Source organism: Oncorhynchus tshawytscha, unplaced genomic scaffold, assembly GCF_018296145.1.
Source record: "Oncorhynchus tshawytscha isolate Ot180627B unplaced genomic scaffold, Otsh_v2.0 Un_contig_12788_pilon_pilon, whole genome shotgun sequence".
Classification (NCBI taxonomy): domain Eukaryota; kingdom Metazoa; phylum Chordata; class Actinopteri; order Salmoniformes; family Salmonidae; genus Oncorhynchus; species Oncorhynchus tshawytscha.
This window is the reverse complement of record NW_024608663.1, coordinates 105-72193: the sequence shown is the minus strand read 5'-3', so window position 1 is coordinate 72193 and position 72089 is coordinate 105. Positions and strand designations below refer to the sequence as shown.

Genomic DNA, 72089 nt, shown 5'->3' with positions numbered 1-72089 from the left:
AACCATTGATTCAGAATATAAGTTTACTGTGACCTGTAATGAGAACATCACCATGCATAACATAATGCTATATTTTACTGTGACCTTTAATGAGAACATCACCATAAATAACATAATGCTATATTTTATGTTGTAATGAGAACATTGCCATACATAACATAATGCTAATTTTACTATGCCAGTTGCGATCACATTCATAACATAATGTTTAGGTTACTGTGACCTGTACAGTACATCCCATAAATAACATTGTAATAATGTGACCTGGGAGAACATCACCTGTTACTGCTATGTTTTACAACCTGTAATACAGAACTCACAAACTGGTCACAACATAATGCATATTTTCATTCAGAACCTGTCATTCTCCATTCATTTGGATTGTAAACATCTCACACCACACAACCATTGATTCAGAATATAAGTTTACTGTGACCTGTAATGAGAACATCACCATACATAACATAATGCTATATTTTACTGTGACCTGTAATGAGAACATCACCATACATAACATAATGCTATATTTTACTGTGACCTGTAATGAGAACATCACCATACATAACATAATGCTATATTTTAAATTTAGTCATTTTTAACAACCAGTTAATCCAATAGCAAACAATGCAACATTTCAAATCGCCCTTAGAAGTGCTGAATGTAACATGCTACAGTACTGTAGATTACAGTACATTATACAGTTTTTCACATTAGGCAATACACTTATATTACCTTATATAACCCAACACAAATGAAAGAAAGTCTCCAACTTCCATAATATATATCTGATGTGTAATTAAAGATGTGATCATGGAAGACATCCTCTACAATCATTCACGCCCCCCAAAAAACTCAACTAAATGTATTTTTCAGTTATAATTGCAACATGGGTGTTACGGTCTGTAATCAAATTAAATGAATTAAATGAATGAAAATAAAACATAACGTTTAGCACCCAGTAATTTGCGTCAAGCCTCTCTTGAACATTTGGCCATAAATTCTCATCCACATCACAGTAAATGTCCTCATTGTTCATGCACCATAGGAACAAGGTTTTGGCATGGCGAATCCAAGCTTTACATTGGTCTGCATTGACGTCGTCGCATGCCTCAGGAGGGGGATGACGATTGTACACCTTCCAGCTCCAAGCAGAAAACAATTCCTCAATAGGGTTGAGGAAAGGAGAGTATAGGGCTTTCTCCAAACAATTTGCGGGATTGCGCACACGTGGCTATTCTGTGTTGAGTGGTTAACAAAGAAATGCTTAATGTAGAGTTATTAACTTTAGTTGTTCTACAAACGTTCTATATGTTTAGATTTTTAATACATAATACAAGGCTGCTGATGATTTGAAAAAGGTTCCATGAGTTCTGCTTAGTTGTTTGTTTTGCTCAGGCTGTACACACTTCATCAGTCTCTCATTCACAATTTGACAAGCACTTGATAATGCCTCGATTTCCCCGCGGCTTCCCCTTTGTGTGGCCGTAATTCCGCCTACAAAAAAATCCAGGCCTTTTGCGGCCAGTGGCCGTTGTGCCCCTGGACTGAATATAATAATTATAATTCCTCGAATCACATCTCACTCACACTCTCCATCGGCTCTTTCTCACAGGCTACAAGTGAAGAGAGACACATCGGAGACGCAATTGCGCACGTCCTTATCCAATTCCGAGGTGCATATTGAAAATATTAGAAATGTCCAGATTTACTTTGTTAGCCAACAAAATGAGTAGGCCTAACAAACAGCAAAAGCACTAGTCAATGTCGATCTACTATCCCTCATAGTACAAAAGTCGACCTATTCTGTGAAAGAAAGAAAGAAATATTCCCAACAAAGTCTAGGACAGTTGTGGGATGCGATAGTTGTGAAAATTAAATTAATTAATACAATCAATAGCATCAAAACATTTTGATGCAACGAGGCTGACACAACAGATCAGAACATTTAGCTTAAAATGTTGATTAGGCCATTTCTTCACATTATAAGCGCAGCAATGTGCAGTAACTGCAGTAAGCATGTTCCATTAGAAAAAAATACAGGTTATTAAAAGTGAGATTATGCATGTAATGCTTTATTATAAAGGTGCATTTTTAAGGTGAAAAATATCTTCCCCCAAAACATGAAACTCACTCGCTGCTTAGGTATGCCAGTTAGACTCTACACCCATTATAAAGCTTAGGTATGCCAGTTAGACTCTACACCCATTATAAAGTTTAGGTATGCCAGTTAGACTTAGCTTAGGTATGCCAGTTAGACTACACCCATTATAAAGTTTAGGTATGCCAGTTAGACTCTACACCCATTATAAAGTTTAGGTATGCCAGTTAGACTCTACACCCATTATAAAGCAGATTAATGTGCTTAATTTTAAGAAGTTATTTGGCCACTTTACAAACATTATCAAAACATATAGGCCCATGGACTAGCCTACATGAGGTGTGCGATTTGAAACAGTCACAAAAAAAAGGCATTGTTTCTTGCCTTACACTGGGCATCATTCACAAGTGATAATATATCAAATCAAATGTTACTGGTCACATACACATACCTATTCAGGAAACTATGCGTATGTCGCAAGTCACGACTTCCCAGGAGAGATGTTTGAGTAAAATTACTTTTTTTTTTAATTGTTTTTTGGGATATCTGTACTTTATTTGACTATTTATATTTTTGACAACTTTTACATCACTACATTCCCAAAGAAAATAATGTACTTTATACGACATACATTTTCCCTGACACTCAAAAGTAGTCTTTACATTTTGAATGCTTAGCAGGACAGAACATGGTCCAAATCAAACACTTATCAAGAGAACATCCCTGGTCATCCCTACTGACTCTGATCTGGAGGGCTCACTAAACAGAGAACATCCCTGGTCATCCCTACTGCCTCTGATCTGGAGGACTCAATAAACAGAGAACATCCCTGGTCATCCCTACTGCCTCTGATCTGGAGGACTCACTAAACAGAAACATCCCTGGTCATCCCTACTGCCTCTGATCTGGAGGACTCACTAAACAGAGAACATCCCTGGTCATCCCTACTGCCTCTGATCTGCTCAATAAACAGAGAACATCCTGGTCATCCCTACTGCTGATCTGGAGGACTCACTAAACAGAGAACATCCCTGGTCATCCCTACTGCCTCTGATCTGGAGGACTCAATAAACAGAGAACATCCCTGGTCATCCCTACTGCCTCTGATCTGGAGGACTCACTAAACAGAGAACATCCTGGTCATCCCTACTGCCTCTGACTCTGGAACATCCCTGGTCATCCTACTGCTCATCTGGAGGACTCACTAAACAGAGAACATCCCTGGTCATCCCTACTGCCTCTGATCTGGAGGACTCACTAAACAGAGAACATCCCTGGTCATCCCTACTGCCTCTGATCTGGAGGACTCACTAAACAGAGAACATCCCTGGTCATCCCTACTGCCTCTGATCTGGAGGACTCACTAAACAGAGAACATCCCTGGTCATCACTACTGCCTCTGATCTGGAGGACTCACAAAACAGAGAACATCCCTGGTCATCCCTACTGCCTCTGATCTGGAGGGCTCACTAAACACACATGCTTCATTTGTGTGCCGCAGGGCTATCCGTACATTAAAATAACAAGAAAACGGTGCAGTCTGATTTGCTTAATAAGGAATTTTAAAATGATTTATAGTTTTACTTTGATACTTAACCTCTCTTGGGTAAGGGGTAGTATTTTCACCTCCAGATGAAAAGCGTGCCCAAAGTAAACTGCCTGTTACTCAGGCCTAGAAGCCAGGATATGCATATCATTCATAGATTTGGATAGAAAACACTCTAAAGTTTCCAAAACTGTTAAAATAATGTCTGTGAGTATAACAGAACTGATATGGCAGGTGACAATCTGAGAAAAATCCATCCAGGAAGTTGAATTATTTTCATATGGCTGTTTTTCAACTCCATGCCTATAGAGAATCCAATGGGTTAAGAATCATATTGCAGTTCCTGTGGCTTCCACTAGATGTCAACAGTCTTTAGACATGGTTTCAGGCTTTTATTTTGAAAACCGATGAGTTAAAAGCCATTTTTGTCAGAGGACGTATGCAGACCTGATTTGCGAGCGGTTTGTTATTTTTCCTTTCTATTGAAAACGGTATTATCCGGTTGAAATATTATTGATTATAAAGACAATAAACAACCTGAGGATTAATTATAAACATCGCTGGTACTTTTAGTATGTATTCGTCTGCATGTTGTGACCGCCTTAGCCATTGGAACAAAAAACGTGCAAAAAAAAATGGCGTTTTTAGGACATAAAGAGGGACTTTATCGAACAAAACAAACATTTACTGAGTTATGTGAGTTCAACCATATGAAGATCATCAAAGGTAAGTGATTAATTTTGTCCCTATTTCTGACTTTATTGACTCTTCCACTTTTTTACATGGGGCGCTGTCCACAGATAATCGCATGGTATGTTTTCGCCGTAAAGCCTTTTTGAAATCTGAAACAGCGGCTGGATTAACAAGAAGTTCATCTTTAAACCAAAGTATGACACTTGTATTTTTTATGAATTTTATTATGACTATTTCTGTATTTTGAATTTGGCGCTCTGCAATTTCACGCTAGCGTACCACATACCCTAGAGATGTTTTAAGCATATTTTAGCAATTCGATTTACTTTTGATACTTAACTATCTTTAAAACTAAATACTTTTAGACTTTTACTCAAGTAGTATTTTACTGGGTCACTTTCACTTTTACTATTAAGGTATCTTTACTTTTACAGAAGTATGACAACTGGTTACTTTTTCCACCATAAATAAATAAAATCACTCTGGACTGTCCACATTTAAACTGTGTAACTAAATTCAGTCAAATCGGGGGAAGTTATTTGTGCCAGAAGGGCGTAGGCCTATAGGCCTCGGATGGGGCCACAGTGTCTCCTGACCCCTCCTGTCTCAGCCTCCAGTATTTATGCTGCAGTAGTTTATGTGACGGGGGCTGGGGTCAGTTTGTTATATCTGGAGTACTTCTCCTGTCCTATTCGGTGTCCTGTGTGAATCTAAGTGTGCGTTCTCTAATTCTCTCCTTCTCTCTTTCTTTCTCTCTCTCGGAGGACCTGAGCCCTAGGACCTGAGCTCCAGGACTACCTGACATGATGACTCCTTGCTGTCCCCAGTCCACCTGGCCATGCTGCTGCTCCAGTTTCAACTGACCTGAGCCCTAGGACCATGCCCCAGGACTACCTGACATGATGACTCCTTGCTGTCCCCAGTCCACCTGGCCATGCTGCTGTTCCAGTTTCAACTTCCACCTGACTGTGCTGCTGCTCCAGTTTCAACTGTTCTGCCTTATTATTATTCGACCATGCTGGTCATTTATGAACATTTGAACATCTTGGCCATGTTCTGTTATAATCTCCACTGGCACAGCCAGAAGAGGACTGGCCACCCCACATAGCCTGGTTCCTCTCTAGGTTTCTTCCTAGGTTTTGGCCTTTCTAGGAGTTTTTCCTAGCCACCGTGCTTCGACACCTGCATTGCTTGCTGTTTGGGGTTTTAGGCTGGGTTTCTGTACAGCACTTTGAGATATCAGCTGATGTACGAAGGGCTATATAAATAAATTTGATTTGATTTGATTTGATGGGCACGCTGAAGGCAACGGCCCCAACCACTACACCACCCCAGGCCACGATTGAACTCAAATTTGACCTTAGTATACACTTGACACTAGTATGTTGTAGCCTAGTGGAGACCAATATCTTGTGTTATTAAGCTGTATAAAACTATGGTTGTTGATGTGCTGCATTTCAGATTTCTTTTAAATGACATTTGAATGTTGCAGTAGTAGGACCTAGCGTTTGAGCGAGCGAGAGAAAAATATTATTTTGATAACAGGTCTGATGACTAGACATCCTCCGCATGGAAAGATAACTGCTCATTTTCAAGAATTGACGAGGCTCATTTGAATTTCCTGATGCAACAGGAAAATTCTCTGTGACAAATGAGTGATCACGTTACGATCTAACATCTGTAGAATCATTCGCACAACTGTACAGTTTTTTGTGAACATGTGTTTTTGTCCCAACAATGTTCTCAGCAGACTGTTCCTACAGATGATATTACCAAACAAAGATATGACATAAAACACAATGGAAAAAGACGTTGAGTACCTTAAATTATATAATGTGCAGAAAACTACATTTATGGCCATTGTCCATTGAAGTTGATGGGTCATTTATAACAAAATCTTTAGATATTGACAATAATTTCAATTACTATTTCACTAGGAAAGTGGAAAAAACTCAAAGTAAAAAGACAACAGTAAACCATCATATTTTTGTATAGAAGAAAGAGAAGGATTGCTGAGGTGGCAGGTAGCCTAGTGCTTAGAGCGTTGGGCCAGTAACCGAAAGGTTGCTGGATCGAATCTCTGAGCTGACAAGGTAAAAGATCTGTTGTTCTGCCCCTGAACAAGGCAGTTAATCCACTGTTCCTTAGTAGGCTTTCATTGTAAATAAGAATTTGTTCAACTGACTTGCCTAGTTAAATAAAGGTCAGCATAATTTAATTTGGTCAAGTTAGTGTGGAAAAATGATTGTTTTACAGTGCCAGTCAAAGGTTTGGACACACATTCAATGGTTTTTCTTTATTTTCTAATAGTGAAGACATCAAAACTATGAAGTAACCAAAAAAGTATTAAACAAATCAAAATATATTTTATATTTGAGATTCTTTAAAGTAGCCACCCTTGATGACAGCTGTGCACACTCTTGGCATTCTCTCAACCATCTTCATGAGGAATGCTTTTCCAACTGTCTTGAAGGAGTTCCCACATATGCTGAGCACTTGTTGGCTACTTTTTATTCACTTTATTCAGTCCAACTCATCCCTAACCATCTCAACTGGGTTGAGGTCGGGTGATTGTGGAGGCCAGGTCATCTAATGCAGCACTCCATCACTCTCTTTGGTCAAATAGCCCTTACACAGCCTGGAGGTGTATTTTGGGTCATTGTCCTGTTGAGAAACAAATGATTGTCCCACTAAGCACAAATCAGATGGGATGGCGTATCGCTGCAGAATGCTGTGGTAGCCATGCTGATTCCGTGTCACCAACACACCTCTTCCTCCATGCTTGAGAGCCAGTTTCATCATAGCGCTGGATGGTTTTTGCGACTGCACTTGAAGAAACTTTCAAAGTTCTTGACATTTTCCAGATTGACTGACCTTCATGTCTTAAAGTAATGATGGACTGTCATTTCTCTTTGCTTATCTGAGCACTTCTTACCATAATATGGACCTGGTCTTTTACCAAATAGGGCCATCTTCTGTATACCACCCCTACCTTGTCACAACTCAACTGATTGGCTCACAAATGAACTTTTAACAAGGCAAGTTCCAGGTGACTACCTCATGAAGCTGGTTGAGAGAATGCCAAGAGTGTGCAAAGCTGTCATCAAGGCAAAAGGTGGCTACTTTGAAGAACCTCAAATAAAAATATTTTCTGATTTGTTTCACACTTTTTTTGGTTACTACATGATCCCATATGTGTTATTTCATAGTTTCAATATCTTCACTATTATTCTACAATGTAGAAAATAGTTTTAAAAAATAAAGAAAAACCCTTGAATGAGTAGGTGTTGTAAACCTTTTGACGGAATATATATATATATCAGTAATATATAGACTGTATACCAGCCAGGTACAGACAACCATGAAGGTAAACTATAGAGAATGGTAGCAGACTGTATTACCACCAGGTACAGACAAACTAGATGGTAAACTATTGATAATGGTAGCAGACTGTATTACCACCAGGTATAGACAAACTAGATGGTAAACTATAGAGAATGGTAGCAGACTGTATTACCACCAGGTACAGATAACCATGAAGGTAAACTATAGAGAATGGTAGCAGACTGTATTACCACCAGGTACAGACAACCTAGATGGTAAACTATAGAGAATGGTAGCAGACTGTATTACCACCAGGTACAGATAACCATGAAGGTAAACTATAGAGAATGGTAGCAGACTGTATTACCACCAGGTACAGATAACCATGAAGGTAAACTATAGAGAATGGTAGCAGACTGTATTACCACCAGGTATAGACAAACTAGATGGTAAACTATAGAAAATGGTAGCAGACTGTATTACCACCAGGTATAGACAACCTAGATGGTAAACTATTGATAATGGTAGCAGACTGTATTACCACCAGGTACAGATAACCATGAAGGTAAACTATAGAGAATGGTAGCAGACTGTATTACCACCAGGTACAGATAACCATGAAGGTAAACTATTGATAATGGTAGCAGACTGTATTACCACCAGGTACAGATAACCTAGATGGTAAACTATAGAGAATGGTAGCAGACTGTATTACCACCAGGTATAGACAACCTACTGATAAGGTACCATGATGGTAAACTATAGAGAATGGTAGCAGACTGTATTACCACCAGGTACAGATAACCATGAAGGTAAACTATAGAGAATGGTAGCAGACTGTATTACCACCAGGTACAGATAACCATGAAGGTAAACTATAGAGAATGGTAGCAGACTGTATTACCACCAGGTACAGATAACCATGAAGGTAAACTATAGAGCAGACTGTATTACCACCAGGTACAGATAACCATGAAGGTAAACTATAGAGCAGACTGTATTACCACCAGGTATAGATAACCATGAAGGTAAACTATAGAGCAGACTGTATTACCACCAGGTATAGATAACCATGAAGGTAAACTATAGAGAATGGTAGCAGACTGTATTGCCACCAGGTACAGATAACCATGAAGGTAAACTATAGAGCAGACTGTATTACCACCAGGTACAGATAACCATGAAGGTAAACTATAGAGAATGGTAGCAGACTGTATAGACAATAACCATGAAGGTAAACTATAGAGAATGGTAGCAGACTGTATTACCACCAGGTACAGATAACCATGAAGGTAAACTATAGAGCAGACTGTATTGCCACCCCTAGTTGCTATATCATTAACCATAGCCTAAAAGAGTGTGTGCCCACAGGAAGTTAAAGTAATTACAGTGCCTGAAAATAGTAAAGCACCCTTTGTTGACTAACAGCCGTCCAATCAGATTGCTTCCTGCTCTTAGTAAAATGGAGAGAATTGTCTTTGACCAAAATTCAATGCTATTTTTTTTCAGAGAACAAGTGAATTACTTACTTTCACATAGAGAAGGGCAATCAACGTGTACCGACTCAGATGACTGATGATTGGTTAAAAGAAAGCTTCTTTTTTTTTTTTTTACCAAAACAGAGGCGGGGGGGAGGTCCACTTTGTTATTGTTAGAATTGCAGAGTGGCCCTGTAATCAGAGTATATATTCTTTATCAGCCCACCCACCTTCTGGGTCCTCCACATCACCGGCTTCCTTCTTCCATTTCTTCTTCTTGGTTGATTTGGTGATTGGCATCACGTCTGGATGGATCAATCAAACAATTCAGTTCATTGATCAAACTTTTTAATAGGGTTTAAGTAGCTATCTCTCATTAACATAAGGTTTCTGCAGCGACACAATAGACCTTGCAGACACCTGAACACACTAAACACATGTCTATGCAGTCAATCTACACTGAGTGTACCAAACATTAGGAACATCTTCCTAATATTAAGTTGAACCCCCCTTTTCCCCTCAGAACAGCCTCAATTCGTCGGGGTCATGGACTCTACAAGGTGTCTAAAGTGTTCCACAGGGATGCTGACCCATGTTGACTACAATGCTTCCTACAGTTGTGTCCAGTTGGCTGTATGTCCTTTGGGTGGTGGACCATTGTTGATACACACAGGAAACTGTTGTGTGAAAAACCCCAGAAATGTTGCAGTTCTTGACACAAACCGGTGCGCCTGGCACCTACTACCATACCCCGTTCAAAGGCACTTCAATCTTTAGTCTTGCCCATTCACCCTCTGAATGACACACATACACAATCCATGTCTCAATTGTCTCAAGGCTTGTCAATCCTTCTTTAACCTGTCTCATCCCCTTCATCTACATTGAGTGATGTGGATTTAACAAGTGACATCAATAAGGCAGACAGACAGACAGACAGACAGACAGACAGGCAGACAGACAGGCAGGCAGAACAGACAAACAGGCAGACAGACAGACAGGCAGGCAGAGCAGACAAACAGGCAGAGCAGACAGGCAGACAGACAGACAGGCAGAGCAGACAGACAGGCAGGCAGACAGGCAGAGCAGACAGACAGGCAGAGCAGACAGACAGGCAGAGCAGACAGAGCAGACAGGCAGAGCAGACAGACAGGCAGAGCAGACAGACAGACAGGCAGGCAGAGCAGACAAACAGGCAGAGCAGACAGGAATACAGACAGGCAGGCAGACAGACAGACAGACAGACAGACAGACAGGCAGAGCAGACAGACAGGCAGAGCAGACAGGCAGAGCAGACAGGCAGAGCAGACAGACAGGCAGGCAGGCAGACAGACAGGCAGAGCAGACAGACAGGCAGAACAGACCTACTCACCGGCTCTGTCTTGACTGCGTTCGGCAACAACCATGAAAAGAGTCCAGAGGAGAAAACAACAACAATAATAATATCAGATCCAAATCAACAAAAGTATCTTGGTCCACTTCAATCCTCCAAAAGCTACCACTTCTTTGTCTTCCCTCTCCGACCGCACGTCTCCTATGGTGTCATCCACTGGACTGTCTCCTAGCACTGAGACGAGCTTAGATTGACCCGAGGATAAGCAGGTTGGTTGTGACAGCCTATTGGTTGGCTATAAGCAGGTTGATTAGGTTGTGACAGCCTATTGGTTGGCTATAAGCAGGTTGATTAGGTTGTGACAGCCTATCGGTTGGCTAGCTGTCAAACCTGTACCAGACCCATAGCTGATAGAGAACACAATAAGTGTATTAACTAGGTAACTAGGTAAACTAGGTCTATGATAATTACCTCCTCCCTATTCCACCTACGGAGAGGCCTACTCTACCTGGGCTTCAGAGAGAAACGGTAGGCAGCTAGCGAGAGAGAAGGGAGAGTGAGTGAGTGAGTGAGAGAGTGAGAGAGAGAGGGACCACTAGAGCCATTTAGGTCTATAGGAAGTGATCCTATTATCTCTCCTATAGTCTGCTTTTCAAGTATACAAGGGCTCAATGATGACACTATGGTGACATCAGCTGGCACCACGAGGGTGGACCATATTAGCTGACACTACGAGGGTGGACCATATTAGATGACACTACAAGGGTGGGCCATATTACATGACACTACAAGGGTGGGCCATATTAGATGACACTACAAGGGTTGACCATATTAGATGACACTACGAGGGTGGACCATATTAGATGACACTACGAGGGTGGCACCACATCAGCTGACAGTTTGCTGACAACACCAACACAATTACATATCTAGGGTACTAATTGTCATTTTGGATTGTGCTGGTCAGAGAGAAAATAAAAAACGAGATGTTTTAAGATAGAACCACTAACCTGGACATGGGAATAGAACCACTAACCTGGACATGGGAATAGAACCACTAACCTGGACATGGGAATAGAACCACTAACCTGGACATGGGAATAGAACCACTGACCTGGACATGGGAATAGAACCACTAACCTGGGCATGGGAATAGAACCACTAACCTGGACATGGGAATAGAACCACTAACCTGGACATGGGATTAGAACCACTAACCTGGACATGAGAATATAACCACTAACCTGGACATGGGAATAGAACCACTAACCTGGACATGGGAATAGAACCACTAACCTGGACATGGGAATAGAACCACTAACCTGGACATGGGAATAGAACCACTAACCTGGACATGGGAATAGAACCACTAACCTGGACATGGGAATAGAACCACTAACCTGGACATGGGATTAGAACCACTAACCTGGACATGGGATTAGAACCACTAACCTGGACATGGGAATAGAACCACTAACCTGGACATGGGAATAGAACCACTAACCTGGACATGGGAATAGAACCACTAACCTGGACATGGGATTAGAACCACTAACCTGGACATGGGAATAGAACCACTAACCTGGACATGGGAATAGAACCACTAACCTGGACATGGGAATAGAACCACTAACCTGGACATGGGAATAGAACCACTAACCTGGACATGGGAATAGAACCACTAACCTGGACATGGGAATAGAACCACTAACCTGGACATGGGAATAGAACCACTAACCTGGACATGGGATTAGAACCACTAACCTGGACATGGGATTAGAACCACTAACCTGGACATGGGAATAGAACCACTAACCTGGACATGGGAATAGAACCACTAACCTGGACATGGGAATAGAACCACTAACCTGGACATGGGAATAGAACCACTAAACTGGACATGGGAATAGAACCACTAACCTGGACATGGGAATAGAACCACTAACCTGGACATGGGAATAGAACCACTAACCTGGACATGGGAATAGAACCACTAACCTGGACATGGGAATAGAACCACTAACCTGGACATGGGAATAGAACCACTAACCTGGACATGGGAATAGAACCACTAACCTGGACATGGGAATAGAACCACTAACCTGGACATGGGAATAGAACCACTAACCTGGACATGGGAATAGAACCACTAACCTGGACATGGGAATAGAACCACTAACCTGGACATGGGAATAGAACCACTAACCTGGACATGGGAATAGAACCACTAACCTGGACATGGGAATAGAACCACTAACCTGGACATGGGAATAGAACCACTAACCTGGACATGGGAATAGAACCACTAACCTGGACATGGGAATAGAACCACTAACCTGGACATGGGAATAGAACCACTAACCTGGACATGGGAATAGAACCACTAACCTGGACATGGGAATAGAACCACTAACCTGGACATGGGAATAGAACCACTAACCTGGACATGGGATTAGAACCACTAACCTGGACATGGGAATAGAACCACTAACCTGGACATGGGAATAGAACCACTAACCTGGACATGGGAATAGAACCACTAACCTGGACATGGGAATAGAACCACTAACCTGGACATGGGAATAGAACCACTAACCTGGACATGGGAATAGAACCACTAACCTGGACATGGGAATAGAACCACTAACCTGGACATGGGAATAGAACCACTAACCTGGACATGGGAATAGAACCACTAACCTGGACATGGGAATAGAACCACTAACCTGGACATGGGAATAGAACCACTAACCTGGACATGGGAATAGAACCACTAACCTGGACATGGGAATAGAACCACTAACCTGGACATGGGAATAGAACCACTAACCTGGACATGGGAATAGAACCACTAACCTGGACATGGGAATAGAACCACTAACCTGGACATGGGAATAGAACCACTAACCTGGACATGGGAATAGAACCACTAACCTGGACATGGGAATAGAACCACTAACCTGGACATGGGAATAGAACCACTAACCTGGACATGGGAATAGAACCACTAACCTGGACATGGGAATAGAACCACTAACCTGGACATGGGAATAGAACCACTAACCTGGACATGGGAATATAAACCACTAACCTGGACATGGGAATAGAACCACTAACCTGGACATGGGAATAGAACCACTAACCTGGACATGGGAATAGAACCACTAACCTGGGCATGGGAATAGAACCACTAACCTGGACATGGGAATAGAACCACTAACCTGGACATGGGAATAGAACCACTAACCTGGACATGGGAATAGAACCACTAACCTGGACATGGGATTAGAACCACTAACCTGGACATGGGAATAGAACCACTAACCTGGACATGGGAATAGAACCACTAACCTGGACATGGGAATAGAACCACTAACCTGGACATGGGAATAGAACCACTAACCTGGACATGGGAATAGAACCACTAACCTGGACATGGGAATAGAACCACTAACCTGGACATGGGAATAGAACCACTAACCTGGACATGGGAATAGAACCACTAACCTGGACATGGGAATAGAACCACTAACCTGGACATGGGAATAGAACCACTAACCTGGACATGGGAATAGAACCACTAACCTGGACATGGGAATAGAACCACTAACCTGGACATGGGAATAGAACCACTAACCTGGACATGGGAATAGAACCACTAACCTGGACATGGGAATAGAACCACTAACCTGGACATGGGAATAGAACCACTAACCTGGACATGGGAATAGAACCACTAACCTGGACATGGGAATAGAACCACTAACCTGGACATGGGAATAGAACCACTAACCTGGACATGGGAATAGAACCACTAACCTGGACATGGGAATAGAACCACTAACCTGGACATGGGAATAGAACCACTAACCTGGACATGGGAATAGAACCACTAACCTGGACATGGGAATAGAACCACTAACCTGGACATGGGAATAGAACCACTAACCTGGACATGGGAATAGAACCACTAACCTGGACATGGGAATAGAACCACTAACCTGGACATGGGAATAGAACCACTAACCTGGACATGGGATTAGAACCACTAACCTGGACATGGGATTAGAACCACTAACCTGGACATGGGAATAGAACCACTAACCTGGACATGGGAATAGAACCACTAACCTGGACATGGGAATAGAACCACTAACCTGGACATGGGAATAGAACCACTAACCTGGGCATGGGAATAGAACCACTAACCTGGACATGGGAATAGAACCACTAACCTGGACATGGGATTAGAACCACTAACCTGGACATGGGAATAGAACCACTAACCTGGACATGGGATTAGAACCACTAACCTGGACATGGGAATAGAACCACTAACCTGGACATGGGAATAGAACCACTAACCTGGACATGGGAATAGAACCACTAACCTGGACATGGGAATAGAACCACTAACCTGGACATGGGAATAGAACCACTAACCTGGACATGGAATAGAACCACTAACCTGGACATGGGAATAGAACCACTAACCTGGACATGGGAATAGAACCACTAACCTGGACATGGGAATAGAACCACTAACCTGGACATGGGAATAGAACCACTAACCTGGACATGGGAATAGAACCACTAACCTGGGCATGGGAATAGAACCACTAACCTGGACATGGGAATAGAACCACTAACCTGGACATGGGAATAGAACCACTAACCTGGACATGGGAATAGAACCACTAACCTGGACATGGGAATAGAACCACTAACCTGGACATGGGAATAGAACCACTAACCTGGACATGGGAATAGAACCACTAACCTGGACATGGGAATAGAACCACTAACCTGGACATGGGATTAGAACCACTAACCTGGACATGGGATTAGAACCATTAACCTGGACATGGGATTAGAACCACTAACCTGGACATGGGAATAGAACCACTAACCTGGACATGGGAATAGAACCACTAACCTGGACATGGGAATAGAACCACTAACCTGGACATGGGAATAGAACCACTAACCTGGACATGGGAATAGAACCACTAACCTGGACATGGGAATAGAACCACTAACCTGGGCATGGGAATAGAACCACTAACCTGGGCATGGGAATAGAACCACTAACCTGGACATGGGAATAGAACCACTAACCTGGGAATTTGAACAATCATGGGAATATAACCACTAACCTGACATGTGTATAGAACCACAAACCTGACAAATCAGACTACAATTGTTTTGTTAGAACCACTAACCTGGACATGGGATTAGAACCACTAACCTGGGCATGGGAATAGAACCACTGACCTGCAGATGGGAATAGTCCACTAACACATAAACCACTGCAACATTGGAATTTTGCCATAACCTGGGCAAAATAGAACCACTAACCTGTGGAATAGAACCTTGCAACCTGGGCATGGGAAAAACCACTAACAAAATAGAACCAATAACCTAAAGCATGGGAATAAACCACTAACTCATGGGAATCTACCTGATGGGAATAGAACTCTGTGTTCAACCCAGTTAAATAATTAGCCACAACCTGGACATGGGAATAGAACCCAACCTGGACATGGGAATAGAACCAGGTCTCCAGGGAGAACCAAACCTGGACATGGGAATAGAACCACTAACCTGGACATGGGAATAGAACCACTAACCTGGACATGGGAATAGAACCACTAACCTGGACATGGGAATAGAACCACTAACCTGGACATGGGACTTAGAACCACCTGTGTCTTAACCTGTGACATGGGAATAGAACTGTTCTAACCACCTGGGAATAGAACCACTAACCTGGACATGGGATTAGAACCTGTTACTTACCACTAACCTGGACATGGGAATAGAACCACTAACCTGGGAATACACGTTTTGAACAATCAGCAATATACTTAATATGACAGTGTATCACAAAGACAATCTTAACGTACTTGTTTTGTTGACTAATAACTGTACAACAAAGTCTTACAGGGCTCTTACCACCTGTGACAGCAGATGTTAGTCAAATCACACTAAACATGCAACATTGGATTTTTGCATATACAAAACAACAACTGCCTGGAACCACATAAAAAAACTCTAACAAAACGAACCAATAACTAAAGCCTAATAACTCTGGTCTACCTGATGTCTCTGTGTTCAACCCAGTTAAATGTTACTTAGCCACAAACATGAGACCCACCTCCTACCCAGGTCTCCAGAGGAGGAAAAAGTGTTTGTGACTTACCGCCTGGAACGTCTGTTCTTATCACGTGACTGTGACTTAACGTCTGTTCTTACCACCTGTGACTTAACGTCTGTTCTTATCACCTGTGACTTAACGTCTGTTCTTACTCACCTGTGACTTAACGTCTGTTACTTACCGCCTGTGACTCTGTTCTTACCACCTGTGACTTACCGCCTGTGACTTACCGCCTGTGACTTACCGCCTGTGATTTACTGCCTGTTCTTATCACCTGTGATTTAACGTCTGTTCTTATCACCTGTGACTTAACGTCTGTTCTTATCACCTGTGACTTAACGTCTGTTCTTACCGCCTGGAACGTCTGTTACTTACCGCCTGTGTCTTACCACCTGTGACTTACCGCCTGGAACGTCTGTTCTTACCACCTGTGACTTACCGTCTGTGATTTACTGCCTGTTCTCTCCTCATTCTAGCACGGCTCAGGGCCTGGCTGAGGATATAAAGGTTAAGTCCCAAAAGGCACCTTTTCTTCCTGTACAGTGTACTACAGGGAACATGGTGCCATAGGTCTGCCTACCTCAGTAGTTGGTGGGGGAGGGCAGCTCTGAGCCCCAGCTGAGGATACTGCTGCCTAATCCTGGTTAAATCCTCACAGGAGAGGATTACTGCTGAGGCATCTGAGGCAGAGATCACACTGACTACAGGTCTGGTGATGGAGAAGGGTTAGCCTGGTCCATGGATCTGTTGTTGCTGTGTTGCCAACTCCTGTGGTCATTGTCACGTGTGGGATTGTGAAGAGGAAAAGTAGGATAGGGGGGAATCACAGACTGCCTTGTCTGAGTTGCCTGGTAACAGCAGCCCGACATGGTCATCACCGTCCTCTGGTCTCTTCTTCCCAAGACCGCATTACCTCATTCTGTTTCAACAGAAGACTTTAGTCTTGTGTCACATTCTCATAAAAATAAAAATAACACTGTAACCATAGCAACTGAAAAAGACAAGGTTTCGATGACATTTAATGAATACATTAATACATGTAATATGTCATACGTAATACGTCATATGTCATATGTCATATGTAATATGTCATATGTCATATGTAATATGTAATATGTAATACATAAAAAAAGCCACTCAAACAGAAACGTACATTTTGATAATAAGCTACATGGACAGATATTCTGCACTAGATAGCAGTACATTACCTTCTCATGTCTGAAACTCAGTAGGAGTTTTTCCAGTTTATCAAAATAGTCACTTCAAACAAGTACTATGATAGAAAACACAACATGACCACAGTCTGTGGGCGTGTCCTCAACGCCAACCGGATCAAAGGGTTCTGACCAATAGAATCGCATTATATAAAATGTATTTATTTTATTTATTTAACCTTTTATTTAAACGTTGGATTCATTTTGAGATGAAAAATCTCTTTACAAAACAATAAAACATACACATATATGTGTATATAAAACAATATAATTCAGCACACAATAACTAAATAAACATATTTAATGAAATCAATCCCATTCAACTACATAGAGGTCCTCAATTAATAATGTAACTACAGTGAACAGATTATCCCATAAATTAGGGGCAAAAATATACAAAACAAAGATTTTTCCCAAATCTGTGGAGACTGGAGGGGATCTCTAGTGTTGTCCATTCTTGAGAACGGGTTTGGTAACTTATGATTCTTATCTTAGTTAATGATGTTACATCTATACATTCATGTACATACTACCTCAATTGGGCCGACCAACCAGTGCCCCCGCACAGTGGCTAACCGGGTATCTGCATTGTGTCCCACCACCCACCAACCCCTCTTTACGCTACTGCTACTCTCTGTTCATCATATATGCATAGTCACTTTAACCGTATCTACATGTACATACTACCTCAATCAGCCTGACTAAACGGTGCCTGTATATAGCCTCACTACTGTTATAACCTCACTACTGTATATAGCCCCTCTACTGTATATAGCCTCACTACTGTTATAACCTCACTACTGTATATAGCCCCTCTACTGTATATAGCCTCACTACTGTTATAACCTCACTACTGTATATAGCCCCTCTACTGTATATAGCCTCTCTACTGTATATAGCCTCTCTACTGTATAGAGCCCCTCTACTGTATATAGCCTCTCTACTGTATATAGCCTCTCTATTGTATATAGCCTCTCTACTGTATATAGCCCCTCTACTGTATATAGCCCCTCTACTGTATATAGCCCCTCTACTGTATATAGCCCCTCTACTGTATATAGCCTCTCTACTGTATATAGCCTCTCTACTGTATATAGCCTCTCTGCTGTATATAACCTCGCTACTGTATATAGCCTCTCTACTGTATAGCCTCTACTGTATAGAGCCTCTCTACTGTATATAGCCTCTCTACTGTATATAGCCTCTCTACTGTATATAGCCTCTCTACTGTATATAGCCTCGCTACTGTATATAGCCTCTACTGTATATAGCCTCTCTACTGTATATAGCCTCTCTAATGTATATAACCTCGCTACTGTATATAGCCTCTCTACTGTATATAGCCTCTACTGTATATAGCCTCTCTACTGTATATAGCCTCTCTACTGTATATAACCTCGCTACTGTATATAGCCTCGCTACTGTATATAGCCTCTACTGTATATAGCCTCTCTACTGTATATAGCCTCTCTACTGTATGTAGCCTCTCTACTCTATATAGCCTCTCTACTCTATATAGCCTCTCTACTCTATATAGCCTCTCTACTCTATATAGCCTCTCTACTGTTATACAGCCTCTCTACTGTATATAGCCTCTCTACTGTTATATAGCCTCTCTACTGTATATAGCCTCTCTACTGTATATAGCCTCTACTGTATATAGCCTCTCTACTGTATATAGCCCCTCTACTGTTATATAGCCTCTCTACTGTTATATAGCCTCTCTACTGTATATAGCCCCTCTACTGTATATAGCCCCTCTACTGTATGTAGCCTCTCTACTGTATATAGCCTCTCTACTGTATATAGCCTCTCTACTGTATATAGCCTCTCTACTGTATATAGCCTGTCTACTGTATATAGCCTCTCTACTGTATATAGCCTCTCTACTGTATATAGCCTCTCTACTGTATATAGCCTCTCTACTGTATATAGCCTCTCTACTGTATATAGCCTCTCTACTGTATATAGCCTCTCTACTGTATATAGCCTCTACTGTATATAGCCTCTACTGTATATAGCCTCTACTGTATAAAGCATCTCTACTGTATATAGTCTCTCTACTGTATATAGCCTCTCTACTGTTTATAACCTCTCTACTGTATATAGCCTCTCTACTGTATATAGCCTCTCTACTGTATATAGTCTCACTACTGTATATAGCCTCTCTACTGTATATAGCCTCTCTACTGTATATAGCCTCTACTGTATATAGCCTCTCTACTGTATATAGCCTCTCTACTGTATATAGCCTCTCTACTGTATATAGCCTCTCTACTGTATATAGCCTCTACTGTATATAGCCTCTCTACTGTATATAGCCTCTCTACTGTATATAGCCTCTACTGTATATATATTCTCTCTACTGTATAGAGCCTCTCTACTGTATATAGCCTCTCTACTGTATAGAACCTCTACTGTATATAGCCTCTCTACTGTATATAGCCTCTCTACTGTATAGAGCCTCTCTACTGTATATAGCCCCTCTACTGTATATAGCCTCTCTACTGTATATAGCCCCTCTACTGTATATAGCCTCTCCTGTATATAGCCTCTACTGTATATAGCCCCTACTGTCTACAGCCTCTCTACTGTGTATAGCCCCTCTACTGTATATAGCCTCTCTACTGTATATAGCCTCTCTACTGTATATAGCCTCTACTGTATATAGCCTCTACTGTATATAGCCTCTACTGTATATAGCCTCTACTGTATATAGCCTCTCTACTGTATATAGCCCCTCTACTGTATAAAGCATCTCTACTGTATATAGTCTCTGTACTGTATATAGCCTCTCTACTGTATATAACCTCTACTGTATATAGCCTCTCTACTGTATATAGCCTCTCTACTGTATATAGTCTCACTACTGTATATAGCCTCTCTACTGTATATAGCCTCTCTACTGTATATAGCCTCTACTGTATATAGCCTCTCTACTGTATATAGCCTCTACTGTATATAGCCTCTCTACTGTATATAGCCTCTCTACTGTATATAGCCTCTCTACTGTATATAGCCTCTACTGTATATAGCCTCTACTGTATATAGCCTCTCTACTGTATATAGCCTCAACTGTATATAGCCTCTCTACTGTATATAGCCTCTCTACTGTATATAGCCTCTACTGTATATATATTCTCTCTACTGTATAGAGCCTCTCTACTGTATATAGCCTCTACTGTATATAGCCTCTCTACTGTATATAGCCTCTCTACTGTATATAGCCTCTCTACTGTATATAGCCTCTCTACTGTATATAGCCTCTACTGTATATAGCCTCTCTACTGTATATAGCCTCTACTGTATATAGCCTCTCTACTGTATATAGCCTCTCTACTGTATATAGCCTCTCTACTGTATATAGCCTCTACTGTATATATATTCTCTCTACTGTATAGAGCCTCTACTGTATATAGCCTCTCTACTGTATAGAACTTCTACTGTATATAGCCTCTCTACTGTATATAGCCTCTAATGTATAGAGCCTCTCTACTGTATATAGCCCCTCTACTGTATATAGCCTCTCTACTGTATAGAGCCTCTCTACTGTATATAGCCCCTCTACTGTATATAGCCTCTCTACTGTATATAGCCTCTCTACTGTATATAGCCTCTCTACTGTATATAGCCTCTCTACTGTATATAGCCTCTCTACTGTATATAGCCTCTCTACTGTATATAGCCTCTACTGTATATAGCCTCTATACTGTATAAAGCATCTCTACTGTATATAGTCTCTCTACTGTATATTTCCTCTCTACTGTATATAACCTCTCTACTGTATATAGCCTCTCTACTGTATATAGCCTCTCTACTGTATATAACCTCTCTACTGTATAAAGCCTCTCTACTGTATATAGCCTCTACTGTATATAGCCTCTACTGTATATAGCCTCTCTACTGTATAAAGCATCTCTACTGTATATAGTCTCTACTGTATATAGCCTCTCTACTGTAGATAACCTCTCTACTGTATATAGCCTCTCTACTGTATGTAGCCTCTCTACTGTATGTAGCCTCTCTACTGTATGTAGCCTCTCTACTGTATATAGCCTCTACTGTATATAGCCTCTACTGTATATAGCCTCTACTGTATATAGCCTCTCTACTGTATATAGCCTCTCTACTGTATATAGTCTCTCTACTGTATATAGTCTCTCTACTGTATATAGCCTCTCTACTGTATATAACCTCTCTACTGTATATAGCCTCTCTACTGTATATAACCTCTCTACTGTATATAGCCTCTACTGTATATAGCCTCTACTGTATATAGCCTCTCTACTGTATAAAGCATCTCTACTGTATATAGTCTCTCTACTGTATATAGTCTCTCTACTGTATATAGCCTCTCTACTGTATATAACCTCTCTACTGTATATAGCCTCTCTACTGTATATAGCCTCTCTACTGTATATAGCCTCTCTACTGTATAAAGCATCTCTACTGTATATAGTCTCTCTACTGTATGTAGCCTCTCTACTGTATAAAGCATCTCTACTGTATATAGTCTCTCTACTGTATATAGCCTCTCTACTGTATAAAGCATCTCTACTGTATATAGTCTCTCTACTGTATATAGTCTCTCTACTGTATATAGCCTCTCTACTGTATATAGCCTCTCTACTGTATATAGCCTCTCTACTGTATATAGCCTCTACTGTATATAGCCTCTACTGTATATAGCCTCTCTACTGTATAAAGCATCTCTACTGTATATAGTCTCTGTACTGTATATAGCCTCTCTACTGTATATAACCTCTACTGTATATAGCCTCTCTACTGTATATAGCCTCTCTACTGTATATAGTCTCACTACTGTATATAGCCTCTCTACTGTATATAGCCTCTCTACTGTATATAGCCTCTACTGTATATAGCCTCTCTACTGTATATAGCCTCTTTACTGTATATAGCCTCTCTACTGTATATAGCCTCTCTACTGTATATAGCCTCTACTGTATATAGCCTCTACTGTATATAGCCTCTCTACTGTATATAGCCTCAACTGTATATAGCCTCTCTACTGTATATAGCCTCTCTACTGTATATAGCCTCTACTGTATATATATTCTCTCTACTGTATAGAGCCTCTCTACTGTATATAGCCTCTACTGTATATAGCCTCTACTGTATATAGCCTCTCTACTGTATATAGCCTCTCTACTGTATATAGCCTCTCTACTGTATATAGCCTCTACTGTATATAGCCTCTCTACTGTATATAGCCTCTACTGTATATAGCCTCTCTACTGTATATAGCCTCTCTACTGTATATAGCCTCTCTACTGTATATAGCCTCTACTGTATATATATTCTCTCTACTGTATAGAGCCTCTACTGTATATAGCCTCTCTACTGTATAGAACTTCTACTGTATATAGCCTCTCTACTGTATATAGCCTCTAATGTATAGAGCCTCTCTACTGTATATAGCCCCTCTACTGTATATAGCCTCTCTACTGTATAGAGCCTCTCTACTGTATATAGCCCCTCTACTGTATATAGCCCTCTACTGTATATAGCCTCTCTACTGTATATAGCCTCTCTACTGTATATAGCCTCTCTACTGTATATAGCCTCTCTACTGTATATAGCCTCTCTACTGTATATAGCCTCAACTGTATATAGCCTCTCTACTGTATATAGCCTCTCTACTGTATATAGCCTCTACTGTATATATATTCTCTCTACTGTATAGAGCCTCTCTACTGTATATAGCCTCTACTGTATATAGCCTCTCTACTGTATATAGCCTCTCTACTGTATATAGCCTCTCTACTGTATATAGCCTCTCTACTGTATATAGCCTCTACTGTATATAGCCTCTCTACTGTATATAGCCTCTACTGTATATAGCCTCTCTACTGTATATAGCCTCTCTACTGTATATAGCCTCTCTACTGTATATAGCCTCTACTGTATATATATTCTCTCTACTGTATAGAGCCTCTACTGTATATAGCCTCTCTACTGTATAGAACTTCTACTGTATATAGCCTCTCTACTGTATATAGCCTCTAATGTATAGAGCCTCTCTACTGTATATAGCCCCTCTACTGTATATAGCCTCTCTACTGTATAGAGCCTCTCTACTGTATATAGCCCTCTACTGTATATAGCCTCTCTACTGTATATAGCCTCTCTACTGTATATAGCCTCTCTACTGTATATAGCCTCTCTACTGTATATAGCCTCTCTACTGTATATAGCCTCTCTACTGTATATAGCCTCTCTACTGTATATAGCCTCTACTGTATATAGCCTCTATACTGTATAAAGCATCTCTACTGTATATAGTCTCTCTACTGTATATTTCCTCTCTACTGTATATAACCTCTCTACTGTATATAGCCTCTCTACTGTATATAGCCTCTCTACTGTATATAACCTCTCTACTGTATAAAGCCTCTCTACTGTATATAGCCTCTACTGTATATAGCCTCTACTGTATATAGCCTCTCTACTGTATAAAGCATCTCTACTGTATATAGTCTCTACTGTATATAGCCTCTCTACTGTAGATAACCTCTCTACTGTATATAGCCTCTCTACTGTATGTAGCCTCTCTACTGTATGTAGCCTCTCTACTGTATGTAGCCTCTCTACTGTATATAGCCTCTACTGTATATAGCCTCTACTGTATATAGCCTCTACTGTATATAGCCTCTACTGTATATAGCCTCTACTGTATAAAGCATCTCTACTGTATATAGTCTCTCTACTGTATATAGCCTCTCTACTGTATATAACCTCTCTACTGTATATAGCCTCTCTACTGTATATAACCTCTCTACTGTATATAGCCTCTACTGTATATAGCCTCTACTGTATATAGCCTCTCTACTGTATAAAGCATCTCTACTGTATATAGTCTCTCTACTGTATATAGTCTCTCTACTGTATATAGCCTCTCTACTGTATATAACCTCTCTACTGTATATAGCCTCTCTACTGTATATAGCCTCTCTACTGTATATAGCCTCTACTGTATATAGCCTCTCTACTGTATAAAGCATCTCTACTGTATATAGTCTCTCTACTGTATGTAGCCTCTCTACTGTATAAAGCATCTCTACTGTATATAGTCTCTCTACTGTATATAGCCTCTCTACTGTATAAAGCATCTCTACTGTATATAGTCTCTCTACTGTATATAGTCTCTCTACTGTATATAGCCTCTCTACTGTATATAGCCTCTCTACTGTATATAGCCTCTCTACTGTATATAGCCTCTACTGTATATAGCCTCTACTGTATATAGCCTCTCTACTGTATAAAGCATCTCTACTGTATATAGCCTCTCTACTGTATAAAGCATCTCTACTGTATATAGTCTCTCTACTGTATATAGCCTCCCTACTGTATATAACCTCTACTGTATATAGCCTCTCTACTGTATATAACCTCTCTACTGTATAAAGCCTCTCTACTGTATATAGCCTCTACTGTATATAGCCTCTACTGTATATAGCTTCTCTACTGTATATAGTCTCTCTACTGTATATAACCTCTCTACTATATATAGCCTCTCTACTGTATATAGCCTCTCTAATGTATGTAGCCTCTACTGTATATAGCCCCTCTACTGTATATAGCCTCTCTACTGTATATAGCCTCTCTACTGTATATAGCCTCTACTGTATATAGCCTCTACTGTATATAGCCTCTCTACTGTATATAGCCTCTCTACTGTATGTAGCCTCTCTACTGTATATAGCCTCTCTACTGTATGTAGCCTCTCTACTGTATGTAGCCTCTCTACTGTATATAGCCTCTCTACTGTATATAGCCTCTACTGTATATAACCTCTCTACTGTATATAGCCTCTCTACTGTATATAGCCTCACTACTGTATATAGTCTCACTACTGTATATAGCCTCTCTACTGTATATATTCTCACTACTGTATATAGCCTCTCTACTGTATATAGCCTCTCTACTGTATATAGCCTCTCTACTGTATATAGCCTCGCTACTTTATATAGTCTCACTACTGTATATAGCCTCTACTGTATATAGCCACACTACTGTATATAGCCTCTACTGTATATAGTCTCTCTACTGTATATAGCCTCTCTACTGTATATAGCCTCTCTACTGTATATAGCCTCTCTACTGTATATAGCCTCTCTACTGTATATAGCCTCTCTACTGTATATAGCCTCTCTACTGTATATAGCCTCTCTACTGTATATAGCCTCTCTACTGTTATATAGCCTCTCTACTGTATATAGCCTCTCTACTGTATATAGCCTCTCTACTGTTATATAGCCCCTCTACTGTATATAGCCCCTCTACTGTATATAGCCCCTCTACTGTATATAGCCTCTCTACTGTATATAGCCTCTCTACTGTATATAGCCTCTACTGTATATAGTCTCTCTACTGTATATAGCCTCTACTGTATATAGCCTCTCTACTGTATATAGCCTCTCTACTGTATATAGCCTCTACTGTATATAGCCTCTCTACTGTATATAGCCTCTACTGTATATAGCCTCTCTACTGTATAAAGCATCTCTACTGTATAAAGCATCTCTACTGTATATAGTCTCTACTGTATATAGCCTCTACTGTATATAACCTCTCTACTGTATATAGCCTCTCTACTGTATATAGCCTCTCTACTGTATGTAGCCTCTACTGTGTATATAGCCTCTCTACTGTATATAGCCTCTCTACTGTATATAGCCTCTACTGTATGTAGCCTCTACTGTATATAGTCTCTCTACTGTATATAGCTTCTCTACTGTATATAGCCTCTCTACTGTATATAACCTCTCTACTGTATAAAGCCTCTCTACTGTATATAGCCTCTCTACTGTATGTAGCCTCTCTACTGTATATAGCCTCTACTGTATATAGCCTCTACTGTATATAGTCTCTCTACTGTATATAGCTTCTCTACTGTATATAGCCTCTCTACTGTATATAACCTCTCTACTGTATAAAGCCTCTCTACTGTATATAGCCTCTCTACTGTATGTAGCCTCTCTACTGTATATAGCCTCTACTGTATATAGCCTCTCTACTGTACATAGCCTCTACTGTATATAACCTCTCTACTGTATATAGCCTCTACTGTATATAGCCTCACTACTGTATATAGTCTCACTACTGTATATAGCCTCTCTACTGTATATATTCTCACTACTGTATATAGCCTCTCTACTGTATATAGCCTCTCTACTGTATATAGCCTCGCTACTGTATATAGTCTCACTACTGTATATAGCCTCTCTACTGTATATAGCCACACAACTGTATATAGCCTCTCTACTGTATATAGTCTCACTACTGTATATAGCCTCTCTACTGTATATAGTCTCTACTGTATATAGCCTCTACTGTATATAGCCTCTACTGTATATAGCCTCTACTGTATATAGCCTCTCTACTGTATATAGCCTCTCTACTCTATATAGCCTCTCTACTCTATATAGCCTCTCTACTCTATATAGCCTCTCTACTCTATATAGCCTCTCTACTCTATATAGCCTCTACTGTATATAGCCTCTCTACTGTATATAGCCTCTACTGTATATAGCCTCTACTGTATATATATTCTCTCTACTGTATAGAGCCTCTCTACTGTATATAGCCTCTCTACTGTATAGAACCTCTACTGTATATAGCCTCTCTACTGTATATAGCCTCTACTGTATAGAGCCTCTCTACTGTATATAGCCCCTCTACTGTATATAGCCTCTCTACTGTATATAGCCTCTCTACTGTATATAGCCTCTCTACTGTATATAGCCTCTACTGTATATAGCCTCTCTACTGTATATAGCCTCTACTGTATATAGCCTCTACTGTATATAGCCTCTCTACTGTATATAGCCTCTCTACTGTATATAGCCTCTACTGTATATAGCCTCTACTGTATATAGCCTCTACTGTATATAGCCCCTCTACTGTATATAGCCTCTACTGTATATAACCTCTACTGTATATAGCTTCTCTACTGTATATAGCCTCTCTACTGTATATAGCCTCTCTACTGTATATAGCCTCTCTACTGTATATAGCCTCTCTACTGTATATAGCCTCTCCACTGTATATAGCTTCTCTACTGTATATAGCCTCTCTACTGTATATAGCCTCTCTACTGTATATAGCCTCTACTGTATATAGCCTCTACTGTATATAGCCTCTCTACTGTATATAGCCTCTCTACTGTATATAGCCTCTACTGTATATAACCTCTACTGTATATAGCTTCTCTACTGTATATAGCCTCTCTACTGTATATAGCCTCTCTACTGTATATAGCCTCTCCACTGTATATAGCTTCTCTACTGTATATAGCCTCTCTACTGTATATAGCCTCTACTGTATATAGCCTCTCTACTGTATATAGCCTCTCTACTGTATATAGCCTCTCTACTGTATATAGCCTCTCTACTGTATATAGCCTCTACTGTATATAGCCTCTACTGTATATAGCCTCTACTGTATATAGCCCCTCTACTGTATATAACCTCACTACTGTATATAGCCTCTACTGTATATAGCCTCTCTACTGTATATAGCCTCTCTACTGTATAGAACCTCTACTGTATATAGCCTCTCTGTATATAGTCTCTCTACTGTATATAGCCTCTCTTCTGTATATAGCCTCTCTACTGTATATAGCCTCTCTACTGTATATAGCCCTCTACTGTATATAGCCTCTACTGTATATAGCCTCTGCTACTGTATATAGCCTCTCTACTGTATATAGCCTCTCTACTGTATATATCCTCTCTACTGTATATAGCCTCTCTACTGTATATAGCATCTCTACTGTATATAGCCTCTCTACTGTATATAGCCTCTCTACTGTATATAGCCTCTCTACTGTATATAGCCTCTACTGTATATAGCCTCTCTACTGTATATAGCCTCTACTGTATATAACCTCTACTGTATATAGCCTCTCTACTGTATATAGCCTCCTACTGTATATAGCCTCTCTACTGTATATAACCTCTACTGTATATAACCTCTACTGTATATAGCCTACTGTATATAGCCTCTACTGTATATAGCCTATATAGCTCTACTGTATATAGCCCTCTACTGTATATAGCCTCCTACTGTATATAGCCTCTCTACTGTATATAGCCTCTCTACTGTATATAGCCCTACTCTACTGTATATAGCCTCTACTGTATATAGCCTCTACTGTATATATAGCCTCTCTACTGTATATAGCCTCTCTACTGTATATAGCCTCTACTGTATATAGCCTCTCTACTATATAGCCTCTCTACTGTATATAGCTCTCCACTGTATATAGCTCTACTGTATATAGCCTCTCTACTGTATATAGCCTCTACTGTATATAGCTTCTCTACTGTATATAGCCTCTCTACTGTATATAGCCTCTCTACTGTATATAGCCTCTCTACTGTATATAGCCTCTCTACTGTATATAGCCTCTCTACTGTATATAGCCTCTCCTGTATATAGCTGTATATAGCCTCTCTACTGTATATAGCCTCTACTGTATATAGTATATAGCCTCTCTACTGTATATAGCCTCTACTGTATATAGCCTCTACTGTATATAGCCTCTCTACTGTATATAGTATATAGCCTCTACTGTATATAGCCTCTACTGTATATAGCCTCTCTACTGTATATAGCCTCTACTGTATATAGCCTCTACTGTATATAGCCTCTACTGTATATAGCCTCTCTACTGTATATAGCCTCTACTGTATATAGCCTCTACTGTATATAGCCTCTACTGTATATAGCCTCTCTACTGTATATAGCCTCTCTACTGTATATAGCCTCTACTGTATATAGCCTCTCTACTGTATATAGCCTCTACTGTATATAGCTGTATATAGCCTCTCTACTGTATATAGCCTCTCTACTGTATATAGCCTCTCTACTGTATATAGCCTCTCTACTGTATATAGCCTCTACTGTATATAGCCTCTCTACTGTATATAGCCTCTCTACTGTATATAGCCCTCTACTGTATATAGCCTCTCTGTACTGTATATAGCCTCTACTGTATATAGCCTCTCTACTGTATATATAGCTACTGTATATAGCCTCTCTACTGTATATAACCTCTACTGTATATAGCCTCTCTACTGTATATATAGCCTCTCTACTGTATAGAGCCTCTACTGTATATAGCCTCTCTTCTGTATATAGCCTCTCTACTGTATATAGCCTCTCTACTGTATATAGCCTCTCTACTGTATATAGCCCTCTACTGTATATAGCCCTCTACTGTATATAGCCTCTCTACTGTATATAGCCTCTCTACTGTATATAGCCTCTCTACTGTATATAGCCCCTCTACTGTATATAGCCTACTACTGTATATAGCCTCTACTGTATATAGCCTCTCTACTGTGTGTAGCCTCTCTACTGTATATAGCCTCTCTACGGTATATAGCCTCTCTACTGTATATAGTCTCTCTACTGTATATAGCCTCTCTACTGTATATAGCCTCTCTACTGTATATAGCCTCTCTACTGTATATAGCCTCTCTACTGTATATAGCCTCTCTACTGTATATAGCCCCTCTACTGTATATAGCCTCTCTACTGTATATAGCTACTGTATATAGCCTCTACTGTACTGTATATAGCCTCTCTACTGTATATAGCCTCTCTACTGTATATAGCCTCTCTACTGTATATAGCCTCTACTGTATATAGCCTCTCTACTGTATATAGCCTCTCTACTGTATATAGCCTCTCTACTGTATATAGCCTCTACTGTATATAGCCTATCTACTGTATATAGCCTCTCTAGTGTGTATAGTCTGTATTTTTACCTTTGTTTTATTTCCTTATCTATTGTTTCACCTAATACCTTTTTGCACGATTGGTTAGAGCCTGTAAGTAAGCATTTCACTGTAAGGTCTACTACACCTGTTGTATTCAGCATTTCACTGTGAGGTCTACCTACACCTGTTGTATTCAGCATTTCACTGTGAGGTCTACTACACCTGTTGTATTCAGCATTTCACTGTGAGGTCTACTACACCTGTTGTATTCGGCATTTCACTGTAAGGTCTACTACACCTGTTGTATTCAGCATTTCACTGTGAGGTCTACTACACCTGTTGTATTCAGCACGTGACAAATAAACTTTGATTTGATACATTTAGAGGGAGTTTCTGTCAGATTGCAAATTGTAAAAAAAATGTAAATATTTTTTGTAAATAATTGTAAATAGTTTTTTTGTAAATTGATTGTAAATAAATTAAAGAGAATGCATCTATCAGATCGATTCAAGTCGATTTCGTCCTTTAAGTTTGGAAGAGTAGGCTTTCCAATCAGCTGGGTCAAATTCAGATTAGTACAAAAATCATTTCAACACTCAGCATCCTGCAAGGTTAAAATCTCCAACAATCAACACCACTGGGGTAGTATAAATGGCAAATAAATCAGAGAGTTCATTTAGTACAGCCAACTGAAGTCTTAAAGCCAACAATTCAAATTGTTTAGGACTGGAGGTACAAATGACAGCAATAGCAAAGCCCACCGTAGACCCCGGTGAAACAGAGCCCATCGTAGACCCCAGTAAAACAGAGCCCACCGTAGACCCCAGTAAAACAGAGACCACCTTAGACCCCAGTAAAACAGAGCCCACCGTAGACCCCAGTAAAACAGAGCCCACCTTAGACCCCAGTAAAACAGAGCCCACCTTAGACCCCAGTAAAACAGAGCCCACCTTAGACCCCAGTAAAACAGAGCCCACCGTAGACCCCGGCGATGCCATCACAGCACCTCCGACGCTCCATGAAAAGATGACGCCGAGACTTCAGGGTCCAGAGCAGTGAAGCTATTTGATGTCGGCAGCCCATTCATGAATCCCGTCACTGCAGAGGGCTCAGAAAGTGGAGGATGCCACCCTGACTTCCACGATGAAAGGTGACATGTCTCCCTGTCCAGCCAGCCAGGTCCAGGAGAGGATCATCCCGCGATTCAGCAACAAAGGTCCCACTGACTCCATTCTCCGTCAGTGAGCGAACAATTCTGAGCAGCGGCCAGTCCACCAAAGATAGCCTGCCCGAAAGCAAGACTCCCATCAACCCAGCGCGATGCACGGCCCTCGGAATCAAGGAAAACAGGTCTTGGCTTTCCCAGTAGCCTGTGCAAATTAGCTATTTGTATACCCAGCGTAGCGACTTCTTCTCTGTAGCCCTCCGCGAGCAGGCAGTTATCGCACTGGAAGTCAGGTTGTTTGACTTCATCCCGGAACAGGGCGAAATATATACAACTCCTGCAGCATTGGTAGTGCAACGAGTCCTCCATTTTATCAATACAACGTAGGAAGCTCCCGACGAACAGTTATTGTGCTGATGTTGCTTCCAGAGGCAGTTTGGAACTTGGTGAATCAAATAAACCCCCAAAACACTCCAAAACATTTTTCTCTCTCTCACAGACACTCCAGCCGCCTGCTGCTGGTCCACTTGGGACGCAGCCTGTATGTCTGATAGTGTGTAAATTATACAAGACGACAGATACCCTGTTTCTAGATTTCCTAGCTAACAGGTGACGGTGCCATCAGCCCCTGGAAGCCCCAAGGCACTGCTTCAGAGTTACTCCCTAACGTTCAATCACTGGATGATAAAGTAGACGAGCTCAGGGCGAGGATCTCCTTTCCAGAGAAACATCTGACAACATACTCTGTTTGACGGAATCACGGCTCTCTCAGGATATATTGTCCCCGTCCATTCAGCCTGCGGGGTTTTCTTGTACGACAACTCCTGTTGTTCACCCGATCTGTAATGCCAACCTCATTACTTCCCGTGAGAATTTTCTTTGATCATCAATCTCCCCCTATTGCTCAGTTTGGCCGGGCGGCCAGCTCAGATATTATTATTATTGTTATTTTCTAGGTGTTATTTCTGCGCTCTACTCTCCTGCCCGCCTCCCCCTCTCCTCTCCTGCCCTCCCCCTCCTCCTATCCTGCCCTCCTTCCCCTCTCCTCCTCCCCCTCTCCTGCCCTCCCCTCCTCTCCTGCCCTCCCCCTCCTCCTCTCCTGCCCTCCTCCTTCTCCCCCTAGGTGTTATTTCTGCCCTGTTGGACCTAGAAACACAAGAATTTCACTGCAAATCTGTGTGCGCCGACCAAAAAAACTTAGATTTTATTTGAAATATACAGTACATCACCTGAGAAATACATCATAGTGAGTATTAGGTGAATCCATGACAGTCACAGATTTAGAGGAGCAGTCCCCAGGACATAAACTGCTTCGGAGGATACAACACAGATAAAAGAGGTACAGTAAAAAAAGTAATTAGTCAGCCACCAATTGTGCAAGTTCTCCCACTTAAAAAGATGAGAGAGGCCTGTATCTCTATCTCGATATATATATATATATATATATGTGTGTGTGTAGATATAAAGAGAGATGTCTCTGTCTGTCTCTCTCTCTCTCTACGTATATATATATATATATATACACTGCTCAAAAACAAAGGGAACACTAAAATAACACATCCTATATCTGAATGAATGAAATATTCTTATGAAATACTTTTTTCTTTACATAGTTGAATGTGCTGACAACAAAATCACACAAAAAAAAAAATTATCAATGGAAATCAAATTTATCAACCCATCGAGGTCTGGATTTGGAGTCACACTCAAAATTAAAATGGAAAACCACACTACAGGCTGATCCAACTTTGATGTTATGCCCTTAAAACAAGTCAAAATGAGGCTCAGTAGTGTGTGTGGCCTCCACGTGCCTGTATGACCTCCCTACAACGCCTGGGCATGCTCCTGATGAGGTGGCAGATGGTCTCCTGAGGGATCTCCTCCCAGACCTGGACTAAAGCATCCGCCAACTCCTGGACAGTCTGTGGTGGATGGAGCAAGACATGATGTCCCAGATGTGCTCAATTGGATTCAGGTCTGGGGAACGGGCGGGCCAGTCCATAGCATCAATGCCTTCCTCTTGATGGGACTGCTGACACACTCCAGCCACATGAGGTCTAACATTGTCTTGCATTAGGAGGAACTCAGGGCCAACCGCACCAGCATATGGTCTCACAAGGGGTCTGAGGATCTCATCTCGGTACCTAACGGCAGTCAGGCTACCTCTGGCGAGCACATGGAGCGCTGTGCGGCCCCCCACAGAAATGCCACCCCACACCATGACTGACCCACCGCCAAACCGGTCATGCTGGAGGATGTTGCAGGCAGCAGAACGTTCTCCACGGCGTCTCCAGACTGTCACATGTGCTCACTGTGAACCTGCTTTCATCTGTGAAGAGCACAGGGCGCCAGTGGCGAATTTGCCAATCTTGGTGTTCTCTGGCAAATGAAAAACGTCTTGCATGGTGTTGGGCTGTAAAGCACAACCCCCACCTGTGGACGTCGGGCCCTCATACCACCCTCATGGAGTCTGTTTCTGACCGTTTGAGCAGACACATGCATATTTGTGGCCTGCTGGAGGTCATTTTGCAGGGCTCTGGCAGTGCTCCTCCTGCTCCTCCTTGCACAAAGGCGGAGGTAGTGGTCCTGCTGCTGGGTTGTTGCTCCTACGGCCTCCTCCACGTCTCCTGATGTACTGGCCTGTCTCCTGGTAGCGCCTCCATGCTCTGGACACTACGTGACAGACACAGCAAACCTTCTTGCCACAGCTCGCATTGATGTGCCATCCTGGATGAGCTGCACTACCTGAGCCACTTGTGTGGGTTGTAGACTCCGTCTCATGCTACCACTAGAGTGAAAGCACCGCCAGCATTCAAAAGTGACCAAAACATCAACCAGGAAGCATACGAACTGAGAAGTGGTCTGTGGTCCCCACCTGCAGAACCACTCCTTTATTGGGGGTGTCTTGCTAATTGCCTATAATTTCCACCTGTTGTCTATTCCATTTGCACAACAGCATGTGACATTTATTGTCAACCAGGGTTGCTTCCTAAGTGGACAGTTTGATTTCACAGAAGTGTGATTGACTTGGAGTTACATTGTGTTGTTTAAGTTGTTTAAGTGTTCCCTTTATTTTTTTGAGCAGTGTATATTTATATATATATATGTAGATATAAAGAGAGACGTCTCTATCAGTGTTATAAGTGTTTACTACGATGGCACAACACAGCCTCTCTGCTCAGCACTCAATCCAAACTAAACCAACCATAATAACACAGAACATTACTAAAATATATATAAATATATATAAAGTACCAGTCAAAAGTTTTGGGAAACATTAAAGGGTTTTTCTTTTTTCTACATTGTAGACGTCAACACTATGAAAATATCACACATGTCGTAAACAAACAAAAAGTGTTTAATAAATCAAAATATATTTTATATTTGAGATTCTTCAAAGTAGCCACATCTTTGCCTTGATGTCAGCTTTGCACTCTGTCCAATTTTTGTAGAAAATAGTAAACATAAAAAACATAAAAAACCCTTGAATGAGCAGCTGTGTCTAAACATTTGACTGGTACTACATATATATATATATATATATATGTGTATGCATGAAAACATATATTTGTTTTATTGTACATTACAAATATACAGTACATAAAGGCACCTTCTAACTATACTGGACTCTACTTTCCAGTTTTAATTTCAACATTCAATGTATCGTTGGCTGTCTCTCCCTCCTAGTTGGTTTGAAACATTCGCCATCTGAATTATACTGTTCAACAACGCCTGTTTATATCCTCTATATCCCCCATCTTCTCTCTCTGTATATATATATATCCCTCACCCCCTCTCTCTGTATATATATATATCCCTCACCCCCTCTCTATATATATATATATCCCCCATCTTCTCTCTCTGTATACACTGTATATCCCTCACCCCCTCTCTCTGTATATATATATATATATATATATATATCCCTCACCCCCTCTCTCTGTATATATATATATATATATCCCACCCCCTCTCTCTGTATATATATATATATATATATCCCTCACCCCCTCTCTCTGTATATATATATATATATATATCCCTCACCCCCTCTCTCTGTATATATATATATATATATCCTCACCCCCTCTCTCTGTATATATATATATATATCCCTCACCCCCTCTCTCTGTATATATATATATATATATATATCCCTCACCCCCTCTCTCTGTATATATATATATATATATATATCCCTCACCCCCTCTCTCTGTATATATATATATATATATATATATCCTCACCCTCTCTCTGTATATATATATATATATCCCTCACCCCCTCTCTCTGTATATATATATATATATCCCTCACCCCCTCTCTCTGTATATATATATATATATCCCTCACCCCCTCTCTCTCTGTATATATATATATATATATCCCTCACCCCCTCTCTCTGTATATATATATATATATCCCTCACCCCCTCTCTGTATATATATATATATATCCCTCACCCCCTCTCTCTCTGTATATATATATATATATCCCTCACCCCCTCTCTCTGTATATATATATATATATATCCCTCACCCCCTCTCTCTGTATATATATCCCTCACCCCCTCTCTCTGTATATATATATATATATATCCCTCACCCCCTCTCTCTGTATATATATATATATATCCCTCACCCCCTCTCTCTCTGTATATATATATATATATCCCTCACCCCCTCTCTCTGTATATATATATATATATATATCCCCTCACCCCCTCTCTCTGTATATATATATATATCCCTCACCCCCTCTCTCTGTATATATATATATATATATATCCCTCACCCCTCTCTCTGTATATATATATATATATATATCCCTCACCCCCCTCTCTCTGTATATATATATATATATATCCCTCACCCCTCTCTCTCTGTATATATATATATATATCCTCACCCCCTCTCTCTGTATATATATATATATATATCCCTCACCCCCTCTCTCTGTATATATATATATATATATATCCCTCACCCCCTCTCTCTGTATATATATATATATATATCCCTCACCCCCTCTCTCTGTGTATATATATATATATATCCCTCACCCCCTCTCTCTGTATATATATATATATATATCCCTCACCCCCTCTCTCTGTATATATATATATATATCCCTCACCCCCTCTCTGTATATATATATATATATATATATCCCTCACCCCCTCTCTCTGTATATATATATATATATATATCCCTCACCCCTCTCTGTATATATATATATATATATCCCTCACCCCCTCTCTCTGTATATATATATATATATATCCCTCACCCCTCTCTCTGTATATATATATATATATATCCCTCACCCCCTCTCTGTATATATATATATATATATCCCTCACCCCCTCTCTCTGTATACACTGTATATCCTCACCCCCTCTCTCTGTATATATATATATATATATATCCCTCACCCCTCTCTCTGTATATATATATATATATATATCCTCACCCCCTCTCTCTGTATATATATATATATATCCCTCACCCCCTCTCTCTGTATATATATATATATATCCCTCACCCCCTCTCTCTGTATATATATATATATATCCCTCACCCCTCTCTCTGTGTATATATATATATATCCTCACCCCCTCTCTCTCTGTATATATATATATATCCCTCACCCCTCTCTCTGTATATATATATATATATCCTCACCCCCTCTCTCTGTATATATATATATATATATATATCCCTCACCCCCTCTCTCTGTATATATATATATATATCCCTCACCCCCTCTCTCTGTATATATATATATATATATATATCCCTCACCCCCTCTCTCTGTATATATATATATATATCCCTCACCCCCTCTCTCTGTATATATATATATATATCCTCACCCCTCTCTCTGTATATATATATATATATCCCTCACCCCCTCTCTCTGTATATATATATATATATATCCCTCACCCCCTCTCTCTGTATATATATATATATATCCCTCACCCCCTCTCTCTGTATATATATATATCCTGTATATCCCTCATCCCCTCTCTCCCGATCCAAGTCATGCAGCAGGGATCCACTGTAGTTCCTCCTGGGCCATCCCTCCATCTCCTCTTCCTCTTCCTGTCCTCTTCCTCTCCTCTCCTGCCCTCCCCCTCCTCTCCTGCCCTCCCCCTCCTCTCCTCTCCTGCTTTACCCCTTCCTTCCTCTCCTGCCCTCCCTCTCCCCTCCTCCCTCTCCTTTCTCTAGTCCTCAGTACTGAGCCATGCGGCAGGTATCCAATGTGGTCCCTCCTGAGCCAGCTGTATGTCATTGAACAGCTTCATACAGGCATCCTGCAGCTCCTCGTTGACTATGACGCGGTCGAAGTACTGACCGTACTTCCCCTCCATGAACCTGGCAGCATCCTCCATCTCCTCAAAGTCAACATCCTGAGGGGAAGGAGGAAGAGGGGTGGGGGGAAGGAGAGGCCAGGGAGGAGGAAGGGCCAGGGAGGTGTGGAGGAGGGGCCAGGGAGGAGCAGAGGAGGGGCCAGGGAGGAGCAGAGGAGCCAGGGAGGAGCGGAGGAGGGGCCAGGGAGGAGCAGAGGGGCCAGGTTGGTGTGGAGGAGGGGCCATGGAGGAGCAGAGGAGGGGCCAGGGAGGAGCAGAGGAGGGGCCAGGGAGGAGCAGAGGAGGGGCCAGGGAGGAGCGGGGGAGGGGCCAGGGAGGAGCGGAGGAGGGGCCAGGGAGGAGCCAGACAGCATTATAAAAACAGAGGAACTCAAGCGTGTCTGACAAGACAGAATATGAGCAGGCAGGTCAGTATAGTATACTATAGTAAATTTGAACGCATCAACATCAAATATATACACAAACCATTAAGAAAACCTTCCTGCGTCTATGTCATGGAAAAAGCAGGGGGTCCATAATGTTTTATCTATAGGGATGTGCATCTGGGCTCCAATACGATACAGGAACGATACAATTCATGGGGATTTGGTTTGATTAGAGAACGAATCGATTTGAATCGGTTCAATGCGATACGATTCAATGCACTAACATTTGTTGCATAAACACATTAATGTTCCATTCTAAATTAAAACCTGCTGCTGATGGAGATCATGAGCCGGGTCTCTGAGCCGGGCCTCTCTGAGCCGGGCCTCTCTGAGCCGGGCCTCCCAGAGCTGGGCCTCCCAGAGCCGGATCTGTCTGAGCAGGGCCTCTCTGAGCTGAATCTGTCTATGTTTGTCTACCACCCCACTACCACTATCAGATTAGAGCCATAAAGGAGACTTGACATCTACCACCCCACTATCAGATTAGAGCCATAAAGGACACTAGACATCTACCACCCCACTACCACTATCAGATTAGGGTGGGCAATGTAGCCTATGTGTTTTTTGTCCCCACAACGTTGAAATCACCATCACTAATTAACTTGTCATTTTTGCAGATGAAGTGCTTCAGTTAGTAATGTATCAATATGTACTGTTTGCGGATTAGCCTGTGAATTTATACTGTAGCACAACTTTGTATTTCACCCCCATCTCAAAATCAAATGATTTTGACTATTTGGGAGTTTTTAGTGAGTTTATTTTCTCTGCCTGCTTTGGCCATGCAGTGCGCCTCGCAAAATGATTGCTTGTCCTCGTTATGAAATTATCAACTTTACCCTGTATATCTAAAAAAATGACCATATACACTGACTGTTTATAGGAAAACGACCACGACTATTGCGGATGGTGAACCTGTGCAATCAAAAATATATATATTGAAAACCCCATTCAGTAGGTTTCAACCAGATGAAAGTTGTGTCTCAGATTTATTTTATTCTGGTAAAACACACAATAGCCAATTACATAGGTTTGTCACTCAACTAATAAAGCCTAATATCACGCAAGACATTTGAGGATTTCAATGCTGAAGGTGCCGCAAGATCAGGAACACGCCTTCCATGACCTGATGTTGGTCAGCGGGCCGAAGCTGGGCACAGCCCGCAGTTTAACTAGGCTACTGATATTGGCTGGATTTTGTTTCAGCAAAATGACTTGTAGATCAATGGATGTCAATACAGTTACCCTGTGTACCCAGTTACACGCAGTTCGACACTGAAGGAAAGGACGCGTCGGTTTACACAAAAGATTAGGTATTTTCGGGAAATGGTAGAAAGAAAGTATGAGGAAAACATTTGATTAAATCTGCGATTTGTAACAGTACTATCTTAAATATTTGAATCGCGACCGATGCGTACCGATGAATCTTTACAACCCTAATTATCTACATTCAAAAGGGATGGCCTGACAGTGACAACACATTCATCTCACTTTAAAAGGTCTGTTGACAACACAGCTGGTGATGATGCGTGCATCCCTCCGTGTCTGTCTCAGTCGTTCTGAACTGGGAGGCTTTATAAAGATGACATAAGGCTTGAACGTCTTATTCCTCACGGACAGGATGCTCTGAAAGACACAATACATACACACATACTGTATAAAATAAATGTATAAATGAATAGTCGGAAGTTTACATACACTTATAGTTTTGGTCGGTTAGGACGGTTAGGTCGGTTAGGACATCTACTTTGTGCATGACACAAGTAATTTTTCCAACAATTATTTACAAATAGATTTTTTCACTTATAATTCACTGTATCACAATTCCAGTAGGTGAGAAGTTTACATACACTAAGTTGACTGTGCCTTCAAACAGCTTAGACAATTGCAGAAAATGATGTCATGGCTTTAGAAGCTTCTGATAGGCTAATTGACATAATTTGAGTCTATTGGTGGTGTACTGACGTAGCAGAATCAGAATTAGTAACATTGATAAATAAGATGTTTTATTTACTTTCATAAATATGCTTATGTGGCGAAAAAAGTCACTTGGGGCCCAGAGAGGGGAGAGGATTGTCTTCATATGTGAGTGTACCTGTTAAACCTTGTGAAGGGCTCCACAATGTCTGTGCACCATTTGTGGGAGGAGTATGGCAGTGTCTGGAACCATTGTATGTCCCCTCTGATGTTGCCCTTATCTTGACCTAGTATATGACCTAGAGGCTCACTCCCCTCAGTGAGCTTGTCCAGGTGGGGGACAATTGATATATGCCATTGGATGAGATAATGTTTTTGTACTATGTTGTACCAAAAACGAGATGAGAACTTCGTTTAGGAGACCAAACTCAACAATAATTTATAGCTAATGCTGTCTGGCTGTGGGATACTCCTCTCTCAAGTAAAAATCTTCCTTTGTGCGGTTTTCCTAAGACCTGTGGTTCGTCATTGTGAGTTGGGAGGGGTGGATCTTTGCTATAAAAGATCTCAGTTGCCATTATGGTGACACTCTCAGAATTCATTTATAGACACTGAATTGATCTGAGAGTCTGAAATGTCTAGTGTTGTCTAGTATTCACTAGGAATGGTGAAAAACTGAGTTTAAATGTATTTGGTGAAAGGTGTATGTAAACTTCAGACTTCAACTCTATTAGAAACTTAATTTTAATCAAATTTTTACTATTTAACAATGAATCCTTTTCCCTGCTGTGATAAAAAGATAGATACAGGAGTAAATATATATATAACTTACATGTGGCTCAGTGTCTATAACACACATCCTTCCACTGTCTATCACGTCTTTGACAGCATCAATACTGGTCCCATATAGATGACCTTTATATTCACCGTACTCCAGGAACCTAGGACAGACCAAAGATACTCTATAAAACTCATGACCTGTATTACAGCTATATTACAACTGCGTATATAACAACTATGATAAACCCATGAAATACCCCAATGGATTCTGTTTCATCTCTTATGAAATGACTGTTGATTCAGAAACAGGAAGTAAGGTCAATCCTGCCAGGTCGCAAGGTCAATCCTGCCATGACGCAAAAGAGGTTTCTAACTCCAAAGGGTCATTTTGTTACGTTACAGCCTTATTCTAAAATGGATTAAATAAATAATATCCCTCATCAATCTACACACAATACCCCATAAAGAAAAAGCTAAACTGTTTTTTAGAAATGTTTGCAAATGTATTAAAAATGTATAATAAAACCTTGGGTATTCAGACCCTTTGCTATGAGACTCGAAATGGAGATCAGGTAGATGCTGTTTCCATTGATCATCCTTGAGATGTTTCTTCAACTTGATCTGAGTCCACCTGTGGTAAATTCAATTGATTGGATATGATTTGGAAAGGCACACACCTGCCTATATAAGGTCCCACAGTTGACAGTGCATGTCAGAGCAAAACCAAGCCATGAGGTTGAAGGAATTGTCCATAGAGCTCCGAGACAGGATTGTGTCAAGGCACAGATCTGGGGAAGGGGACCAAAACATTTCTGCAGCATTGAAGGTCCCCAAGAGCACAGTGGCCTCCATCATTCTTAAATGGAAAAAGTTTCGAACCACCAAGACTCTCAGCAGGCCGCCCAGCCAAACTGGGCAATCGGGAGAAGGGCCGGGCCTTGGTCAGAGAGGTGACCTAGAACCCGATGGTCACTCTGACAGAGATCTAGAGTTCCTCTGTGGAGATGGGAAAATCTTCCAGAAGGACAACCATCTCTGCAGCACTCCACCAATCAGGCCTAAAGTACTAAAGTACCATGAGAAACAAGAGTCTCTGGTCTGATGAAACCAAGATTGAACTCTTCGGCCTGAATGCCAAGCATCACGTCTGGAGGGAACCTGGCACCATCCCTACGGTGAAGTGGTAGCATCATGCTGTGGGGATGTTTTTCAGTGGAAAGGACTGGGAGACTAGTCAGGATCTAGGGAAAGTTCAATGGAGCAAAGTAGAGAGAGATCCTTGATGAAAACCTGCTCCAGAGCACTCAGGACCTCAGAATAGGGAGGAGGTTCACCTTCAAACAGAACAACAACCCTAAGCACACAGCCAAGACAAAGCAGGAGTGGCTTCGGGACAAGTCTCTGAATGTCCTTGAGTGGCCCAGCCAGAGCCCGGACTTGAACCCCATTGAACATCTCTGGAGAGACCAGACAATAGCTGTACAGCAAGGCTCCTCATCCAACCTGACAGAGCTTGAGAGGATCTGCAGAGAAGAATGTGATAAATTTCCTAAGTACAGCTGTGCCAAGCTTGTAGCGTCATACCCAAGAAGACTCAAGGCAGTAGTCGCTGCCAAATGTGCTTCAACAAAGTACTGAGAAAAGGGTCTGGATACTTATGTAAATGTGGTATTTCATATATATATATACAGTATATATGTATTTTCTTTACATTTGCAAAAATGTCTAAAAACCTGTTTTTGCTTCGTCATTATGGGGTACTGTGTGTAGATTGATAATGAACAATTTAATCCATTTTCGAATAAGAGCGTAAGTAGCATAACCAAATGTGGAAAAAGGGAAGGGGTACTTTCCGAATGCACCGTATAATATCACATTTTACATTTGAGTCATCTAACAGACGCTCCTATCCGGGTACGAGTTACATTTGAGTCATCTAACAGACGCTCCTATCCGGGTACGAGTTACATTTGAGTCATGTAACAGACGCTCCTATCCAGGTACGAGTTACATTTGAGTGATGTAACAGACGCTCCTATCTGGGTACGAGTTACATTTGAGTCATCTAACAGACGCTCCTATCCAGGTACGAGTTACATTTGAGTGATGTAACAGACGCTCCTATCCGGGTACGAGTTACATTTGAGTGATGTAACAGACGCTCCTATCTGGGTACGAGTTACATTTGAGTGATGTAACAGACGCTCCTATCCAGGTACGAGTTACATTTGAGTGATGTAACAGACGCTCCTATCCGGGTACGAGTTACATTTGAGTGATGTAACAGACGCTCCTATCCGGGTACGAGTTACATTTGAGTGATGTAACAGACGCTCCTATCCGGGTACGAGTTACATTTGAGTGATGTAACAGACGCTCCTATCTGGGTACGAGTTACATTTGAGTGATGTAACAGACGCTCCGAGTTACATTTGATCTGTAACAGACGCTCCTATCTGGGTACGAGTTACATTTGAGTGATGTAACAGACGCTCCTATCTGGGTACGAGTTACATTTGAGTGATGTAACAGACGCTCCTATCCAGGGTACGAGTTACATTTGAGTCATGTAACAGACGCTCCTATCCGGCCTATCTGTAACAGACGCTCCTATCTGGTACGAGTTACATTTGAGTCATCTAACAGACGCTCCTATCTGGGTACGAGTTACATTTGAGTCATCTAACAGACGCTCCTATCCGGGTACGAGTTACATTTGAGTGATGTAACAGACGCTCCTATCCAGGTACGAGTTACATTTGAGTGATGTAACAGACGCTCCTATCCAGGTACGAGTTACATTTGAGTCATGTAACAGACGCTCCTATCCGGGTACGAGTTACATTTGAGTCATGTAACAGACGCTCCTATCCGGGTACGAGTTACATTTGAGTCATGTAACAGACGCTCCTATCCAGGTACGAGTTACATTTGAGTCATGTAACAGACGCTCCTATCCGGGTACGAGTTACATTTGAGTCATGTAACAGACGCTCCTATCCGGGTACGAGTTACATGAGCAATTAGCGTTAAGGATGTCTACAGATTTTTCACCTTGTCGGCACAGGGATTCGAACCGGCGACCTTTCGCTTACTGGCCCAATGCTCTTAACCGCTAGTCTAAGAGGTAGGCTACTTGGAAATCATTAGAACTAATATGAAAACAAATCACTAGCATTACCTGTGGTTGCACACCATGTAATCAAACAGCTCTTTGGTGACAAAGTTATATTCTTTTCCTGTCCCCTCTCCATCTCTGGCTGGTCGCGTTGTGTCTGAGGACGACGACAGAAAACACATCAATACAGAATTACAACCAACCTCTATCACATCACAACATAACACCACAGAGGACAACCACTAAAGCACAATAACATCAATCAGAACAGACCGAAAGTCCAGTTATGTGACAAGATAAAATGCCATAGAGGGGATTGGATACATAGAGGAGACATAGAGGAGTCATAGAGGTTAAATACAGTACAGATATACATAGAGGAGTCATAAAGGAGACATACAGTACAGAGATACATAGAGGATACATACAGTACAGAGATACATAGAGGAGTCATAAAGGAGACATACAGTACAGAGATACATAGAGGATACATACAGTACAGAGATACATAGAGGAGTCATAAAGGAGACATACAGTACAGAGATACATAGAGGATACATACAGTACAGAGATACATAGAGGAGTCATAAAGGAGACATACAGTACAGAGATACATAGAGGATACATATAGTACAGAGATACATAGAGGAGTCATAGAGGTTAAATACAGTACAGAGATACAGTGGGGCAAAAAAGTATTTAGTCAGCCACCAATTGTGCAAGTTCTCCCACTTAAAAAGATGAGAGAGGCCTGTAATTTTCATCATAGATACATAGGAGTCATAGAGGATACATACAGTACAGAGATACATAGAGGAGTCATAGAGGATACATACAGTACAGAGATACATAGAGGAGACCTACAGCACAGAGATACATAGAGGAGTCAGAGGATACATACAGTACAGAGATACATAGAGGAGACATAGAGGATACATACAGTACAGAGATACATAGAGAAGTCATATAGGATACATACAGTACAGAGATACATAGAGGAGTCAGAGGTTACATACAGTACAGAGATACATAGAGGAGTCGTAGAGGATACATACAGTACAGAGATACATAGAGGATACATACAGTACAGAGATACATAGAGGAGATGTAGAGGATACATACAGTACAGAGATACATAGAGGAGTCAGAGGATACATACAGTACAGAGATACATAGAGGAGTCAGAGGATACATACAGTACAGAGATACATAGAGGAGACATAGAGGATACATACAGTACAGAGATACATAGAGGAGACCTACAGCACAGAGACACATAGAGGATACATACAGTACAGAGATACATAGATGAGTCATAGAGGATACATACAGTACAGAGATACATAGAGGAGTCATATAGGATACATACAGTACAGAGATACATAGAGGAGTCAGAGGTTACATACAGTACAGAGATACATAGAGGAGTCGTAGAGGATACATACAGTACAGAGATACATAGAGGAGACATAGAGGATACATACATTACAGAGATACATAGAGGAGACATATGGTCTGATGCTGTAACATTAAGATTTTCCTTCACTAGAACTAGGGTGCCCAGCCCCGAACTATGAAAAACATTTCCTCATCCACCAAACTTTACATTTGGCACTATGCATTGGGGCAGGTAGCGTTCTCCTGCCATTCGACAAACCCAGATTCGTAAGTGGGACTGCCAGATGGTGAAGCCTGATTCATCACTCCAGAGAATGCATTTCCACTACTCCAGAGTTCAGCGAGCTTTACACCACTCCAGCTGACACTTGGCATTGCGCATGGTGATCTTAGGCTTGTGTGCGGCAGCTCGGCCATGGAAACCCATTTCATAAAGCTCCATACAAACAGGTATTTTGTTGACGTTGCTTCCAGAGGCAGTTTGGAACTCGGTAGTGAGAGTTGCAACTGAGGACAGAGGATTTTTACGCTCTACACGAGGTCCCGTTCTGTGAGCTTGTGTGGCCTACCACTTCACGGCTGAGCCGTTGTTGCTCCAAGGCATTTCCACTTCACAATAACAGCACTTACAGTTGACCGGGGCAGCTCTAGCAGGGCAGACAGTTGACGAACTGGCATCCTATGACGGTGCCACGTTAAGTCACTGAGCTCTTCAGTAAGGCCATTCTACTGTTGATGTTTCTCTGTGGAGATTGCAGGGCTGTGTGCTCGATTTTATACACTTGTCAGCAACGGGTGTGGCTGAAATAGCCGAATACACTCATTTGAATAGGTGTCCACATACACTATACAGTGGGGCAAAAAAGTATTTAGTCAGCCACCTATTGTGCAAGTTCTCCCACTTAAAAAGATGAGAGAGGCCTGTAATTTTCATCATAGGTACACTTAAACTATGACAGACAAAATGAGAAAAGAAATCCAGAAAATCACATTGTAGGATTTTTTTATGAATTTATTTGCAAATTATGGTGGAAAATAAGTATTCGTTACATGCTGAGTACTTAACAGGAGAACGGTGAAATTCACGTACTTGTTGTAATTGTATTGTAATGTGCCCCTGACTATCCATTTTTAAATACAAGAAAATGGTGTAGTCTGGTTTGCTTCATGGAAGGAATTTTAAATGATTTATACTTTTTAACTTCTACTTTTGATACTTAAGTATAGTTTAGCAATTACATTTAACGTTGACACTTTTCCTCAAGTATATTTAAACCCAAAGACTTTTCCTCAAGTAGTATTTTACTGGGTGACTTTTCCTCAAGTAGTATTTTACTTTTCCTCAAGGGGGTGACTTTTCCACAAGTAGTATTTTACCTCAAGTAGTATTTTACTGGGTGACTTTTCCTCAAGTAGTATTTTACTGGGTGACTTTTCCTCAAGTAGTATTTTACTGGGTGACTTTTCCTCAAGTAGTATTTTACTGGGTGACTTTTCCTCAAGTAGTATTTTACTGGGTGACTTTTCCACTTTTACTTAAAGTAACTTTCTATGAAGGTATCTATACTTTAACTCCAGTTTGACAATTGGGTACTTTTTAACTCCATCACTGAATATAAACATATGATACTAGACACTACAGATAATATCTGATAATATCACTACAGGTAATATAAACTTACGAGGCACAGCTCCCTGGAAGGTGTGTGGGTTGAGTTTGATCAGTCTTTTCCTGAGTTCATTCACCCCTACACCAGAAGGACCTGTAGAAACACACATTGTCAGCCCTACACCACTACAGTAGATGTGATACCCCAACCTATAAGCTGTGTGTGTGTGTGTGTGTGTGTAAGACTGTCTCAGAGGGTTTAGGAAGACTCATTTCTGTTTCCCCTGTGACAAAGGACAATAACAAATCATTTATCATCATCTTTTGATACAGAACATAAACAATATATAAGCAGTGAGCTCCTCACCTACGAGGATGATCAGTCTGTGCGGGTCGTCAGGTCGTCTCTGGTAGCTGACCACCTCTTCATAGGGGCTGGACAGAGCCGAGGTGTTGGGAGAACAGGAGTAGCAGGATTGGCGACGCGTACGGTGGGTCATTCTCCGCCACAGACGGAAACTACGGCGGAATCCCGCTGGAAACAACAATAACAACAACAATAACGACTACAAGATTAACATCATCAACAACAACAATAACGACTACAAGATTAACATCATCAACAACAACAATAACGACTACAAGATTAACATCATCAACAACAACAATAACGACTACAAGATTAACATCATCAACAACAACAATAACGACTACAAGATTAACATCATCAACAACAACAATAACGACTACAAGATTAACATCATCAACAACAACAATAACGACTACAAGATTAACATCATCAACAACAACAATAACGACTACAAGATTAACATCATCAACAACAACAATAACGACTACAAGATTAACATCATCAACAACAACAAGATTATCATCAACAACAATAACGACTACAAGATTAACATCATCAACAACAACAATAACGATTTAACATCATCAACAACAATAACGACTACAAGATTAACATCATCAACAACAACAATAACGACTACAAGATTAACATCATCAACAACATAAAAACTGTAAATCTATGGTGCAAGCATCGTTAGCTTACAAAAAACTAGGATGATTGATTAATAAAAGTGTTAATGAATTTGTCAATCAAAAAACATCTTACAGATGTAGATGCCACCCATCGTATGTGCTCCTTCTTCAGCCTCTTCGGGATACACTGGGAACATTCATTACAATGTTATTATATACGGGGCCTTCAGGAAGTATTCATACCCCGAGACTTATTACACATTTTGTTGTGTTACAGCCTGAATTCAAAATGGATTAAATAGTCTTTCTCATCTACCCACAATACCCCATAATGACAAAGTGAAAACATGGTTTTAGATTTTTCTGGGTCAGTCTCTACGAGCTGTGAGTCTTCTGGGTCAGTCTATAAGAGCTGTGAGTCTTCTGGGTCAGTCTCTACGAGCTGTGAGTCTTCTGGGTCAGTCTCTACGAGCTGTGAGACTGTGAGACTTCTGGGTCAGTCTCTACGAGCTGTGAGACTTCTGGGTCATTCTATAAGAGCTGTGAGACTTCTGGGTCAGTCTATAAGAGCTGTGAGACTTCTGGGTCAGTCTCTAAGAGCTGTGAGTCTTCTGGGTCAGTCTCTAAGAGCTGTGAGTCTTCTGGGTCAGTCTATACGAGCTGTGAGTCTTCTGGGTCAGTCCAGAAGAACTGTGAGTCTTCTGGGTAAGTCTATAAGAACTTTCCACACCTGGATTGTGCAACATTTGCCCATGATTCTTTTCCAAATTCTTCAAGCTCTGTCAAATTGGTTGTTGATCATTATTAGATAACCATTTTCAGGTCTTGCCACAGATTTTCAAGCAGATTTAAGTCAAATCTATAACTCTATAAGTATCTCCAGTGTAAATTTGGCCTTGTGTTTTATGTTATTGTCCTGCTGAAAGTGGAATTCATCTCCCAGGAAAGCAGACTGAACCAGGTTTTCCTCTAGGATTGTTCCTGTGCTTTATCCTGAAAAACTCCTCAGTCCTTAATGATTACAAGCATACCCATAACATGATGCAGCCACCACTATGCTTGAAAATATGGGCAGTGGTAATGTAATGTGTTGTATTGTATTGCCTCCAAACATAACACAAAGTAGTTGTAGTTTTAATTTAGTGCCTTTCAAAAAAATTCTAAAAACATAATTCCACTTTGACATTATGGGTTATTGTGTGTAGGCTATTGACCAAAGAAATCTACATGTAATCAATTTTCAATTCAGGCTAGTAACACAACAAAATGTGGAAAAAGTCAAGGGGTGTGAATACTTTAATATTGTTTTATACCCTCCAAACCAAGAGAATACATACATAAATAACTACTACAGTAAACAGTCAAATGATAAATTGACAAAACGATTCACAACAAGAAATATGAATTGGTATATTGACCTTCTCTGAGGTCCTCTAGAATATCACAGCGATGGAAAATAAAGAGAAGGAAAAACCTTGTGAATAACGGTCTCTGTCTTTTCATCGTACAGATGAACCACAAAAGATACTGATGAACACTATATTGAAAGAAAACAGATCTACAGAATCTATCAAAACCATGCGTCTAATAAAACTTACCTACCAGATTCAAAATCTTCTTCATCTAATAAAGGCCGATAAAAAAAAAAGTGTTATTACGTCGCAATAGTAGTTAGTATACAACAGATTACTATAAGAGTGATATGGAATGAGGACGATGTGGCTACCTGCTATGGCACCATTCCCACTGTTGGTCTTAACGTCGTCCTCTGGAAGAGAAAACACAAGGTCAAACAGAGATCCTGCTACTGTCTCGGTCAAGACAAATCCAAGTCCCCCCCAAAAAAAAAGGTATTTGTTTATATATTGTACATACCATCACCAGCTATGCTCACTTTAGGGTCAGCAGTAGACAAAGGAAACAGAACTCATGATAAAGATATTTGGACAACCTGACTGAAACACCAAACACGCAAAAGAGGGTGGAGCTTTGTGGTCTATATTTTACAGAAGCTCTATGTATCTTATCTAGAATTCATACTATAGAGTGTTGTGACTTTGGCTATGGATATTCAGAGATAATTTACTGAACAATGACTTACATGCTTCTGATTTATTTAATTTGTTTTTTTTATCCTTTCCAAATGAACTGAATGAACCATTAAGGGTTTTTGACAGACAGATCCCTTGAATTTACTGTATCAGTAGTTATCATTAACAATTACATCAACAATAGTCTTAACAGTGAATTTACACAGGGGATCACGTCTTTCACGTGACACAAAGGGTTTATCCTGGAACTGTTGAAAACGAGAATTCGTTAAGGACTTACGAGAGAGTTTCTCTCTTTCTTTTGAATTAGCCCACTGGCTAATTATTTTGGCTGAGAAAACTCAGAATATGACAACAGGAAAAATATGCCAAGGCGCTATTCCTTTGGCAACACAGAATGAGCGTGTGCTCGTTATGGCATTTTCAGACCTCATGGTGGAGGCCGTTGTTTTATAGCTCAATGACACTACCGGTCAAAAAAAAAAATCGCAAATATAATAAAATAAAAAAAAATTGTTTAACACTTTTTTGGTTGCTACATGATTCCATATGTGTTATTTCATAGTTGTGATGTCTTCACTATTATTCTACAATGTAGAAAATAGTAAATCATCAAGACAAACCCTTGAATGAGTAGATGTTCTAAACCTTTGACCGGTACTGTGTGCTCGTTTTGTCCAGGTGGGAGTGTGATTGAGGTTGCATTATCTGTGGACCTGTTGGGTCGGTATGTGAATTGGAGTGGGTCTAGGGTTTCAGGGGTAATGGTGTTGATGTGAGCCATGACCAGCCTTTAGGCAGGTTATCTTTACTTTCTTGGCAACAGGGACTATGGTTGTCTGTTTGAAGCATGTAGGTATTACAGACTCGGTCAGGGAGAGGTTGAAAATGTCAGTGAAGACACTTGCCAGTTGGTCCATGCATGCTTTGAGTACACGTCCTGGTAATCAGTCTGGCCCTGCGGCCTTGTGAATGTTGACCTGTTACCAACCCTTAGTAAACTTTTGGAAAAAATTATGTTTGACCAGATACAATGCTATTTTACAGTAAACACATTGACAACAGACTTTCAGCATGCTGATAGGGAAGGACATTCAACATGCACCGGCACTTACACAAATGACTGATTGGCTGAGAGAAATTGATGATAAAAAGTGGTGGCTGTCTTGTATGACTTCAGTGCGGCTTTTGACATTATCGATCATAGTCAGCTGCTGGTAAAACGTATCTGTTATGTCTTTACATCCCCTTCTATGAGCAGCTAACCGATCGCTGCAGCTGTACATAGTCTATCGGTAAATAGCCCACCCATTTTTACCTACCTCATCCCCATACTGTTTTTATTTATTTACTTTTCTGCTCTTTTGCACACCAATATCTCTACCTGTACATGACCATCTGATCATTTATCACTCCAGTGTTAATCTGCAAAATTGTAATTATTATTATTATTCGCCTACCTCCTCATGCCTTTTGCACACAATGTATATAGATTCCCCTTTTTTTTCTACTGTGTTATTGACTTGTTAATTGTTTACTCCATGTGTAACTCTGTGTTGTCTGTTCACACTGCTATGCTTTATTTTGGCCAGGTCGCAGTTGCAAATGAGAACTTGTTCTCAACTGGCCTACCTGGTTAAATAAAGGTGAAATAAAAAATGTAAAAAATAAAAAAATTGTGTTTTGAGGGTTACCTGTCTAACAGAACACCGAGGGTGTTCTTTAATGGAATCCTCCTCAAAAATAATCATTCCCCAGGGCAGCTCTTCCATTTTTTAAAAACTAATGACAGGGCAGTCAACACTGAGGTGAAAAACACTAACTGAGCTTTTCAGAATGGGTAGTCCTAAATATTTCAAAAACTAATAGATTTGTATTGTAAACTGTAATGAATAATGTGGAAAATGAGCAAGTTGAGGTGACAAAACCCTGGATTGTAAACTGATGGTCAAAACATATTGATACAGTAGCTAAGATGGGGAGAAGTCTGTCTATAATAAAGCGCTACTCTACATTCTTAACAACACTATCAACAAGGCAGGTTCTACAGGTCCTAGTTTTGTCACACCTGGATTACTGTCCAGTTGTGTGGTCAGTTCCAAACAAAGAGGGATTTAGGAAAATTACAATTGTCTCAGAACAGGGCAGCACGGCTGGCCCTTAAAGACACACGGAGCGCTAATAATAATAATATGCAAAATCTCTCATGGTTCAAAGTGGAGGGAAGCAGTAACATTCAATTTAAAAACAGATAAAAATGCACTTTTGGAACAGCAGGGACGTTGAAGAGACACAAACAGGTACAGACACATGTACACATGGATTTCGTATTGTAGATATGTGGTAGTAGAGTAGTGGCCTGAGGGCACACACTTAATATATTGTGAAAAGTGATATGGGATGTAATGTCATGTAATATTTTTAATTGTAAATAACTGCCTTAATGTTGCTGGACCCCAGGAAGAGTAGCTGCTGCCTTGGTAGTGGGGGATCCATAATAAACCCCAGGAAGAGTAGCTGCTGCCTTGGTAGTGGGGGATCCATAATAAACCCCAGGAAGAGTAGCTGCTGCCTTGGCAGGAACTAACGGGGATCCATAATAAACCCCAGGAAGAGTAGCTGCTGCCTTGGCAGGAACTAATGGGGATACATAATAAACCCCAGGAAGAGTAGCTGCTGCCTTGGCAGGAACTAATGGGGATCCATAATACACCCCAGGAAGAGCTGCTGCCTTGGCAGCTGCTGCCCCAGGAAGAGTAGCTGCTGCCTTGGCAGGAACTAATGGGGATCCATAATAAACCCCAGGAAGAGTAGCTGCTGCCTTGGCAGGAACTAATGGGGATCCATAATAAACCCCAGGAAGAGTAGCTGCTGCCTTGGCAGGAACTAATGGGGGTCCTTAATGAATACAGCTAGTGTGGGAATTAAAACAGAGTGCATAGTATAGGTGATACTATAGGTGTACAGACAGTCTAAGAGTAGGATGTTCGTGCTGTTACTCACAGGGTTTGATGCAGGTGTGGGCCTGGAAAGGCTGTGACCACCACGTCTCCCTCTGTTTGCTGCACAATGGAGACCAGAGAGGTCAGGGGGTTAAAGCATCAACAACAACACCAAAACATCCCTGAAACTTAAGTCGATCTCAGATCGATTGTCTGCGTAGCCAAGGTAACCTACCTTTTCATGTAAAAAAAAAAAACAGTCCGTTTTTTAAATTATATAAATGTCATTATATCGGAGTTGGGTTTTTTGGCCTAAAAATGACCTCTTCCATGCTCTGATGGCGCTGTAACCTAGTAGCTGCTGGTATGAGGCCTACATTCAGACAGTCACTGTGCTCACGCTCCCAATTCTAATCTACGTTCACAGTGCATGTCCGAAAACGTCGACATGAAAAATCCTATGACTGAAACTTCCCAGGTGGGCCTGGGAGGGCATAGGCCCAACCCACTGTGGAGAGAGGTCCAGCCAATCAGAATCCATTTTTTTCTGCACATGAAATATGGGACCAACAATTTACATGCTGTGTTTATATTTTCGTTCAGTCTATATGACAGAAATCCGTCGCAGTGACCTATACTCCTTCACTGATTTGATCACACTGAACATACACGTATTCGATTTAGTGACCTTTATAACTGTGCTGTGTTGGTCTGGCTACGGGTTCAATTAGGAGTCTTCCAGGGTTGGGGTCAATTCCATTATCATTTAGTCAATTAAGGAAGTAAACTGATTGACTGAATTGAAATGGAATTGATCCCAGGTGGTGTCCCACCTCTTGTGAAGGCTGTTGTCTGTCTGTCTGTCTGTCTGTCTGTCTGTCTGTCTGTCTGTCTGTCTGTCTGTCTGTCTGTCTGTCTGTCACCCCCCACCTCTTGAGCAGACTGGTGGAGGGGATGAGGCCGGCGCAGGCTGAGGCACTGGGAAGCTTCCTAGCCTGCCACCAGTGGATGTCTGTCTGGTCGACTATCTCCAGCAGGTCTCCTCTACTGAAGACCATGCCAGCGTCAGGACAGGGGATCGCTGGGTCCTGCAGGGGGCAGTAGTCTGCCATGGCCCGCACATACAGCTGAGGAGAGAGAAGAAGAAGAAGAAGAAGCAGAAGAAGAAGAAGCAGAAGAAGAAGAAGCAGAAGCAGAAGTTGGAGCGGAGAGGAGGGACATGAGTAAACAAACAACATGCTATTAGGAAACTACCTGGACTATTGAGAGATTGTTATGAAGAAGAAGCCTCACAGAAGAAGCAAGGCTGGCTTTTGGGTCTTAGTTGATTGTGGTGTGTTTGGAATCACTTTGAAGAAAAGTGCAGAATAAGAAGAAGCAGAAGAAGCAGAAGAAGCAGAAGCAGAAGAAGCAGAAGCAGAAGAAGCAGAAGAAGCAGAAGCAGAAGAAGAAGCAGCAGCAGAAGAAGAAGAAGCAGCAGAAGAAGAAGAAGAAGCAGAAGTTGGAGCCTAGAGGAGGACATGAGTAAACAAACAACAATATTAGACCTGGACTATTGAGAGATTGTTATGGTGACCTCACCAAGGCTGGCTTTTGGGTCTTAGTTGATTGTGAGTGTTTGGAAGAACAAAATAGACCTTGAGATTGGACCTAGAGGGATGAGTTTAAAACAGAACAATAAAGAGAGAGAGAGACGAGGACAGAGAGAGAAGACAAGAGACAGAGAGAGAGGGAGAGAAGAAAGAGACAGAGAGAGAGGGAGAGAAGAAAAGAGAGACATAGAGAGAGACATACAGTATATATATATATGGAGAGAGAGAGAGAGAGAGAGAGAAGACTAGAGAGATACATAAGAAGAGAGATAGATAGTGAGTGAGTGAGTGAGTGAGTGAGTGAGTGAGTGAGTGAGTGAGTGAGTGAGTGAGTGAGTGAGTGAGTGAGTGAGTGAGTGAGTGAGTGAGAGAGAGAGAAAGAGAAAGAGAAAGAGAGAGAGAAAGAGAGAGAAAGAGAGAGAGAGAGAGAGAAAGAGGAGAATAACTGACCAGTATCTGTATGACCTGTTCTGGGTCCAGTCCTTCTACAGGGTTCCCATTCACCTCCACCAGCAGATCCCCTGGATGCAGAAGACCTGCACAAACACAGTAAGGAAACCTTGGATCCACAACTTGATCTTACAGACTCAGGCAGCCTTAAGTCGCTAAGAGGTTTTATAGAGATAATCATGACTGTACAAGTAAATTCTAGTCTCTCAAGTCAGGCAATTGTTTCTATATTAGCCACAAAAAAAGCACACAAGGCTAGGTGGAAGTCAAGGCTAGGTGGAAGTCAAGGCTAGGTGGAAGTCAAGGCTAGGTGGAAGTCAAGGCTAAAGTCAAGGCTAGGTGGAAGTCAAGGCTAAAGTCATGCTAGGTGGAAGTCAAGGCTAGGTGGAAGTCAAGGCTAGGTGGAAGTCAAGGCTAGGTGGAAGTCAAGGCTAGGTGGAAGTCAAGGCTAGGTGGAAGTCAAGGCTAGGTGGAAGTCAAGGCTAGGTGGAAGTCAAGGCTAGGTGGAAATCAAGGCTAGGTGGACGTAACGGTTAGATAAATGCACCAGGCAGAATTGTCACATTTGAGAAGAAAAGGTCAATAGTATGTGTGAATGAACCCAGTCAGACAGACTCACCACTGCGATCTGCAAGGCCTCCGTGTATCACCCGGGCTATGAATATCTCTCCTGTTTCCTCGTCCCTCTTTATTGTGGCTCCCTGGTGGGTACAAAATTTAAAAAAGTGATCACATGCATTTCTTTGACATAAAAAAGGCCCTAATTGAAGTGTTCTGTGTGAATGGAGACGAGACATGTTTCTGGTTCATGGGGAAAAGAGGAAAGCGATGACGATGGACACGATGAAGATGGACACGATGACGATGGACACGATGACGATCAACAAAACATGCCCCGTCAAGCTGATGGAGGTGGTGATGCAGGTAGGAGCTGATGTGATCAGGAGGAAATGAATGATATGAAACAGCAAGGAAAAGGAGGCAGATGGTGGTGATGATGATGATGATGGTGATGATGATGATGGTGATGATGATGATGGAAAGTTGAATCGAATTTTTGAGAATGAAGAGATGCCAGAATGTGAGACAGAGTAAAACCAGTAACAAGGTAGAGACAAGATTAAAGGAGAGATAGTAAGTAAGGTTATACACTGCAATGACGGGATGTACCGCTGAACCTTTGACTGAGGTCACAGGAGGTCAACAGTCCAAATACAGGAGACAGAACCCTTGGGAATGATAACGCCGTCAACCGAGTTCAGGCTATTTACCTTTCACGGTTATGTTCGTTGTTGAAGACAGCAGAGCAGATGAAGGAGGAGAGGAGACCAGGATCCTGAGTGTTACTTCTTCTTCTTCTTACTGGAAAAGCATCCTGTGGTTTTCTGGTCCTCCTCTACTCCTGAACCTGAACCAGAGAACCCGTTGGAGAGATGGGCGTTACCAGGTCCCTGGAGAGGACCACTGATGGCCACCCTCCTCTTACCACTGCCCTTCTGACCCGAGACTGAGGAAGACTTCCTGGATATTGGAGGTGAGAGGTGACTATCCATATAGGCTACGATGGAGGATGAGGAGGAGGAAGAAGAGGAGGAAGAGGAGGTGAAAAAGTGGCTAGGGGGAGGAGATGGGAAGCGTTTGATTTGAGGACGAAGAGGAGGTGGTGGAAGAGAGGGAGGTGAAGGGAAGAGTATGGGTCGAGGAGGAGGAGAGGGAGGTGAAGGGAAGAGTATGGGTTGATGAGGAGGAGGAGAGGGAGGTGAAGGGAAGAGTATGGGTTGAGGAGGAGGAGGTGGTCGAGGAGAGGGAGGTGAAGGGAAGAGTATGGGTCGAGGAGGAGGAGAGGGAGGTGAAGGGAAGAGTATGGGTTGATGAGGAGGAGGAGGAGAACGGGAGGTGAACGGAAGAGTATGGGTTGAGGAGGAGGTGGTGGTGGAGGAGATGGTGGGTTGAGGAGAGGAGATGGTGGAGGAGAGGGAGGTGAAGGGAAGAGTATGGGTCGAGGAGGAGGAGGTGGTGGAGGAGAGGGAGGTGAACGGAAGAGTATGGGTTGAGGAGGAGGAGGAGAGGGAGGTGAAGGGAAGAGTATGGGTTGATGAGGAGGAGGAGGAGAGGGAGGTGAAGGGAAGAGTATGGGTTGATGAGGAGGAGGAGGAGAGGGAGGTGAAGGGACGAGTATGGGTTGAGGAGGAGGAGGTGGTGGAGTTGGTGGAGGAGAGGGAGGTGAACGGAAGAGTATGGGTTGAGGAGGAGGAGGTGGTGGAGGAGAGGGAGGTGAACGGAAGAGTATGGGTTGAGGAGGAGGAGGAGGAGGAGGAGAGGGAGGTGAACGGAAGGGTATGGGTTGAGGAGGAGGAAGAGAAGAGGGAGGTGAACGGAAGAGTATGGGTTGAGGAGGAGGAAGAGAAGAGGGAGGTGAACGGAAGAGTATGGGTCGAGGAGGAGGCGGCGGAGGTGTGTCGTGAGACTTGGATTCAATAACGAGTCCCTGCAGTTTATCGACCACCTCCACTAACAAGTTGAGAGCTAGAGCATTCTCATCCACGCTATCTGACATCAGCTGCGTGGCAGACACCATCTTCTGGCCCAGGTCACGGACATCAATACTGCTGTTCTCCATGCTGCTGGCTACGGCCTGGACCGTACTCCTCAGCTCGTCCAAGCTGGGCTGCTCAGTCATATCCAGAGAGTGGTCCCTGCTAGCTCCGTTCTGGGAGCCTAGCCAACTCCGACGCCTGGGCATGGGGCTAGAAGGAGCCGTCCGAGCCCGGGGGCCACCGCTACTACTACCAGGAGTTAGGATCTTACTGGGGTGGTCCCCCAAAGCGGAGTGATAGACAGGGGACTTAGTGATGGTCAGGCTGATGGTTGGGACGGGGCCTTTCCAGTGAGAGGGAGGGGAGGCATAGTCCCCTTTCTTAGGTCGTAATTCCTGTTGTCTCCGTTCTGTTTGTCCTCAGGCGAGGTTTTATCTCCACAGGGGGACGAGGAAGACCGTCATAGAGGTTAGAGGTCAGAGGAGAAGATGGAAGAGAAAGAAAGCAGAAACATTCATTAAGAAGAAGATCCAACCCAGCAGAAAGAAGTAACAGAAACAGTGAAGACGAATCACATGTATTTAAAAATACTTCCTGGAAAGGAAAGAAGAAGCACCACAATACACTAACACGTATTGTAGTTGCTTCCTGTGTCCCCTCTGTCCTCCTACCATCTGTGTGTACAGGGCTGTAGACAGAGGGAGCAGAGTGGTTCAAGCCTCTCTCCCAGAGGTCTCCTGTCTGGCGACACAGCTTGCAGCTGCCTATGGAGTCATAGCGAGGAAGGAGTCGCGACCCGATGGACTCGAAGCGAGGGAGGGGCCGGGACTGACCAGGGAGCAGGGGGGCCAGCAGGTCAGCAGAGGTATAACTGTCCCTGTGCCCCCCTGACGCGGCTAAATGCTCCCCTGACCACGCTCTCCTCCCGTGGACCAGTCTCTCGAGGGTGATGCGCCGCAGGCTGCCCCAACGACTACGGATAAACCCTCCGCTGGCACTACCTCGTCCACCGTTCTTATAAGTAGAGACAGAGTCTGGGGTTACATTAGGACTAGCACCCCGGTCAACAAGTTAACAGCCCCAGGGTTGAGACCGAAGTCTTTAGGGGAGCTACGAGAGAGAAGCAGCCACTACCCTTCATTACAGATTATAGCTTCTGTAATGTCCTCAGAGTGACTAACAGACCGTATTTATAGAGATGACTGTTTTGCATGTTCATGATACTCATGCCACAGAATATTCCCCTTGAGAATGTAACTTTAGCTACTTTGAGCCGTCATCAGTAACAGAGTTTATTGCCTTACCTCCCTTATCGTACGTCATTTACACACACTGTATATAGATTTTTCTACTGTATTATTGACTGTATGTTTGTTTATGTGTAACTCTGTGTTGTTGTTTCTGTCGTTGTTTCTGTTTGCTTTATCTTGGCCAGGTCGCAGTTGTAAATGAGAACTTGTTCTCAACTAGCCTACCTGGTTAAATAAAGGTGAAATAAAAAAAATAAAATAAAAAACAGTAGTGTAATGTGTGAGTGTAACAGCATTGTGAGGTGTAGAGTTCTAGTAGATATATGTACCAGAGGCTGTTTGTTCTTGACCAGACAGACGATCCTCATGGCCTCCTCGTCTTCCGGCAGGTCCTCAGGGAGCGGAGGGAGAACTGGCTCATAGTCCGTCTGGGCCACCATGTCATGGGCTGAGAGGAGGGCCTGGGAGAAGAAGAACACGGGCAGCCAGCAAGTACGCCAACTAGTCAGTCAGTCAGTCAGTTAGCCAGTCAATCAGTCAGTTAGCCAGTCAGTCAGCAAGTCAGCCAACCAGTTAGTCAGTCAGCCAGTCAGTCAGTTAGCCAGTCTGTCAGCCAACCAGTCAGTCAGTCAGCAAGTCAACCAACCAGCCAGTCAGTTAGCCAGTCAGTCAGGCAACCAGTCAGACAGTCAGCCAACCAGACAGTCAGTCAGTCAGTGAGTCAGTTAGCCAGTCAGTCAGCCAACCAGTCAGTCAGCAAGTCAGCCAACCAGACAGTCAGTCAGTCAGTTATCCAGTCAGTCAGTCAGTCAGTGAGTCAGTTAGCCAGTCAGTCAGTCAGTCAGTGAGTCAGTTATCCAGTCAGTCAGTGAGTCAGTTATCCAGTCAGTCAGTCAGTCAGTGAGTCAGTTAGCCAGTCAGTCAGTCAGCAAGAGGAACACAGATCAACAGAGGGTTAGCATGCTAACGTTCGGGTTAGCACGCTAGTGTTCGGGTTAGCACGCTAGTGTTCGGGTTAGCACGCTGTGTTCGGGTTAGCATGCTAACGTTCGGGTTAGCACGCTAGTGTTCGGGTTAGCACGCTAGTGTTCGGGTTAGCGCGCTAGTGGGAGAAGGCCACAAGTAGTCTAATCTGTTCTGACAGTAAAAGCCCAACGGTCTGAATAAGGTGAATGAAAGCTCCCACAGCTTACCTGTAGATGGGGGGACTTCAGTAGACTATAGAGCTGTCTGGCCTCTGGGGACGGAGCTGGTACTGCTCTGATGTTGGACAGGATCTGATAAACAGGCATACAAACAAAACAAGATCAATACCATTAGCTGTCATTCATGATGTTGTGGGCTGCACAGTTAGCCCAAGTCATCTAGTTCTCTGTCGGAGAGTGAGGGTACGTCCTAAATGCTACCCTACTCCCTTGTGCACCTCTTTAGACCCTTTAGGTCCTGGTAAAAATATAAGGAAAAGAGTGCCAATTCAGACACTCCCGAAGAGTCTAGTGCACTTTTTATTTTTACCTTTATTTAACTAGGCAAGTCAGTTAAGAACAAATTCTTATTTTCAATGACGGCCTAGGAACAGTGGGTTAACTGCCTGTTCAGGGGCAGAACGACAGACTTGTCAGCTCGGGATTTGATCTAGCAACCTTCCGGTTACAAGTCCAACGCTCTAACCACTAGGCTACCAAGGTACTGGCCTTGTAAGTGAGACCAGAGGCATAGGGCAGGTAGTGACTGGGTGGACTGAATTCGTGAGAGAGACCAGAGGCATAGGGCAGGTAGGGACTGGGTGGACTGAATTCGTGAGAGAGACCAGAGGCATAGGGCAGGTAGGGACTGGGTGGACTGACGTTGTGAGAGAGACCAGAGGCATAGGGCAGGTAGGGACTGGGTGGACTGACCTCGTGAGAGAGACCAGAGGCATTAGGGCAGGTAGGGACTGGGTGGACTGACCTCGTGAGAGAGACCAGACGCATAGGGCAGGTAGGGACTGGGTGGACTGACCTCGTGAGAGAGACCAGAGGCATAGGGCAGGTAGGGACTGGGTGGAAGCCTTCTGAACTTCTGCAGACACTCGTAGATCTGTAGAGAGAACAGACATACAGAGACAAACATACAGACAGGCACTGGGTATGACATTAAACAGGGCGTAGTGACTACTGTAGAAAACACCAAGATAACATTACAGAGGGCTAGCATAGCGACTACTGTAGAAAACACCAACATTACAGAGGGCTAGCATAGCGACTACTGTAGAAAACACCAAGATAACATTACAGAGGGCTAGCATAGTGACTACTGTAGAAAACACCAAGATAACATTACAGAGGGCTAGCGTAGCGACTACTGTAGAAAACACCAAGATAACATTAGAGGGCTAGCATAGTGACTTACTGTAGAAAACACCAACATTACAGAGGGCTAGCATAGTGACTACTGTAGAAAACACCAACATTACAGAGGGCTAGCATAGTGACTACTGTAGAAAACACCAACATTACAGAGGGCTAGCATAGTGACTACTGTAGAAAACACCAACATTACAGAGGGCTAGCATAGTGACTACTGTAGAAAACACCAACATTACAGAGGGCTAGCATAGTGACTACTGTAGAAAACACCAACATTACAGAGGGCTAGCATAGTGACTACTGTAGAAAACACCAACATTACAGAGGGCTAGCATAGTGACTACTGTAGAAAACACCAATATAAAATTAAAGAGGGCTAGCATAGTGACTACTGTAGAAAACACCAACATTACAGAGGGCTAGCATAGCGACTGACTACTGTAGAAAACACCAACATTAAAGGGGCTAGCATAGTGACTACTGTAGAAAACACCAACATTACAGAGGGCTAGCATAGTGACTACTGTAGAAAACACCAAGATAACATTACAGAGGGCTAGCATAGTGACTACTGTAGAAAACACCAACATTACAGAGGGCTAGCATAGTGACTACTGTAGAAAACACCAACATTAAAGAGGGCTAGCATAGTGACTACTGTAGAAAACACCAAGATAACATTACAGAGGGCTAGCGTAGCGACTACTGTAGAAAACACCAACATTAGAGGGGCTAGCATAGTGACTACTGTAGAAAACACCAACATTACAGAGGGCTAGCATAGCGACTACTGTAGAAAACACCAAGATAACATTACAGAGGGCTAGCATAGTGACTACTGTAGAAAACACCAAGATAACATTACAGAGGGCTAGCGTAGCGACTACTGTAGAAAACACCAAGATAACATTACAGAGGGCTAGCATAGCGACTACTGTAGAAAACACCAACATTACAGAGAGCTAGCATAGCGACTACTGTAGAAAACACCAACATTACAGAGGGCTAGCATAGTGACTACTGTAGAAAACACCAACATTACAGAGGGCTAGCATAGCGACTACTGTAGAAAACACCAATATAAAATTAAAGAGGGCTAGCATAGTGACTACTGTAGAAAACACCAACATTACAGAGGGCTAGCATAGTGACTACTGTAGAAAACACCAACATTACAGAGGGCTAGCATAGTGACTACTGTAGAAAACACCAACATTACAGAGGGCTAGCATAGTGACTACTGTAGAAAACACCAAGATAACATTACAGAGGGCTAGCATAGTGACTACTGTAGAAAACACCAACATTACAGAGGGCTAGCATAGTGACTACTGTAGAAAACACCAACATTACAGAGGGCTAGCATAGTGACTACTGTAGAAAACACCAACATTACAGAGGGCTAGCATAGTGACTACTGTAGAAAACACCAACATTACAGAGGGCTAGCATAGTGACTACTGTAGAAAACACCAACATTACAGAGGGCTAGCATAGTGACTACTGTAGAAAACACCAACATTACAGAGGGCTAGCATAGTGACTACTGTAGAAAACACCAACATTACAGAGGGCTAGCATAGTGACTAGTGAGGGCTAGCTAGTGACTGTAGAAAACACCAACATTACAGAGGGCTAGCATAGTGACTACTGTAGAAAACACCAACATTACAGAGGGCTAGCATAGTGACTACTGTAGAAAACACCAACATTACAGAGGGCTAGCATAGTGACTACTGTAGAAAACACCAACATTACAGAGGGCTAGCATAGTGACTACTGTAGAAAACACCAAGATAACATTACAGAGGGCTAGCATAGTGACTACTGTAGAAAACACCAACATTACAGAGGGCTAGCATAGTGACTACTGTAGAAAACACCAACATTACAGAGGGCTAGCATAGCGACTACTGTAGAAAACACCAACATTAAAGAGGGCTAGCATAGTGACTACTGTAGAAAACACCAACATTACAGAGGGCTAGCATAGTGACTACTGTAGAAAACACCAACATTACAGAGGGCTAGCATAGTGACTACTGTAGAAAACACCAACATTACAGAGGGCTAGCATAGCGACTACTGTAGAAAACACCAATATAAAATTAAAGAGGGCTAGCATAGTGACTACTGTAGAAAACACCAACATTACAGAGGGCTAGCATAGTGACTACTGTAGAAAACACCAACATTACAGAGGGCTAGCATAGTGACTACTGTAGAAAACACCAAGATAACATTACAGAGGGCTAGCATAGTGACTACTGTAGAAAACACCAACATTACAGAGGGCTAGCATAGTGACTACTGTAGAAAACACCAACATTACAGAGGGCTAGCATAGTGACTACTGTAGAAAACACCAACATTACAGAGGGCTAGCATAGTGACTACTGTAGAAAACACCAACATTACAGAGGGCTAGCATAGTGACTACTGTAGAAAACACCAACATAAAAGAGGGCTAGCATAGTGACTACTGTAGAAAACACCAACATAAAATTAAAGAGGGCTAGCATAGTGACTACTGTAGAAAACACCAACATTACAGAGGGCTAGCATAGTGACTACTGTAGAAAACACCAACATAAAATAAAGAGGGCTAGCGTAGCGACTACTGTAGAAAACACCAACATTACAGAGGGCAAGCATAGCGACTACTGTAGAAAACACCAACATTACAGAGGGCAAGCATAGTGACTACTGTAGAAAACACCAACATTACAGAGGGCTAGCATAGTGACTACTGTAGAAAACACCAACATTACAGAGGGCTAGCATAGTGACTACTGTAGAAAACACCAACATTACAGAGGGCTAGCATAGTGACTACTGTAGAAAACACCAACATTACAGAGGGCTAGCATAGTGACTACTGTAGAAAACACCAATATAAAATTAAAGAGGGCTAGCATAGTGACTACTGTAGAAAACACCAACATTACAGAGGGCTAGCATAGTGACTACTGTAGAAAACACCAATATAAAATTAAAGAGGGCTAGCATAGCGACTACTGTAGAAAACACCAAGATAACATTAAAGAGGGCTAGCATAGCGACTACTGTAGAAAACACCAAGATAACATTAAAGAGGGCTAGCGTAGCGACTACTGTAGAAAACACCAAGATAACATTAAAGAGGGCTAGCATAGTGACTACTGTAGAAAACACCAAGATAACATTAAAGAGGGCTAGCATAGTGACTACTGTAGAAAACACCAAGATAACATTAAAGAGGGCTAGCGGAGCGACTACTGTAGAAAACACCAAGATAACATTAAAGAGGGCTAGCGTAGTGACTACTGTAGAAAACACCAACATTACAGAGGGCTAGCATAGTGACTACTGTAGAAAACACCAACATTAAAGAGGGCTAGCGTAGCGACTAAGATAACATAAGCATTAGATACATATAATTCATGTACCATGTCACTATCATGTATGTCTGTATGTATGGATTAAAAAGGTATTGATTAAAAGGTATTGATTAAAAGGTATTGATTAAAAGGTATGGATTAAAATGTATGGATTAAAAGGTATTGATTAAAAGGTATGGATTAAAAGGTATGGATTAAAAAGGTATGGATTAAAAAGGTATGGTTAAAAAGGTATGGATTAAAAGGTATTGATTAAAAAGGTATGGATTATTAGGTACAATCAGCATGTATGGTTGATAAGAAGCAAACTAACACTTAAAGCTGTCATAATGGTAGTATTATATACAGGTAATACCAAGATGTATGGCCAAAATCTGGGTGATGTATGGTTAGGCTCATAAAGGGGTTGGATTAATGGTCAGATTTCAGACCCTGTATAAAAAATTACAAATAAATATGACAGACTTTTAGCAGAGACTGTATAAAAAAATAAAGATTTGAGACCTTGAGTAGGGACTGTAGCCAGGGGGCACTGAGAAGGCTGTAGAGGACTTCAGACCCACTGATGTCACTGTGGATAGCCAGCCTCACCTCCTCTGCCACACTGGACAGCATCTCTGTCAGACCTGGGGGGGCAGGGGAGAGATTGAGATAAAGACATACAGCAGAGACAGAGACAAGGACCTGGACAGAGACAGGCACATAGTTAACCAGAAGAAGAGTCAGGGACAGGGAACTGAACAGAGACAGGGATAGAGACACAGATAGGGATGAGAGACAAGGACAGGGAATGGAACAGGGACCTGAACAGAGACAGGGATAGAGACACAGACAGGCAGAAGAAGAGACAGAGACATGGACAGGAACAGAGACAGGGACAAGAACAAAGACAGTCACACGGACAGGGACAGTCAGAAGAAGAGACAGAGACAGAAACAGAAACCTAAACAGAGACAGTCAGAAGAAGAGACAGAGACAGACACCTAAACAGAGACAGTCAGAAGAAGAGACAGGGAGACAGACACAGAGACAGGCAAACAGAGACAGGCAGAAGAAGAGACAGGGACAGTCACAAAGACAGGCAGGGATAAACAGAGACAGGGGCAGAAGAAGAGACAAGGCAGGAAGAGAGACAGGGAGAGGCAGGGATAGACACAGAGACAGGGAAGGCAGGGATAGAGACAGGCAGAGACAGGGACAGGCAGGGACAAGGGACAGGGATCAGGCAGAGACAGGGACAGAGACAGGGAGAGACAGGGACAGGCAGGGACAGGAACAGGAGCAGGGACAGGAAGAGAGACAGGGAGAGGCAGGGACAGAGACAGGCAGAGACAGGGACAGGAAGAGAGACAGGGACAGGCAGGGATACAGGCAGAGACAGGGACAGGCAGGGACAGGGAGAGGCAGGGATAGAGACAGGCAGAGACAGGGACAGGCAGGACAAGCAGAGACAGGGATAGAGACAGGCAGAGACAGGGACAGGCAGGGACAAGCAGAGACAGGGACCGGAACAGGAGCAGGGACAGGGACAGGAACAGGAGCAGGGACAGGAAGAGAGACAGGGAGAGGCAGGGATAGAGACAGTTAGAGACAGGGACAGGAACAGGAGCAGGGACAGAGACAGGGACAGGAAGAGAGACAGGGACAGGCAGGGATAGAGACAGGCAGAGACAGGGACAGGCAGGGATAGAGACAGGCAGAGACCGGGACACGCAGGGACAAGCAGAGACAGGGATAGAGACAGGCAGAGACAGGGACAAGCAGAGACAGGGACCGGAACAGGGGCAGGGACAGGAACAGGAGCAGGGACAGGGACAAAGACAGGGACAGGCAGGAACAAGCAGAGACAGGGACCGGAACAGGAGCAGGGGCAGGGACAGGAAGCGGCAAAGGACACACAGAGACAGAGAGAGAGAGAAGCAGATACAATAGAGCACACAGAAGGGGGTGGTGTAATCTAGTGAGGTAATGCTAGAGACATCTCTGACACAGGGGAGACAGAGACAATAGAGATAAAGACACAAGGGAGACAGCGACCATAGAGATAAAGACACAGGGGAGACAGCGACCATAGAGATACAGACACAGGGGAGACAGCGACCATAGAGATACAGACACAGGGGAGACAGAGACAATAGAGATAGACACAGGGGAGACAGAGACGATAGAGATAAAGACACAGGGGAGACAGAGACAATAGAGATAAAGACACAGGGAGACAGAGACACTGGATTTAAAGACACAGGAGACAGAGACACTGGAGATAAAGACACAGGGAGACAGAGACAATAGAGATAAAGACACAGGGGAGACAGAGACAATAGAGATAGCGAAAATAGATATGTAAAAAAATGTGGTGAGGTTTTAATGGGTGCAGGGTTAGTTGGTATAGTAGTGAGGTTTTAATGGGTGTAGGGTTAGTTGGTAGTGAGGTTTTAATGGGTGCTGGGTTATTTGCTATAGGTGGAAGGTTTTAATGGGTACAGGGTTAGTTTGTATCGTGGGGAGGTTTTAATGGGTACAGGGTTAGTTTGTATAGTAGTGAGGATTTAATGGGTGTAGGGTTGGTTGTTAGTGAGGTTTTAATGGGTGTAGGGTTAGTTGGTATAGTGGGGAGGTTTTAATGGTACAGGGTTAGTTGGTATAGTAGTGAGGTTTTAATGGGTGTTGGGTTAGTTGGTAGTGAGGTTTTAATGTGTGTAGGGTTAGTTGGTATAGTGGTGAGGTTTTAATGGGTGCTGGGTTATTTGCTATAGGTGGAAGGTTTTAATGGGTACAGGGTTAGTTTGTATCGTGGGGAGGTTTTAATGGGTACAGGGTTAGTTGGTATAGTAGTGAGGTTTTAATGGGTGTAGGTTTAGTTGGTAGTGAGGTTTTAATGGGTGTAGGGTTAGTTGATCTAGTGGTGAGGTTTTAATGGGTACAGGGTCAGTTGGTAGTGAGGTTTTAATGGGTGCAGGGTTAGTTGGTAGTGAGGTTATAATGGGTGCAGGGTTAGTTGGTATAGTGGTGAGGTTTTAATGGGTGTAGGGTTAGTTGGTATAGTAGTGAGGTTTTAATGGGTGTTGGGTTGGTTGGTAGTGAGGTTTTAATGTGTGTAGGGTTAGTTGGTATAGTGGTGAGGTTTTAATGGGTGCTCGGTTATTTGCTATAGGTGGAAGGTTTTAATGGGTACAGGGTTAGTTTGTATCGTGGGGAGGTTTTAACGGGTACAGGGTTAGTTTGTATAGTAGTGAGGTTTTAATGGGTGTAGGGTTAGTTGGTAGTGAGGTTTTAATGGGTGTAGGGTTAGTTGATCTAGTGGTGAGGTTTTAATGGGTACAGGGTTAGTTTGTATCGTGGGGAGGTTTTAATGGGTACAGGGTTGGTTTGTATAGTAGTGAGGTTTTAATGGGTGCAGGGTTAGTTGGTAGTGAGGTTTTAATGGGTGCAGGGTTAGTTGGTAGTGAGGTTTTAATGGGTGCAGGGTTAGTTGGTAGTGAGGTTTTAATGGGTGCAGGGTTAGTTGGTAGTGAGGTTTTAACTGGTGCAGGGTTAGTTGGTAGTGAGATTTAATGTATGTGTATGGTTAGTTGGTATAGTGGTGAAGTTTTTAATGGGTGTAGGGTTAGTTGGTAGTGAGGTTTTAAGGGGAAGTTCAGGATTTTACAACTGGATGTTAGATGGTTCCCCACCCTGAAAGTGGTCTCTGGGCCAGGAGAAACTGTACTCCATGGTTTGGTTTCCTTTAAACTGTCTTTACAAACAGCTAACTGTAGCCACCACTAGCTAACAAACAATGGAAGTGATAGGGTATTCATGCAATGAATGTTTTAACGCTAGAGACTCCCCATTCTCATAGAGGCCCTGGGGTGGTCCTGTCTCAGCCTCCATAGCTGGCCTCATGTTGGCTGTGTCACTAGACAGACACCTGGCTGTGTCACTAGACAGACGCCTGGCTGTGTCACTAGACAGACGCCTGGCTGGGTCACTAGACAGACACCTGGCTGGGTCACTAGTCAGACACTTGGCTGGTCACTAGACAGACACCTGGCTGTGTCACTAGACAGACACCTGGCTGTGTCACTAGACAGACACCTGGCTGGGTCACTAGACAGACACCTGGCTGGGTCACTAGAGACACCTGGCTGGGTCACCTGGCCAGCACTACTAGACAGACACCTGGCTGGGTCACCTGGCTGTGTAGACACCTGGCTGGGGCACTAGAGAGACACCTGGCTGCACTAGAGACACCTGGCCAGCACAGAGAGACACCTGGCTGGGTCACTGGCTGGGTCAGAGTCAGACACCTGGCTGGGGCATTGGAGACACCTGGCTGGGCAGACACCTACTAGACAGACACCTGGCTGGGTCACTAGACAGACACCTGGCTGGGGCACTAGAGAGACACCTGGCTGGGTCACTAGAGAGACACCTGGCTGGGTCACTAGTCAAACACCTGGCTGGGTCAGTCGGGACATCTGGCTGGTCAGACACCTGGCTGGCACTAGAGAGACACCTGGCTGGGGGCACTGGCTGGGTCACTAGAGACACCTGGCTGGGTCACTAGTCAGACACCTGGCTGGGTCACGAGTCAGACACCTGGCTGGGTCACTAGTCAGACACCTGGCTGGGTCACATCTGAGTCAGACACCTGGCTGGGTCACTAGACAGACACCTGGCTGGGTCACTAGACAGACACCTGGCTGGGTCACTAGACAGACACCTGGCTGGGTCACTAGTCAGACACCTGGCTGGGTCACTAGAGAGACAACTGGCTGGGGCACTAGAGAGACACCTGGCACTAGTCAAGACACCTGGCTGGGGCACTAGAGAGACATCTGGCTGGGCACTCACCTGTGGGGGCACACAGAGAGACACCTGGGCTGGGTCACGAGTCAGACACCTGGCTGGGTCATTAGTCAGACACCTGGCTGGGTCACTAGACAGACACCTGGCTGGGTCACTAGACAGACACCTGGCTGGGTCACCAGTCGTGCACCCGGGCTCAGTCAGACACCTGGCTGGGTCACTAGTCAGACACCTGGCTGGGTCACTAGACAGACACCTGGCTGGGTCAGTAGTCAGACACCTGGCTGGGTCACTAGTCAGACACCTGGCTGGGTCAGTAGACAGACATCTGGCTGGGTCACTAGTCAGACACCTGGCTGGGTCACTAGTCAGACACCTGGCTGGGTCACTAGTCAGACACCTGGCTGGGGCACTAGTCAGACAACTGGGTCACTAGTCAGACACCTGGCTGGGTCACTAGACACCTGGCTGGGTCAGACAGACACCTGGCTGGGTCACTAGTCAGACACCTGGCTGGGTCACTAGTCAGACACCTGGCTGGGTCACTAGAGAGACACTGGAGACACCTGGGTCACTAGACAGACACCTGGCTGGGTCACTAGTCAGACACCTGGCTGGGTCACTAGACAGACACCTGGCTGTCACTAGACAGACACCTGGCTGGGTCATTAGACAGACACCTGGCTGGGTCACTAGACAGACACCTGGCTGGGTCACTAGACAGACACCTGGCTGGGTCACTAGTCAGAGGCACCTGGCTGGTCACTAGAGACACATGGCTGGGTCACTAGTCAGACACCTGGCTGGGTCACTAGTCAGAGACATGGCTGGGGCAGTCAGACACCTGGCTGGGTCACTTAGTCACTAGACAGACACTGGCTGGGTCACTAGTCAGACACCTGGCTGGGTCACTAGAGAGACACCTGGCTGGGTCACAGACAAATTGGCTCAGAGAGGCACCTGGCTGGTCACTAGAGAGACACCTGGCTGGGTCACTAGAGAGACACACCTGGCTGGGTCACTAGAGACACACCTGGCTTAGGGTGGGTCACTAGTCAGACACACCTGGCTAGGGTCACTGGGTCACTAGAGACACACCTGGCTAGGGTCACTAGAGAGACACCTGGCTGGGTCACTAGAGAGACACCTGGCTGGGTCACTAGAGACACACCTGGCTGGGTCACTAGAGACACACCTGGCTAGGGTCACTAGAGAGACACCTGGCTGGGTCACTAGAGACAGACACCTGGCTGGGTCACTAGAGAGACACCTGGCTGGGTCACTAGAGAGACACCTGGCTGGGTCACTAGAGAGACACCTGGCTGGGTCACTAGAGAGACACCTGGCTGGGTCACTAGAGAGACACCTGGCTGGGTCACTAGTCAGACACCTGGCTGGGTCACAGAGAGACACCTGGCTACCAGAGGTCACGCCAGAGAGACACCTGGCTGGGTCACTAGAGACACCTGGCTGGGTCACTAGACAGACACCTGGCTGGGTCACTAGAGAGACACCTGGCTGGGGTCACTAGAGAGACACCTGGCTGTCACCAGAGAGACACCTGGCTGGGTCACTAGTCGCAACACCTGGCTGTCACTAGACAGACACCTGGCTGGGTCACTAGAGAGACACACTGAGCACCTGGGTCACTAGACAGACACCTGGCTGGGTCACTAGAGAGACACCTGGCTGTCACTAGAGAGACACCTGGCTGGGTCACTAGACAGACACCTGGCTGGGTCACTAGAGACACCTGGCTGGGTCACTAGAGAGACACCTGGCTGGGTCACTAGAGAGACACCTGGCTGGGTCACTAGTCAGACACCTGGCTGGGTCACTAGAGAGACACCTGGCTGGGTCACTAGAGAGACACCTGGCTGGGTCACTAGAGAGACACCTGGCTGGGTCACTAGACAGACACCTGGGTCACTAGTCAGACACCTGGCTGGGTCACCAGAGAGACACCTGGCTGGGGTCACTGTCAGTCAGACACCTGGCTGGGTCACTAGAGAGACACCTGGCTGGGTCACTAGAGACTAGACAGACCCTGGCTGGGGTCACTAGAGAGACACCTGGTCACTGGGTCACTAGAGGGACACCTGGCTGGGTCACTAGAGAGACACCTGGCTGGGTCACTAGAGAGACACCTGGCTGGGTCACTAGAGAGACACCTGGCTGGGTCACTAGAGACAGCGGTTAATAAAAACCACACACTGTACCCGCAGATTAATGTATATTGCAGCTTAAAAATAACTTATGCCATGTATGAAGACGACTCCACGAGATAGATATGCACTAAACAATACGCTGTGCAAACATATTGATCTAGTCAACTGTCCGTGTTACAATAGAGGATGTAGCTAACGTTTACC

The 72089-nt window shown here is 42.9% G+C and overlaps 1 protein-coding gene across 1 annotated transcript; it reads right to left on the bottom strand.

Annotated features, from left to right (window-relative positions):
- Positions 1–37970: 37970 nt before the first annotated feature.
- Positions 37971–65552, bottom strand: LOC112240199 (MAGUK p55 subfamily member 4-like; the record flags this gene model as incomplete). Its single annotated transcript, XM_042313487.1, is given in 19 exon segments — positions 37971–38169; positions 40044–40178; positions 41302–41410; positions 44431–44524; positions 47448–47528; positions 47742–47909; positions 48510–48563; positions 49795–49809; positions 49979–49999; positions 50103–50144; positions 50252–50269; positions 53431–53489; positions 54300–54496; positions 55412–55497; positions 56031–56112; positions 59528–59659; positions 60392–60475; positions 61200–61277; positions 65431–65552. Coding segments are annotated over 19 exon segments (1752 nt in total). The 3' UTR covers positions 37971–37983.
- Positions 65553–72089: the final 6537 nt, after the last annotated feature.